The sequence below is a fragment of the Cheilinus undulatus genome, linkage group 5, assembly GCF_018320785.1.
Source record: "Cheilinus undulatus linkage group 5, ASM1832078v1, whole genome shotgun sequence".
Lineage (NCBI taxonomy): Eukaryota > Metazoa > Chordata > Actinopteri > Labriformes > Labridae > Cheilinus > Cheilinus undulatus.
In genome coordinates this window covers 48546108-48602559 of record NC_054869.1, presented here as the reverse complement: position 1 = coordinate 48602559, position 56452 = coordinate 48546108, and the positions used below count along the sequence as shown (strand labels likewise).

General features: G+C 40.1%; 1 protein-coding gene across 5 annotated transcripts; it reads right to left on the bottom strand.

Annotated features, from left to right (window-relative positions):
• Positions 1-7171: 7171 nt before the first annotated feature.
• Positions 7172-53346, bottom strand: LOC121509573 (NLR family CARD domain-containing protein 3-like). Of its 5 annotated transcripts, XM_041787028.1 has the most exons (10): positions 53247-53346; positions 45183-45351; positions 35829-35907; positions 33607-33832; positions 21547-23365; positions 21253-21426; positions 20992-21165; positions 13278-13445; positions 11125-11171; positions 7172-8023 (listed from the first exon to the last, which is right to left on the bottom strand). In XM_041787028.1, the coding sequence occupies exons 2-10, from the start codon at positions 45254-45256 to the stop codon at positions 7464-7466; spliced, it is 3321 nt and encodes a 1106-aa protein (XP_041642962.1). In that variant the 5' UTR covers positions 45257-45351; positions 53247-53346; the 3' UTR covers positions 7172-7463. The 5 variants fall into 5 exon arrangements, with proteins under 5 accessions (XP_041642962.1, XP_041642963.1, XP_041642964.1 ...); XM_041787029.1 differs by lacking the exon at positions 13278-13445; XM_041787030.1 differs by lacking the exon at positions 35829-35907.
• Between the last annotated feature and the right edge of the window lie 3106 nt (positions 53347-56452).

Sequence of the window (56452 nt, the reverse complement as noted above, 5' to 3'; positions counted from 1 at the left end):
GAGGGCTTTTGACATGCAAATCCAATGCTGGAGTGTTTATTCAGCAACAAACTTCCCAGGCATGTTTTGGGGACCTCTGAGACCAATGTAAACTTGTCTTAAAAAGGTAAAATATGTCCCCTTTAAGAGAAGAGGGAGCTTCAGCCACCCATGTAGGAACTATAATGAAAAATTCAGGAGTAGTGACATCCTGTTGCCAGAGGGTGGCGCTGTGCAATTTTTCAAAATTTAAAGTACGACTATGTTCTGGGTGGGACTGTTATAGAGCATATGGGATTTGTCTCAGATACAAGGATGTATACAACAGTTCAGACTGTTCAAAAATTTATGGTGTGACAAAGTGGCAACTTTTGACTTTGTTACCCTCTAGAGGCCACGCCCGGTGACAAAAAGTCACAGACATTTGCACAGACATAAATCCACTTCTTTAAACAGTTCTAACACAAATTTGATTATACACAACTTCCTATTTATCAAGAAATATGCAAATTTTATGGCTTGCCATGACTAATGAAAAGTCCTGAAGAACTTTTCATCATCCATGTCTCATCTAGCTCTGTGCCAAAGTACAAGTCAATTGGATCAAATCTGTCAGAGGAGTTAATCCAGATATGACCCATGGAAGAGGGCCAGAATACCCCAATTTTTGCTAATTTATTAAAAATGGAAGAATTCCTATTGGAAATAAGACATTTTGGCCCAAGAGGCTTTTTTGTACATACCACTAAGCAGCATTTGCCCACAAAATTTCACTAATCTACGACAAAGCCAAAGGAGGGGGCTTTAACTTTAAAAAAAACTATTAAGGGGGGCTATTGAGGCAATTTAGAAATGGCATGTTGGAGACCAGAAAAATATCAAATTTTTCACGAGACCAGATGCACCTGCGAAGTTTCTTACATTTTTGAATGTGTTAAAAGGAACCCTGCATGATCAGACAAGTTCATCTTGTTGGATAGATATTTGTTTGTCTCAAATTTATATTAAACTAAAAAACTCACTAAATATCCCACATATCTGTATTTTGAGCCATGTTTTGATCTGGGCTGATAGTGTGACGTCACGTTCCACAGCGCTCCTGTCCGTTGCTAAGCAGTAACCATTTTTCTGAAATTTTTTCTGCTTGCAGCTGTTGCTGCCATAAGTTTGATGCATCTTGGTTTTGTCTCCCTGCTGTCAAAGCTCTATCATTCCTCCTAAGTTTTACCTCAATAAAACTCCCTACAAGTGACTGAATTCAGTGTATAGTGGAAGCGTGCCGGGAGCTTTTCAAAATAAAAGTATTATGTACATACAGACCGACTTTCTCCAAAGAAATGCCAAAGTGGACTTTAACTTTGAAAGGCACAATCTGGAAGTCCTTTTGTTTTAGTTTAGTTTAGTTTATTCAGTCATAACACAACACCAAACATTTGCACTTTACAGTCATGGACGAAAGTACTGGCACCCAAGTACAAAACACTATTTCTCCCAGAAATTGTTGCAATTACAGATTTTTTTGGTATACACATGTTTATTTCCTTTATATGCATTGGAACAACACAAACAAGCAGAAGAAAAAGCCAAAATTGACACAATTTTACACAAAACTCAAAAGATGGGCCGGACAAGATTATTGGCAGCCTTTTAAAACTGTGGTTCAGTCATTTTATTTTAAGCATGTGGTGCTCATTTAAACTCACCTGTGGCAGTAACAGGTGCTGGAAATTTAGAAATCACACCTGAAGCCAGTTAGAATGTATAAAAGTTGACTCAACCTTTGTGTTGTGTGCCTGTGTGTGTCACACCAAGCATGGAGAAGAGAAAAAAAGAGCCCAGACTTGTCTGAGGAATTAAGAAGTATAATTGTGGAAAAATATGAACAATCTCAAGGTAACAAGACCATCTCCAGAGATCCTGAAATTCCTTTGTCCACTGTGCGCAATATAATCAAGAAGTTCATAACCCATGGAACTGTGGCTAATCTTCCTGGACGTGGACGGAGAAAAATTGACAAAAGAATGCAACGCAGGATAGTTGGAATGGTGGGTAGACATCCTCAGTCAACTTCCACACAAATTCAGGTTGTCCCGTAGACTCAGGGTGCAAAAGTGTCAGCTAGGACCATACGTTGTCATCTGAATGAGATGAAGTACTATGGCAGGAGACCGAGGAGAACCCCACTGCTGACAAAGAGACGTAAAAAAGCCAGACTGGAGTTTGCAAAAATGTACCTGTGTAAGCCTCAATCCTTCTGGAAGAACATTTTGTGGACAAGTGAGACTATGATAGAGCTTTTTGGAAAAGCAGGTCATTCTACTGTTTACAGAAAATGGAATGGGACCTACAAAGAAAAGAACACAGTACCTACAGTCAAACATGGTGGAGGTTCAAGGATGTTTTGGGGTTGTTTTGCTGCCTCTGGCACTGAGTGCCTTGACTGTGTGCAAGGAATCATGAAATCTGGAGACTATCAAGAGTTTTTTGGCTGCAATGTAGGGCCTAGTGTCAGAAAGCTGGGTCTGCATCAGAGGTCATGGGAGTTCCAGCAGAACAATGACCCAAAACGTACCTCAAAAAGCACCAAGAATTGATTGGAGACAAAGCGCTGAAGAGTTCTGAAGTGGCCAGCAATGAGTCTGGATCTAAATCCCATTGAACACCTATGAAAAGATCTCAAAATTGCTTTTGCAAGAAGGCACCCTTCAAATCTGAGAACCCTGGAGCAGTTTGCAAAAGAAGAGTGGTCCAAAATTCCATTTGAGAGGTGCAAAAGCTGGTGTTGATGGTTATAGGAAGCCATTGGTTTCAGTTATTATTTCCCATGGGTGTGCAACCAAATATTAAGTTGAGGGTGCCAACAATTTTGTACGGCCCATTATTTGAGTTTTGTGTAAAATTATGTCAATTTTGTCTTTTTTCTTCTGTTTTTTTGTGTTGTTCCAATGCACATAAAGGAAATAAACATGTGTATATCAGAACCATTTGTAATTGCAACAATTTCTGGGAGAAATGGTGTATTTTCTGGAAAAATTCCAGGGGTGCCAGTACTTTCATCCATGACTGTATAGACATTTCAAACAAAATCAATGGTCATGTGTTGAATAATGACTGAAAAGGTATAGGCAGAAGCAAACTGCTTATAAAAGCCTATCCTACATTTTCAACTATTCAAGCCACCAACTTCCAGAAATGCAAAGAAACAACAACAGATAATCAAACACACTTATACGCTTCAAGGATAGCTTTACAAACTGTTTTCTTGAAAACCAAAAGAGAATTACATGTTTTTAAATTTATATTGGCATCATTCCAGAATTTAACTCCAACAACAGACACACATCTCCTTTTCATACCTTTTTTAGCTTTTTGTACAATAAATTTACAAACACCTCTGAGATTATACGGACTCTCCTGAATAGAAAAGAACCTCTGAACTGAGTCAGGGAGCATTTTTGACTTTGCTCTGAACTTCATTTGCATTATTTTATAATAAAACAAATCATAAAATTTCATAACAAGAGAGTTTAGAAAAAGTGGATCCGTGTGAGCATAGTCATCTGCCTTATTGATAATACGTACGGCTTGTTTTTGTAGTTTTATTATTGAATTTATGGTCATTTTAAAGGTGGATCCCCACAATTCCACACAATAAGATATATAGGGAACAATTAATGAGTAATAGATTAAATGCAAGGCCTTAGAATTTAATACATTTCTGGATTCATACAGAATTGCAACAAACTTTGAAATTTTCACTTACAGGTATTCATTATGTTGTTTCCATGTTAACTTTTGGTTGACCACAACCCCAAGGAATTTGGTCTCAAAAACTCTTTTAATGTCAACATTACAGATTTTTAATTTAATATTACCGTCACTTTCCTTTAGATTCCCAAAAAACATAAATTTTGTTTTCTTAATATTAAAAGATAACTTATTGACATCAAACCAAGTTTTGAGATTTTCCAGCTCCCTTTCTACACCACACAAAAGTTTTTTTAAATTCTTACCAGAGCAAAATAAATTTGTATCATCTGTAAATATTACGTATCTAAAAAAATCAGTCACATTGCAGATGTCATTGATATAAAGACTGACCAGTATTGGACCAATCACCAATCCTTGTGGTACACCACAGGTAATCTTTCTAAATGCTGACACAGTATCATTAATTTGTACACATTGATGTCTATTACCTAAATAACTTTCCAGCCAAGTATGAACAACCCCTCCTATCCCATACATCTTTAATTTCTTTAATAACTGTCTGTGATCGATGGTATCAACAGCCTTCTGCAGATCAAACAGACCAATAGAACACTCATCATTTTCATTGGCATTTACTATTTCTTCGACCATTTGCATTACTGCAAAAGCAGTAGTTATGCTTTCTCTGAATCCGTACTGATTTTCACTCAATAATTTATTTTTATGATTAAACAGATTTAATTGTTTCACAAACAACTTCTCTAAAATTAAAAAAAAAAAAAAAAGGTGGTAGAAGTGATATCGGTCTGTAATTTTCCATACAGTGTTTATCTCCATTTTTACAAATTGGGATCACCTTTGCAAACTTCATGTTGTTGGGAAAGATTCCTTTTTGGAAAGACAGATTACATACACAGGTCAAAGGTCTAACAATATAATAAATAACATCTTTAATAATGACTGTATCAATAGAATGTAGTATTGTAGTGTCGTATTGTGCATATCTTTACCTGAACCATGTGGAAACAGAAAGCCTCATAAAGAAAAGTTTGGGGAACAACTTTATTAAACATGCATTTTAGCTCATGGCCTTCATCTGGTTCATCAAGAAACAAATTTAAAACATTTTCTACCCATTTTGACGTATTTGCTACAACACAGTAAATGTGGCTCTGTATTTATCATTTTCCTGTCTAGATCGACAGATAACTGCTCATGGTGCAAATATAAAATAGAAGAGACCTCAAATTTTAGAATTCTCCGTGTGCGAGACATCCTGCGTTTCTGAGATGCAGCCCTAACACTGGCTGCCAGTCTGAAACAGGTCACTGCATAGAAATGGTGAGGATCACCGCAGAACTGTGACATCACAGCACCAGCGCGGACAAAACATGGTGGTCTTCTGGTTAATCTATAAACTCAAATGACTCAAAATGCAAATATCTTGTGAGTTGTTTAGTTCAATATGTATATGAGAGATACAAATATCTGTCCAACAAGATGAACTTGTCTGATCATGCAGGGTTCCTTTTAAGGACCTAAAAAGTCCATGCGATGATGGTGGATAATGATACACGCTTCTAACAGAAACAATTAGGTCCTCGCACCACTAGGTGCTTGGACTAATAATGACAAACCTGACCAACTTTAAAAAGGCCAACATTGCTGTCCTTACTGAGCAAAATAAGGACAGCAATGTACTCTATTTGAGTTATTTTATCAAGCAATATCTCATTAAATCATAAAAAATAAAAATTAAAAAGTTTGAAAAATTTGAATCCTTTATTGACCATGTTCTCTCACAGTTATTCGTTACTAGTTTTCCCTGTGAACTAACATGGCTCATTTATATTTTGGGCTATGGAATTATTATAAATTAAGTCATTTCCATTTGTTTTCATTTTTATTTGTTTTCATTTATTTTTGTAAACCAATCTTCCTCAATTCATACACATCAAATATTAATAAATTTTAAATAAATGTTACCCTTGAAATGCCAGTTTCCTTCATGGCACCCCCTGTATTTAGATGAAAAAAGATTTTAAAAAATTAGTTATGATTGATTTTCAGGCTGCATTTCCTGCACTAAACAACACAGAGAATGCTCAGAGGGATAGGTGCACATTTGTAGTCCATCAACATAAACTATAGTTCTACACAGTTGAACCACATCTGTAACATCTGCAAAGGGTAAGTACAATTGGATTCAGTTATCACTACGGTTCTCCTTTTCCATACTCTTACTTCCACCTTTTCTTTAACCTGTGACAATTTTCATTGGGTTTAAGGAAAAGCTGATAGGAAAGGGCTTATAGAGTTATTTTTGGGACAGATCCCGGGTCTAAAGCTGCAGTGAATGCCAGGACAGTTCCTTTATGTTTTCTTAGTGAAATTTCCTTGAATAAAGAAAATATCTAACTGCCCAGGGAGTGATTAAAAGACTACCTGGATGTTATTGAGGAAAGAAGTCATTTTAAATACCATTAAAGCTTTTATTGATATAATCTTAGCATTTATCAAAATACAAACACAAAGGTGTTACATACCACAGAGTATTCTTACTTTAAGAGATGAACTATTTAAAATCAATTTGAAAGTAACTGTGGCTCAGGAAATAGAGTTGGCAGTCTCATAATCGGAAGGCTGTGTGTTCTATCCCTAGCTCCTGCAATCACATGTCGTTGTCCTTAGGCAAGACACTTAACCCCACTTTGCCCCCACTGCTTCATCAGTGGTGTGAAAATGAGTGTGGATGCATTCCAATAGGATTAGCTAATACTGATGGCCAATTCTCCATAGCAACTTTCACCATCAGTGCGTGAATGAAGAGTAAATGGTGTGAAAGGGTATGAATAGGTAGATGTGACCAGTGCACCTTCAGTAGTCAGATGACAAGAAAAGTGCTATACAAGCTCGAGACCATTGCCGTTTGAAAGTTGGAGAGAAATAGGAATAACAGCTGTATGTACACTTGTAGGGAGATAAAATATGAATGAAAATCTTACTGATGCATACAAAAACAATCTTTCAAATACGATCTCAGTACTGAAGAAAACTTTACAAAATCAAAATGGTTGTAATCTGTTGTGTGTAAAGATGAAGCAGGAACTAGAAGTGATACTAGCTTGTTGTAGAGTGATAAAAAATGCTCAACTACGAGGAGTGGACAATATTATGCCTGTGTCCAAAGTTGTTGCTTTTAGCGTTGGCTGCATTCTTTTTTAGAACATTATGCATGCTGGGAGGAGGGGTGTCTGGGTTGACAAGCTTTACCACTGTGACTTACTTGAGATTGGCAAAGAATTTGGATAGATGGATGGCATATTTCCCACTGACTTTATTCAAAATGACATCAAAATACCTCAAAAATCTAGATTCTTAATTGTAAAAAGCAATAACAAAGAACTGTTTGAAAAGTGACCCTGAAGCCCAGCAAAACTGCTGGAATATGTGGCCGCAGAAAAACATAATCCATTATTTAAGGATGATTTGAGGTCCCTGATCAATGTTGGGAGAAATGGACAGAATAAAAAACAAAGGATGCGTTGTTCTGTCTTCTAGCACCTGATAAGGGCCCCCTGTTACATTTATGTTTCTGTGTCTTTGTGCTTCATGTTTTGTTTGCATTTGAAAAAGTAACAAGTCAAAAGATAAGTGAAAAGAAAATAAAAGAATCACATTGATGGAATCAAACTAACCAAATAGTTTGAGACTAATTTTTTTCATGGAGTGGAAAGACCCAGCTGATCGTTATTCAGCAATGTTTCTCTGCCCTACAGAGAACAGAGAGTCACTGAGGAACCAACCAACCCAGTCCCAAACCCAGGATAGAGAGGTTCAGTGAATGTGGCGTTAAAGGTGTGGAGGTGGATCAGTGTGTCAGAGGAGACTCTGTAGAAGGACAGAATGCCAGCAGGATGGTCCAGGTAGACTGCGACTCTGTTAGAAGCAGGGGAGGATGATGATGATGATGATGATGAGGAGGAGGAGATGTCTGTTTCTCTGTTACTGTGGTTGACAGAGTAGCCTTTTTCATCAGAGCAGCCCAGTCTCCAGGACTGATCATTCTTCCCAAACACACATTCATCCCCTTTTCCTTTCTTTTTGATTCCTCTGTAACTCACTGCCACAAAAGCATATCCTTTCCACTCAACCTCCCAGTAACAGCGACCAGTCAGACCAGTCCTACACAGCAGCTGATGCCAGTAGTCAAATCTGTCTGGGTGATCAGGATACGACAGGCACTCCCCCACACTTGTCACCGTCCTGCAGTTGTCAGACAGTTTGTAATAACTGCTTATTGTGTTTGTGTCCACGTCTAGCTGGCAGGTGTCTGATGGACAAAACAAAAACAACACTCATAACTAAAGATAATCACTGGAATAAAATCTATAATAAAAGTAAGGCAGAAAGAATACTATCTGCTGTTTTAAAGGCGCTTGTTACTGAAGATTCACAATAATCTGGACTCTTGTGTCAGAAGCCCAAAACACAGTGGCACCGGATGGCACTTCATTGTCATTTGGCGCAGTCAAACTCCCCGACAGCTACTGCTCGGTTGGGTGCTTGACACCAGAGCCAAAAGCCCGCTCTGGGATCACCTCCCACCTAACTGGGTAAGTGAAAAAACATTAGGGGCAGTGGTATTTCCCCAGTAGCATAGGCCTCCTGTTTATTCTAGACTTAGATCAAAAGATGATACTGAATTTCTTTTTCTGTGCTCTGCGAAATAGCTGCTTTAACGACAGTCAAGATCTAACAACACTCCGCCAGCCGCAGCCGGTGGCATCGGGTGCAGTGTCCTAAAGTGCCGTGGTGAGGTGTGTCTACGGGTGTCTGGTGGCTGACAGTGTGGGTTTGTTCACAGAAAATAATGCAGGCGATTGATCTGACGCATACCGAACAGTGTATTTTAAGCTAAAGATGTTCCAAAATGTAATGGAGAGTGCTGTTTGTAAATTTAAATTTACTGAACACTAAAACAATTGAATCTACACAAACAAATAGGGCCAGATCTACTAAAGGTTTGTGTGTATAAAAATGTGTGCAAACTCATTGCACACGCAAAAAAATGTACAAACTGATTTACTAACAGCGCGCAATAAGGGTTGCATCTTTCAAAGGTGCAAAATAGCGTGTCTCCATCCACTTAGTACGTTTGGTGCAATGAATATGCAATATGGGGCGTTGACATGCAATTGTGCACGTGCTGGGAGGAGAAAATGTAAATATATTATTTTAGCACACGCAAAGCAATTTATCAAACCTGAAAGCAATTTTGCTCAAAGAAACTGCGTCTATATTTAATACGTCTCAAAGGGAGGTGCAAACGGTTTGTATGCATAACTGCGCACACATGGCTGCGGTTATTGTAGCAAGAAGGAAACAAGAAACGATAAAAGAAGATGCAAAGAACACATTTTTCACCCTCGTGTGAACATTTTTTGAATGAATGAGGAAACAGTCATTAAAACATATTGCCTACACAGCCTTGCCATTTTGGAGCTGTTAGAGGAACTCAGGGCGGATTTGGAGCCAGCCACAAGAAGGAGTCACACAATACCTTGTGACAGTGTCACCAAAAAAAGTAAATTAAAATGAGTCTATTTGAACTTATGGTAATGAATGAAATGATGGAAAATGGCAGGTTTTCTTTGTACAGTTAAAAAGAAAATAGTCCCTGTATATTTAATGGTATCATATGTGGGTACCGGCTGTCATTCTGGTATGTTGATGTCATTTTTGTGTATTGATATAAAATAATGTATAAAATAAGACGAGATAATATAAAGAGGATGTGTCGTGGAGGAAGAGGCGGAGAAGGAGAGAACCGGGAAAAGGAGCAGGCGGACCTAGGAAATTAGGGCCTGAAAATAAAATAAAATAAAAACTAACCCTAACATTGAACACGTTGAAAGCAAATATAGTGTACCGGTTGGATTCTCTGTGCGGAGCCTGGAGCGTGCATCAGGGAGCAGGAAAAGGATTACTTCCCTGGTGGATTATGTTGTGGAACTTGAGATCGTCTCTTTTTTGTTACTTTTTACCTGGTATACCAGTAATTTGCAATCAATTGCATATTTTTGTTTTTTTGGGGTTTTTGCTGTGTAGATTTATCATGTTTTTCCTTCGTTTCCTTGTGGATTATAGACTATATTGAATTTGCGTGCATCACTGACTTTGAAAGACTTAAAAGATGCTTAAAAGTGTTTTGAAAGGTACAAGGTTGCTTTTTTCGTTAGATTGGGACTTTAAGTGTGGTGGTTTTTGTCTTCCCTGGTTTTATTTTGATGATTTCCTGTTCTGATTGCTGTTGTTCACCTTCACTAACTTCACTGTGCTCTTTCTGAGGCTCACCTCCCCCTCCCAGCACTGAGGCTTATTGAACACACCTGACGCTGCTCATCAGTCAAGCTCCCCTTTAAGACACCTGCTCACTTCTGCCTCAGCACCTGAGTATTGTCTGCACTCGCCGCTGGTACAAGGCTCCTCTCTGCTCTACACACTCTCGAGTAATTTGAACATTTACCAGTGATTTTTGTGATTCGTGTGACTCATCCTGCTTTTTCCAGTGCCTCACTCCCCGCATCACATCAGCCCTAAAACCCAGCGCACTCTCTCTCTCGGAGTCCTCACAAGCACGGACCAAAGCCCCCCCCCCCCGCACAATCGCTATGTAATAATAAATCTGTTAAAACTTCGTCAGTCTGGGTTGTATTCTGGGTTCAACATCTACTACATGTCACAGAAAGTTTATTTTGAACTTATAAAGACTGTAATGAAATCATTATTTTTGTTGTGACCTACTTTTGATTTAACTTTACGTGTGATGTGCGCATTTGTTCTGGTGGTGGTGGTGGTGTATTTAAATATGAAACGCTTTGACTTTATTATGGTTTCTGGAGCGCTTTGTTGATTGTGTTCATTCAGAATTATTGTTCATTGCATTTTGATATATTTTTTACTTTTAAAGGTTTTCTATTTTCCTTAAAAGTGTTACAACCTGAAATGACAAAACTCGCACTGACTGGCCGGGTTTATTAGGTTTCCACACACTCGGGACTCCTTGAATGAGACCAAACAGGGCCTCTTTGCTGTAGCTCATTTAAATGTTTGTTGGTTTCATCCACCAACATCTCTAATTCTGTTGGGTCGAATTTCATTTTGCACGTTCGGCTCTCCAAGCTTTCCATGCTGCAAACCATGAAACACGCAAAACCCTCATTTATCAGGCGTGTCTTTAACACGTTTCACATTTACACAATCACTCTTTGTAAATCACCCGCAAACCACGGTTCAACCACAAACACAAAAATTCTACATTGTGTACGCAAATTAATACATGCAAATTGGGATCTTAGTAGATCTGGCCCATAGTCTGTAACTCACATATGTATAAAGAGAGCAGTGGTTTAATGAAGCACACACACTTACACTTCTTCAGGCCAGGTTTAATTCTGTGCAGTCCACCATGATCCAACCTGGAGAAAGGAACAAAACCTGTTATCACAGATCTTCCTGTTGATAATATAAGGCTACAGCATGTAACCATGGTTCTTTTAGTGAAGGGACTATCCATCCACTCTGTTACATATGTAGTGCTTAACCCTTCCTGATTTTCTTTTTGTATATTTTTCTTAAATGTTTCAGCAGATCAAACAGTTTTTAAGATAAGGCAAAGATAGCCTCGGCACATACAATAGTCTGTTTTTAAATGCCAATTTCATTTTTTGAGTTCTCCAAACCTACCAGGCCCTAGTTGTTAAATCACAAATTAACTGTGATTCACCATATTTTTGGAACATTGAGTTCAATTTCCCTATACACATCCAGGCCTGATGACAGCAGGTCTTGTTGAATCCAGACATCCCTTAAATAGAACCTGTATGACAAAGTGAAGTAGCCTAAATGATCTCAAAAAGCAACACACCATGGGGCCATCTACAGAAATTAAGAACAGACTACGGCTGCAAGAAGCACTGAAGGGCCCTCACACCTGGTGTATGTCGGATGTGTTGCAACTGCAGGTGTGAAGCCACTGCCAGGTGTTGGTAAATGGTGCAGTGTACTACAGCACAGCAGAAGGGCTACGTACATCCTCACCAGAGTGTCATCAGATCTGTAATACTGAATTGTTGAACTACGAGTTAGTACTACTCAACAGTATGTGGCAGGATGACAAGGAGACATGCTATTATGTACAAGAGATCAGGCCATGACTGACATTTACCATGTAGGGATTGTACTGACTGGGAAGTCTTCAAGGATTTTTGTGGTGACTTGGATGAATTAACTTCCACTGTGTCAAGCTATGTCAGCCTTCTGTGAAAACATGATTATTCCCAGGATGACTATCCTACTGTATCCGAATAACAAACCATGGGTTAGTAAGTCACTGAAGCCTGCTTTAAATTAGAAAAAAATTAGCTTTTCACCGGGGTGATATAAATCAATATAAAGTGGCTCAAAAATTTGTGAAAAGGGGATAAAGCAGGCCAAAATGAGAATGAGATAAGGTAGAGGCTGAACATATGAGTGGCAATTCTCACAGTGCATGGATAGGAATTAAGTCCATGTGGACATTCAGGACAAAAAATGAGGTGGTTTCAATCTTGATAAGTCTGACTCTGTCCTTGCAGATGAGTTAAATTAGTTTTACCTGGGATTTGATTCATGTTTACTGATAAACTGGCTGAATTCAGGGTTACATCAAGTGGCAGTCAGATCTGCCTGGATGAAATGGATGTTTGTAGGACACTGGAACAGACAAATGCCAGAAAAAGTCATGGCCCTGACAGTATCAGTGGCTGATTAGTCAAAACTGTGCCACATTTCTGAGTGGTATTTTCACATTCATCTTTCAGCTTTTCTTATCACAAAAGTCCCTACTTTATGGAAAGAACCCACTGTGATACCTATTGCCAAAATTGAAACCCCCAGTGTGTTGAATGATTATTGCCCTGTGGCACTTACATCTTTGGTGATAAAGCATTTGAAAATATTGTAAAAAGGAGCATATTAATCATGTCCAAAAACTTTATTGATCCTCTCCAGTTTGCTTATCAGGCAAGGAAATGTGTAGATGATGTCACTGCAACACTGCTGAATCTGGTTGTTGGGCATCTAGAGGGGTTTAAAACTCATGCACTTCTGTGTTTTGTTGATTTTTCATCTGCCTTTAATTGCCCACAGGCCCATACTTTTGTAAACAGGCTTAAGGAAATACCTGGTTTTGACTTTGGCACAATTTGTTGGTTGGTGGACTTTTTAACATTTGGTGTCACAAAGAACCCGCATTACATTTTCAAAGAGTCTGGTGTGCTCTACAAGCCAGGGTCACCTAAGGGCTGTGTTTTGTCACCACTGCTGTTTGTATTCTACACTAATAACTGTGCCAGTAGCTTTGAGTCAAGGTTTATTTTCACATCAGCTGTTGGGTATTTGCTGTTTTTAAATAAGGTGCAGGCGCTGCTGCCACTACACGTTCACATGGAATTATGTAACTTTAACTGTTGGACTGTTTGTATTGTGTCGATCTCACTGCCTATCTGTCATGATGATTTGTTTCTTTGTCTACATGTCTGTACCTCAGTGTCTCTAGTCTGCAGTGTGGATCGTCACGTAGAGCCGACAGCAGCGCCTTTCCTTTTTCTCCGGGATGATTGTAGCTCAAATCCAGCTTTTTTAGATGACAGGAGCTCAGAGCTGAGGCCAGAGATGCACAGCCTTCCTCTGTGATCAGACAGCCTGACAAACTACACACAGACACACAAAACTAATTACCAATCAAAAACTACTAACTTATGACAGGCAACATTATGTAATCTGAAGCTTTTGCTGCATGAAGGTAGCCTTTATTGAAGAATCCATATTTACCTGTATCTAGTATGGACCAGTTCTTTGAGTTAAAGAATGGGGAAAAGAAAGGTAGAGTGCAAGGTGCATCTATGCTGTTTGCTGGCTGGAATGTTACATTATGCCCACAACTTCTGTGTGAAGCAGTGCTCAGTGGGGCAGTTTGCAAGGTGTGAAGCAGTGGGGAGGAATGTGTGCACAGAGGAAATTGCTCAACTGGAAATGATGTGCTGATTCTGTCAGGCTGGTGAGAGTCACAGCCTCAAGTTGCACTTTAAGTATTTTGTGGTCAACATACATCAAGCATGTAATCTAAATCAAAAGTCTCTTTATTAGCAGGTACGTGTGTTGATACCCAGGCTCTTCTAAAGTCTACTGCCATCTGCAGTCATGGACGAAAGTGTTGTCACCCCTGGAATTTTTCCAGAAAATACGCCATTTCTCCCAAAAACTGTTGCAATTACAAATGTTTTTTGGTATACATGTTTATTTCATTTATGTGAATTGGAACAACACACAAAAAAAACAGCTGAAAAAAGCCAAAATTAACAAAATATAAAAAACTCAAAAATGGGCCAGACAAGATTATTGGCATCCTTTTAAAACTGTGGGTAAATCATTTTATTTCAAGCATGTGATGCTCATTTAAACTCGCTTGTGGCAGTAACAGTTACTGACAATCTAGAAATCACACCTGAAACCAGTTAGAAAGTCTAAAAGCTGACTCAGCATTTATGTTGTGTGCCTGTGTGTGTCGCACCAATCATGGAGAAGAGAAAGAAGAGCCCAGAATTATCTTAAGAAGCACTAATGTGGAAAAATATGAACAATCGCAAAAAGCCAAAATTGACAAAATTTTACACAAAACTCAAAAAACTTTTCGGCATCCTCAATTTAATATTTGGTTGCACACCCATGGGAAAAAATAACTGAAACCAATCGCTTCCTATAACCATCAGCAAGCTTCTTACACCTCTCAACTTAATGGAATTTTGGACCACTCTTCTTTTGCAAACTGCTCCAGGTCTCTCAGATTTGAAAGGTGCCTTTTTGCAACAACAATTTTTAGATCTCTCCATAGGTGAGGTGGGGGCGGCAGTAGCTCAGTCTGGAAGGACTTGGGCTGGGAATCAGAGGTTCATGTCCCAGTCAGACCATATCCAGACTTTGGACTGGTAGCTAGAGAGGTGCAAGGTGACTTCTTGAGCACTGCCAAAGTGCCCTTGAGCAGGGGCGGACTGGGGCAATAATTGAGGCTGGGAATTTGATACCATCCCAGGCCACCACCACCCGATTAACACAAAACACCAAGAGTGAGTTGGGTTGGGGGCCTACTGATGTAAGAGCTTTTTCTGTATCTTTTCCCTACAAAATAAATGTTTCTGTTGTGTTGCAATAACCTGTACTCAAGTCACATAAACTGAAATTATTCTGTTTCATCTACTCCTACACTTTTAATGTGGAGGTTGCACATTTAACAGTGTAGTAGTAGATGAAATAAAATAGGTTACAGTACACCATCATCCACCTAAACTTGAGACCAATCCTATTTTTAATGTAGCAGGTACCAGCCTAGTTATAAATTGGACCACTGTGTCAACCAATATGTTCTTAATCTCAATTAGATTTTACCTGGTTAAATAAAGATTAAATGAAATAAAATAATACAAGGATTTCAATATTCATATAATTCATTATGTTGTGTCTATGTAAGTTAACTATATTGAAAAATTTGTATAATCCTTTGTTAAAACTTAAACCATTTGTTTTATTAAGTCAGTTTTATCCCCATCAGCTTCCACAAAGTAGAACTAACCTCCTCATTAAGCTAGTCATGCTGGATGGGCTAAGGTTGTGTGTCTCTTGTCACCACTAGTGTTTAATTTATTACCTGCTCCCTTACTGACGAACATCTCAGTAATTTTACAGCACTTCACTGCATCTGTACCCGGTGCTTTTAATTTTTGAGCCTGTCCCTTTCTGCTCCACCCTTCTTCTTGGGTTGGCGATCTTGCTCCATTTTTCAATGTTGTGTAATGGACTGTTCATGGCAGGTTCACTGTTCACTGTTAATGTTAAAAAATGTAGCCAGTTCAATATGTGACTGTTGGCAGAGTTCTAAGATTTTCAGAGTGTCAGGGAACATATCAGTTAGAGAGACGTGAGAGTTTGCCGCATTATAAGAGACGATCGAGATTCTAGGAAGTCACGGCAAGTAATGTTTGTTGTTTTGGTGGTGGCTATGGCCACAGTAGCCTATGTACTTCTGCAAAATAAAGTTGCAGCAAAACTGACTAACATCTTACCGTCTGCTTATTGAGGGACGTTACAGTAGAACTACGGGGGGGGGGGGTGCGGGGTTGCAACTTGGTGTGTGTCTGTCTGCACTCTGTAGCAGAGAGCTTCAGAGAAAGAGATGAGGGGGTGTGTTTGTGTCCTAAGTTGCTGCTCAATCTGTGTGAGCTTCATTGAGGCAGATACCCTGAGCCACACGACAGATTGTTTATTAAAAAATCATGCGCGATCTGATCCGAGCCTTTGGTCCTGACTCTCAGCAATTGATGAGCAGGCCAGTTTGGCACCCAGGCCGCCAGGAAATGTCCCGGTGCTCCGATGGCCAGTTCGCCACTGCCCTTGAGCAAGACACCCCAACAGCTCATGACAGCGCTCCAATCTGGCTAATCTTTAGGGCTTTAGGTGTGATTTCTAGATTGCCAGCGCCTGTTACTGCCACAGGTGAGTTTAAATGAGCATCACATGCTTAAAATAAAATGATTTACCCACAGTTTTAAAAGGGTGCCAATAATTTTGTCCAGCCCATGGTTTGAGTTTTGTGTATTTTGTCAATTTTGGCTTTTTTCAGCTGTTTTTTTTATGTTGTTCCAATGCACATCAATGAAATAAACGTATATACCTAAAACATTTGTAATTGCAACAATTTTTGGGAGAAATAGTGCATTTTCTGGCAAAATTCCAGGGTTGCCAACACTTTCGTCCATGAACACAGTCTTAAGAGGGTGCTCTAGGTGGCTCTGACTGCACCAGGGGGGCAGCTCTTCCACATTCATAAGCAGACTCCTCTGGCTGAGGTCTGGGGGGGATTATTGTTTACTTATGATGTCTATGGCAGTTGGAATGAAGGAATTTTTGTAATTGTTTTTCTTGGCTAGGGAGACTTTATAGAAACAACATGATGGTAAAAACTTAAAAGATTCATGTAGTGGGTATGTGGGATCTGCTGTGATGTGGTTGGCTTTCCTTCTAACTGCTTGGGTGTGGAGTTCTGACAACTAAGTTTGATTTTCTCCAGTTATTTTACCTGCTTGGTTAAGTTATCCAGGAAAGTTATTATTTGTTTTTAACTGAAATGAAACTGAACTGGGATATGATACTGAAGGTGATGAGTGATATGTAAACAGCTATTAAAATGTCCGTCTTAACATTGAACGCTCTGAGTTTCCTCAGCAGGTATAGATGTTGTGCCTTTTTGTACAATGAGTCCATGTGGTGTGAAAATGTCATTGGCTTGTCCATATCTATGCCCAGGTACTTGAAGATCACTATCTGCTCCACTGCCTGCCCATTCAGTGTCAGGGATTCAAAGAGGGGTTGGGGCAGATCAGATCAGTACCGTGCCATATTCTAACCGTGCTGAAGTCCATTTGACCCCCTCTCCTGTCCCCCTTTTGGCCCACACTCACACTGCTAAACGCATCCAGGCCTGGGCACGGATACTTCATGCGCCGACGTCATCACACAAAGCGTCCGCTTTTGATTAACTTGTATGTGTTGGGGACTCAGTATACATAAGTATTGTTTTTTGGCTGTAAAATAGAAACAGATTTATACGATATCTGATCTGAAACCGGAGTTATTTGAGCTGACCAGGTATCAGTAGCTACGTTAACTATACAGAGCCCAGAGAAGAGAGAAAGTGGTTCACAGTGGTGAATTATTGCTCACAGCATATAATCTGGAGCCTGATGACAAATCCAAGCACTTCTGCCAAACAAACCCCAACTTTTGAACTAGTATGGGCCCCTACAGTCTTTTGTGTACATAGACTATCTGAATCCCACATCACTCCTTTATGGGCCATGAACTGTGCCATTTCTATGTGTGATTCTGAATGCCTCCTGCACCAAACAAGCTCTCATGTCATATGACAGCCTGTGTCCAGGGCAGGATGAAATGTTCAGTTAAAAGTTTTTTTTTTTTTTTTACCGTGACGAGAGCAATTTTAACCATCTGACGAGAGCTGTAAGTGAAAATGCCACAGGATTAATAAACGATGTTCCGTTCAAACATCAGTGATCAAGATCACAATTTTACTTGTGGTGTCATGAAATACAATTAGAGGTATGTTGTTTCAGTGGATGATAGTTTAGCATTATAATTTTATAATAAGAGAGGTTAAATCAGCCATGAGATTAACCCCTGCACATACTTGTCCACATATTTGGCACTCTCCTTTACACACGGAAGATTGAAAGGTGTTTTTTACCCTGTGAGCTGCTGTTTGTGACTCAATCAAAGGAAGAAGCTTTGTTTCCGAAACCAAAAATCCTCTCACAGTCATTAAAGCCTGACTTTGCTCGAAACTGGTCAGAAATGTGGACTTGACTGGGATCCATTAGAACGGTTATAGAGAGGTCATAGTGGAGCTGTGCGAAGTTAAATTCTTCAGCTCTTATAAAGTCCTTGTAACTTGTTAAAATACGAGACTAAATATATAGTTCTCTCTAGAAAAACTCCTGCTGTCTCTAGCATGAAGCTGCTGCCTGGTGTGCTCTCTGTGCTCTGAGGCAGGTCCTCTTGTTGTTACTTCACGTTACGTCACATTCCCGTGCTTGTACTCCTTCATTTGCATCCGTGCCTAGGCCCACCTTATCCTTCCGTGCCAGGTCCGCGAGGTGTGCACTCACACTAGGCCAAACATACCGGACTTCGGGCTGAAACGGGCCCAGGCACGGTACGGATGGCCTAGTGTGAATGCACGCTTAGCTTCCCCACGCAGCACAGCTCTTTGATTTTTTGAGATGTTGAGCTCCAAAGAGCTCTCTTTTATCTGGACCAAGGAAGCACCAACCTGCTTATGGTATGCAGACAAGGAGTCCTATCCTTAATGTGGGGAACCAGGGATATAACATCTGCATACTTCAGCAGGGAAAAGTCATTATCATTGCAGGTTATGTTGTTTGTATAAATAGAAAAGTTGGCAATGTTTTACAGTGGATAAAACACATCCCTGGGGGGCTCCAGTGTTTAAAATCAAGTTTTTGGATTTAAAACCATTTACAATGACATGTTGGGGCCTGTTGTGAAGAAAGTCTTTAATCCACAGGACCAGTGATGGGTTGACATGTAATTCCAGAAGGCGGCTGCAGAGGGTGTAAGAGTCAACTGAGTTAAACGCTGAAATAAAATGCATAAATAAAATCCTTGTGTGGGACTGTTGGGCATCCAGGTGCTTACATACAGTGTCCAGGAAGGTGAGACAAGCATCCTCCAACACCCCCTTTATTTTATAAGCAAACTGAAGTGGGTCGAGCCCATCTGCCACCATGGTGATAAGATGGTCACTTATCACCCTTTCCATGCACTTGCACAGTATGGATGTAAGGGCTACTGGTCTGAAGTCTTTTACCTCTCTAGCATCAAACTTCTTTGGCACTGGAATGATGGTTGACTCCTTCCATACCTGTGGGCACCGCTGGAGTCCAGGAGCAGCTGGAATAGCTGAGTAATGACGCTGCCTCACTGAGCAGAACATTCCCTCAGCACCTTGCCCCTAGGTCAGTCAGGGCCTTAGGCCTTATGATGGTTGCCGTGGCTCAGTACAGATGTGAACTTCCTCCTGTCCACAGTGACTGATGGACGGGTGGGGCTGGTAAGGGTCCAGTCACTCTGGAGGGCTGGCTCATTGAACCTGCCATAGTAGGTGTTCAGTTGTTCGGGAAAGGTGGCAGGATCTGGACATTGGATCTGGCTTGGTTTCAGAGCTCTGCCCATCATGGTGTTTAGGCCTTGCAATGCCTTTCTAGCATTACCAGAGGTGAAATTCTTCTCCAGTTTGTTTTAATAGAGTAGTTTGGCCAACCTTACCTTCCTTCTCAACTCACTATTCAGCTATTAAACTCTCTGTGTGTCCCTTATTTCAACAGAGCTATCGGTCTTTGCTGACCCAAGGCTTGTTATTAGGGAACAGCTTGACCTGCTTTGCTGGTATGACAGCGTCCACACAGAAACTCAAATAGGAGGAGACAGATTCTGTCGAAAATATTTTTTCAGTCTGTGATCTCCATGCAGGCTCTTAAAGTCTCTACTGTGTAATTTTTTTCAGACTTGTATTTTTTGTTTGTGTCTTGTCTGTTTTTCTTTTTTTGTATTTTGGAAGCAGGAGAATAACATTATGAACAGAGCAGCCAAGATGTGGTTGGTATTGTATTGAAACATAAGCAGCCAGTAAATTACCAAAACACAGCTGTACTGTTCCAGGTTGGGTAGTAGTGTGGTGAAATCACATTTATTAAAATCTCCCAGCAAAAACACAGGCTGTTTGCTGTTCTGGTTTACAGCTTTATTGTAGCATTTGTAGTAGTTGCAATTTGCTGCAAAAGTACTGTCAGGCCCTGGGACATATCTTAAAATAACTGTTATTTGCATAAACTCCAGTGGAAGGTAAAATGGTCTAAACGATACTGTCATTGTCTCATGGTGCCTGCTGCATTCAGTCTCTCTCACTGTGAAGTTAGTGACCCATCTGTTATTCACAGCCATGCAAAGCCTGCTCCCAGTTGACTTCCTTGTTTGCATAGTGCCCCTGCCAAGTGAATAATGCGAAATCCCTCTACAGCGACATCTGTTGTTTCTTCTGACAACCATGTCTCTGTGAAAAAAAAAAGGTTTGTTTGACGGTAGTCAGAGTCCAGTTTGATGAGTCTGGAAAGTTCAGTTATTTTATTAAGTAATGATCTCACGCTAGAAAAAGATAAAGCAGGTAGTGGCAGCCTTACACCTTGTCCCCTTATTCTGTTGCTTCCTCTGGATCTCCTTTTCCTCTAAATTGACTTAAAGTGAAAATTCCTCAGTAGACATGCAGGTATACCCTGCAGGAGAGGTGATGTTACTTGAAGATTTACAGAGGGCAGCCACAGGTAGAGCAGAGTCTTCTGTGCATATGCAAGCCTTCCCTCCAAGTGAGCTAAGTGATCTGCTGGTGATCATCAATTGCCAGTGTCAGTTGTATGATGGCGAAAAGATCCACAGACTTGTCAGATATTTCAGAGTAGCGGTCATGTTTGCTGTAGTGGCTCAGTATGGTGAAATTTTTCATCAAAACTTATAAAAACACAACAAAACTTCTAGTCACATGAGAACCACACACCATGAGTTGCTCACAGAGTAGCACCCCACCCCTTGTACAGTAGTCAGATGTACACTTACCTGAGTGTTTCCAGTGTGAAGTACTTTATCTTCAGTCCATCAGAAAGTAGCCTAACTCCTGAATCCTGCAGGCTGTTGTCACTCAGGTCCAGTTCTCTTAGATGAGAGAACCGGAAGCTGATGGCAAAGGAAAGAGCTCCACAGCTTTTCTCTGAGAGGTTACAGCCACTAAGCCTGAAGGGCAAAGAGGAAAATAAAATTCACTGATTAAGAGAGCACTCTCAAAGCAAACGGCTGTGTTTTGCACAACATTGTACTAACCTTAAAACTAGTAGTCTGCAGTGTGGACTCCTCAGTCCATAGGACAGAAACTTTGCTCCTGTATTCTGCAGGTTGTTGTCGCTCAGGTCCAGTTCTCTCAGACTACAGGACTGAGAGCTGAGGACTGTGGACAGAGCTTCACAGCTTTTCTTTGAGAGACTACAGCCACTCAGCCTGGAAGACAAAAGGGAGGAGTACACAACAAATAAAGCAAACAAAAAAACAAACAAACACACAATAGTGTTCTTTTTATGAAAGAAAAAATCAAATGACTTTGGCACTGAGAAAACATACAGAGCTTTGTTGGAGGCTTTGATCACTGGCAGTAGCTTCAGAAGAGCCTCCTCTGAAGCAGAGTATTTCTTCAGGTCAAACACATCCAGGTCATTTTCTGATGACAGTAAGATGAAGACCAGAGCTGACCACTGAGCAGGAGACAGTTTATCAGGAGAGAGACCCCCATATCTCAATGACCACTGGATATCCTCCACTAGAAAACATTCATTCAGTTCATTCAGACAGTGGAACAGATTGATGCTTTTCTCTATAGACAGATTCTCACTGAGTTTTGTCTTGATGTACTGGACGGTTTCTGTTTTGGTCTGTGAGCTACTTCCTGATTCTGATGGCACTGAACTTCCTGTATCATAAAGCAGACCTCGTAGGAGATTCTGACTGGTCTCTAGTGAAAGACCAAGGAGGAAGCGGAGGAACAGGTCCAGGTGTCCATTTGGACTCTGTAAGGCCTTGTCCACAGCGTTTTGGTAGAGACTTGTCTCTGCAGGTCTAGAGTTTCTTGACATCAGTGAGGTTGTTTGTTCTTCTGCCATCAGATTGACTCCAGTACTGAGGAAGGTCAGGTGAACATGAAAAGCAGCCAGAAACTCCTGAACACTCAGATGGATGAAGCTGAACACCTTGTCTGGGTAGACTCCTCTGTCTTCTATAAAGATCTGTGTGAACACTCCTGAGTACACTGAGGCTGCTCTGATATCGATGCCACAGTCCATAAGGTCTGGTTCATAGAAGATCAGGTTCCCTTTCTGCAGCTGCTCAAAAGCCAGCTTACCCAGAGACTCGATCGTCTTCCTGGTCTCTGGATTCCAGTGTGGATCAATCTCAGCTCCTCCATCATACTTGATGCTCTTCAGTTTGGACTGAACCACCAGGAAGTGGATGTACATCTCAGTCAGGGTCCTGGGCAGCTCTCCTCCCTCTCTGGTCTTCAACTCATCCTCCAGAACTGTAGCAGTGATCCAGCAGAAGACCGGGATGTGGCACATGATGTGGAGGCTTCTAGATGTTTTGATGTGAGAGATGATTCTGTCGGCCTGATCCTCATCAGTGAATTTCTTCCTGAAGTACTCCACCTTGTGTGGGTCAGTGAACCCTCTGACCTCTGTCACCATGTCAACACACTCAGGAGGGATCTGACTGGCTGCTGCAGGTCTTGTGGTTATCCAGAGACGAGCAGATGGAAGCAGTTTTCCCCTGATGAGGTTTGTCAGCAGCACATCCACTGGTACCGACCGGGTAACATCAGTCAGGATCTCATTGTTGTGGAAGTCCAGAGGGAGTCGACACTCATCCAGACCATCAAAGATGAACAAAACCTGGAATTCTTCAAACCTGCAGATTCCTGATTCTTTGGTTTCAATAAAGAAACAATGAAGAAGTTCAACCAAGCTGAACTTTTTCTCTTTCAGCACATTCAGCTCTCTGAAAGTGAATGGAAATGTGAACTGGATGTCCTGGTTGGCTTTGCCTTCAGCCCAGTCCAGAGTAAACTTCTGTGTTAAGACTGTTTTCCCAATGCCAGCCACGCCCTTTGTCATCACTGTTCTGGCTGGTTCATCTCCTCCAGGTAAGACTTTAAAGATTTCTTCACAACTGATTGCCTTATCTGGTCGGTGCAGTTTCCTGGATGTTGTTTCGATTTGTCTGACCTCGTGTTCATCGTTTACTTCTCCAGTCCCCTCAGTAATGTAGAGCTCTGTGTAGATCTGATTTAAAAGGGTTTGATTTCCTGCTTTAGCAAGACCTTCTAACACACACTGGAACTTCTCCCTCAGGCTAGACTTTAGTTGATGTTGGCACACTGCATCATAAGTTCCTGAAAATATAAGACACATATGACAACCATGATCAGATCTTCTTTTGTTTGACTTTCTTTATCAGTTAGACATAAAAGGCAATGTATAGGGCTCCACAACTGGCTTTGTTTTAGTAATAGTGAGGAGGAAGACATTTTCCAATGAAAATCCCTTCAAGTTGGACCATTGCACCCATGTTCCCAACGGCCAGGTGAGGCATGATTTTCAATGGGCCACCAGTGGGGCTTTTCTGTTACATGGCCCGGCTCAGACCAACTTTGTTTGACTCGGCATGGCCGCCCAGCATGACAGAGGATTTACTTTCCCACCACAACAAGGTACCCGTGTGAGGGCACATCTAAAGCTGATGACACAGTGTTTTGAGCCCTCCTTAATACACTGTCTGATCTGAGTGCTTTTATTTTGTTTTAAAGCAACAATTAAGGCTGACAGCGCTGCACAACGCTCTTTTCACATTCTCTCTCTCTCTCTTTCTCTCTCTCACTATGTCTCTCTCTCTCTCCCCACCTCTCTCTCTATCTACTATCAATTAACAAACAATTATTCATGCTTATGATCAAAAGGAGTACATTTTTCTGAAACAAAGTTCAAGAACAATCTTCTGATTGTTGATTTATGGGTCACTAGGTAGCAAAAATGATAATCATATTTTTGGATTGGGCAATGAGAACTGCTTTTCTAGTGCCAGTTAACGAATTAAAGACTGTCTCTATCATGGACTATGTTTCGAACGTCTCCAGGATTTTGCTTTTTAAAAAGTCGAGAATTTATTTGTCTATAAGAAGGAACTTGGTCAAACTTTTGATAATAGTCGACGCAGAAAAAGTTGTAATCTTGGATCTGCGCTTGGTCCTTCCTGAATTCACTCGTCAGTGTGAGAACTCCAGCCACGTGCACCGTAGTATGGGCATATAAATCTCGAGTTTTGCTCTTGTGTCATAAATGTTTAATGTGCTGACATTAGACCACCATTATAACAGAGTTATAGACAGCTGGAGCAGGGGCAGTGATAAAATGTATTCTCCCATCTCCCTGTGGGCTGAAAATTTATCACGGTGGGGTATCAGTAGCAGAAGTGGTTAATCGCCCCGACAAATCACACTCTGTGAACCACTTTGATGACAATGCGGCACACTTGAGATGGAGTTGGCTTGCTATTTGAGCACGGCTCGGCCAAACTGGTGCTGGAAAAGCAAATCAACACAGCTTGGTTTAGCTTGGCTCGGCCTAAAATTGAGTGCAAAAGCCCTACAGGAGCCTCTGGCCAATGTTTGAAAGGGCATCCTATCATGGATGTGCAGAGCCTGCAAGTCTAGCTTTTTTGTAATGTCTGTGCAGTCCTGACTAGACTTCTGGTCTTGAGATGCACAGTTTTTCCAAATTTTCCTCAAAAACAATGTATAAATCAGTCACGACATTCCTATGATGGGCCACAACATCCTTAGTGTAGGGACAGAGTGAGGAGATGCCTCTGGACACACATTTTCTTGTGCCAACACTCCTTCACATCAAAGTAGAAATGTGTAGAAGAAGTTGAACTACCTTAAGGGGGCACAGTGACTGAAAACCTGTTTTTCTAAGGCTACTACACTCTAAATTGCAACATCCATTTTACTCAGAAACACTGAGCTGAATTAACTCAGTTTTTTGTAACCTGTTCTAAATACTTGTTATAAACAAGTAACTTGTACTTCTTGGTTGTAAAAGCTTAAGGGCTCAATTTACTTTAGTTTACTTAAAAATCCAAAAAAGTAATTTCAACTCTATTTTATGAGCTGATAGAACTCATTTTAGTTTTAAGTGAACAGTACTCAAACAATTTAATTAGGGCCCGAGCACCGAGTGGTGTGAGGACCTAATTGTAATTGCCCGGATTATTAGGGCCCGAGCACAGAGTGGTGTGAGGACCTAGTTGTATCCACTAGGATTATTCAACATATCATTTGCCGTAATTGCATGGCATTTTGAGGCCCTTAACATTTATGAATTCGCAGGAAACTTTACACGTACATCTGGTCTTGTGAAAATTTTGATATTTTTTGGGTCTCCAACATGAAAATTCATAATTGCAAAAATAGCGCCCCCTAAACAGTTTTCAAAGTTAAAGCCCCCTCCTTTGACTTTGTCATAGATTCATCAAATTTTGTGTGCAGGTGCGGCTTGAGGAGATCTACAAAAAAGCCTCTTGGGTCCACACTCTATCTCCAACAGGAATTCCGCCACTTTGAATAAATACGCAAAAAAGGGGCTGTTTTTGTCCTTTTTTCCAGGGGTCATAACTGAACAAACTCGTTCAAGGGATTTCATCCAGTCAACTTGTACTTTGGCACAGTGCTAGAGGAGACATGGCTGATGAAAAGTAATTTGGGGTTTTCTCATTAGTCGAAAGGTGTGGCCATGGTGAGCCCTCAAATTTGCATAAGATTCTGGTAAACAGGAAGTAGTTTATAACTCAGCCGTGCATTGCCCAATTGGACTCATATTGCTCAGGTATATTGATGGTCATGGCCTGCACCCATTCATATGGTCAGATTTTATACAGATCAAAGCGCCACCTAGTGGTGACAGGAAATGTCAAGGTTTATGGTGCAAGCTACAGTTAAAAAACTATCCAAGATATCCACTTCAAATTTGTGTCAGGAAGGACTAAAGAAGTGCATTTAGCTTTGTGAAAAATAAAATTGACTTTTCGTCAGAGGGCGTGGCCTCTATGGGGGGACAAAGTCAAGAGTCGCCATTTTATCTCATCAAAAATATTTAAACACTCATAACTCTAGTATGCATGATCATATTTGAGACAGATTTCATGTGCTTGGTAACAGTCTAGGCCAGAACACATCCATACTAGAAATTTTGAAAAATTGTACAACGCCACCCTCTAGCAGCAGTAAGTCACTACTTCTGAATTTCACGTTGCAGAACCCACATGGTTGGGCAGATCATTCTGAAAATTCACTCAGGCTGTTCCCAAGGAGTTGGCCTTACACGTATACAATGGTCAAGATCTAAGTTAAAGGGCGGGGCCATGGCGATTTTTTTGTTCGCCATAAAAGAGGAAGTAGATTTTTCAAATGTTATAAGACACCTAGAGCAATGAAACTTGACAAAAAAAAATCTTGTTGGCATTTCGAGATCATTGATGCTCATTTTGTAGGTGGGCGTGGCCTATTGGCTCAATGGCGCCCCCTACAAATTTTCAAAAATTCAGCCCCCCCAGCAGGTTTAACCTAGGCTTATGAATTTCGGTGTTCATATCAGGTCATCATCAGACCTACAAAAAAGCTATTTGGACCCATGTCGAAATCTCAACAGGAAGTCTACTAGCTTCATTGGATGAAAGAGGAGGTAGAATTTTCAGGGGCTTGTGATATGTGTAGAGCAATAAAACTTGGCAAAAACATTCTCATGAGCATGCTGAGTTAATTGATGTGATGTTTTTAGGTGGGCGTAGACTATTGGCTCAATGGTGCCCCCTACAACATTTCAAAAGTTCAGCCCCCTCAGTGGGTTTGACCTCGGATTTTCGAACAAGTGTGGGCAGTTGCGTAATGTCAGGACACACAAAAAAATCCTCTTGGACCCATTTCGTAAGTAAAACAGGAATTCGGCCATTTTGAATTTTTTGGTAAAATGAGACATATTCTAGGGGTTGTATTTGAATGAACTCGTCGTAGGGTGTTCATCCAAACTACTTCATCTTTGGTGGAGAGAAGAAGAGATGTCTTAGGTCAAAAGTTATTCGGGGTTTTCTCATTAGTCGAAAGGCATGGCTGTGGCGGCCCCTTGAATTGAAATACTCCATCATGTCATAAAAGTGGCTGATGCTCACTAAAAAATTTCCATTTATTACAAGATTGGCCAAATCCTGCTGAAATTAGCCCAGGCACATCCCTCAAGGTTGGTATTACTCAGATTTGAAGGTCAAGAGTCCTTACCTAAAATAGTGTGGCCATGAGAATTTTTCATTCACCATGTAACAGGAAGTAGAATTATCTAGTGCTTACAAAACTAGTAAAGCCATAAATCTTTGCAGAAAAATACTCAGTAGCAAAACAAGAGGATTAATAGGATAATTGTTGATGGGCATGGCTTTTTGGCTTAGTGGTGCCCCCTACAATTTTTTGAAAATTCAGCTCCTGCAACAGGTTTAACCTAGGATTTTGAAAATTCTTGAGCTTATACATCATTTTACATAGAAGCCTCTTGGACCCATGCTGTAAGACAAACAGGAAGTCCGCCATTTTGATTTTTGTGGTCAAAAAGCAGTATTTGGCAGACATCACAATTTTGAAAATTCCTCTTGAGGAATTCATCCAAACACTTTTATGTTAAGGATATTGTAAGAAGACATGTCATAGTTGAAATTTTCATTGGAAATTTTTCATTAATGTAAGGGGCGTGGCCATCGTGAATTTTTCTTCCCCATGAACAGGAAGTAGAATTATCCTGGGCTTAGAAAATGTGTAAAGCCATGAAAATAGGCAGAAAATTACCAAACTATAAAATGAGATGATTGATAGGATGATTGTTGATGGGCGTTGCTTATTGTCTCAGTGGCACCCCCTACAATATTTGAAAAATTTAGCCCCTACAGCAGGTTTAACCAAATATTTTGAAAACTCTTGAACTTATAAAACATTGTAAGATCTACAAAAAAGCCTCTTGTACCTATGCCGTAAAACAAACAGGAAGTCCGCCAATTTTGATTTTTTTGGGGGGGGGGGCAAAAATCTGCATATTGCATGCTTCACAATTTTCAGAATTCCTCTTGGGGAACTCATCCAGACAACTTCATGTTAAGGATATTATTAGAAGGCATGTCATAGTTCAAACGTTCATTGGAATTTTTTCATTACTGAAAGGGGCATAGCCATGATGAATTTTTCTTTTCCATGAAACAGAAGTAGAATTATCCTGGGCTTAGAAAACTTGTGGAGTCGTGAAACCTGGTACCATTATTCACAGTGGGCAGGTCAGATGACTGGCTTTTGTGTTTTGGGTGGGCATGGACTATTTGCTCATTGGTGCCCCCTACAATTTTTCAAAACATCAGCCCCCGCAGTGCATATTACCTAGGCGTTTGAAAATGCTTCAACATATCTGTCATCTCAGGACCTTTAAGAAGCCTCTTGGACCCAAATTGGAAAACAAAAACAAGTCTATTCTTGTCATTTTTCATGTTGAAATGTTCAAATCTTGGTCCTCTCCTAATTGAAACAAAATTAAGGCTATGCTGCCATTTTTTCATGATGCACAGTATTGCAACACAATTAAGAACAGGGTCCAAACAGCAAAAAACACATTACAAAGTTTACTTCTATCTATCCATGAATTTAAGGTAAATTGCCAAATTGAGATGAGATGTAAAAGCACTGAATAATAAAATAATGAAACAAAGTTGTACACATCTGTACCTCTGTATTTTATGCATCTATATCTGTTTATTTTACACATCTGTTGCCATGGCAAAACATTATCAGTCATGCAAAAAAAAAGGTTGGGGAAACTAAAAGAATGGAAAAATTATCTTTAAAAATAAATGATTTAGAGCAACTTTCTTGTTAAGACAATGGTCAAAACCTTCAGTGACCCACTACATGGCAGCAAAGACCACTTTTTTGTAGCTGTGCCCGGTGCTGTGTCAATATGATGGGAAGACATTGTAGTATCATGTACAAGTGGTTTTACTTAACTGGGACAACCTTTAATAACAACAACAAAAAAACTTTATATTTAGGATGAAATTTATTTTCCTAATTGGGGAATAGGATTTTTGCCTGGTCTGTTTGTCTTCTGTATACTCCTTGAGTTTTGATCCCAGAGTGTCAAAAAGGACACTGCTGGAATCTGAGGAGTCTTGGCTTGTGTCGAGGACACGATATATATAATACTGAGGGCGCTTGGTTTGCAGTAAAGTACAGTTTGTATCTGTCTGTTTATCCATAAATACATGGTAAAATAACAAACAGAGAGGAGATATCAAAGCATTGAAGATAATAATGAAACAAACTTGTAAACATCTATATCTCTGTTTGGAGTTGCATTCAAAATTTTCAGGGCTCATGCCTCATGCTCATGTGGTTTTACGACCAAAGTAACGGCAAGCTCTGGAAATTAATGAGGGGGATCCCCCTCTGTTTCTGTGAAACTGTGAGCGTTGCAAAACCCACAAACCCCATGGGAGCAGCGCGCCTTGTTGTTGGCGCTCGACGGTTGCCACACACCCGCGGTCGCTGCACATCCCGACGTGCAACGGGGCACGTCATCGCTGCTTGCAGCTTTAATTATTTTTTGTTACTACTCAAATTTTTGGAGTTATGACAAATCTGCAGTTTTCCCAGAATGCCTTTGGGCTCTAAACCCTTATGAACTCTGTTTGCTGCCTCTGTCTTGGCCAGGACACTTTTGAAAAAGAGATTTTTAATCTCTAAAAGTTTTTTCTCCTGGTTAAATAAAGATTTAACAAAATAAATAAATAAAATGCACCACGAGTGAAGGGCTGATCTGTGGTGCCAATTCAGGCAACCAGCTCGAAGCCTTTGTATACAAGGTTTTTTTCTCACAGAATTGTCACTGTGTTTACAGTAGGGGAGAGTGGGGTGTGTTGTGCCAGTCTTTACTCAAAGTGACTTTAAAGTGAGGCCATTACAGTAATACCTCCAACTCAAGAATGTACATATATTTCAGGATGTGGTGCATCCCTGGGAACAATAATTTTGGATCTGAAATAAATTGTTTAAGAAATATAGCTTTCAGAAAAAAAGTGGTCTCGTGGCACAACTTGCCCCCCGGTGCGGGGTAAGTTGTGCCTTTGGTTAGAATACGTTGGGGTAAATTGTGCCAGTGATTATTGAAGATAATTAAAGTAAAACAGAACATTTTAATGTCATAAACTATAATGATATATAAAAGCAAGACAAATTCAATACAAAATTACTAATTTAGGGTTTATTTAGATATAATCACCCTATTAAACTAATGGTAATAAGTCATATTTTCTAGTTTTTTCTGGAAAACACAAAAAACTTAAATACACAATATTGATATTTGTGAATCATTTCAGGCAAAAAGGCTTTGGCAATAGATTCCTGTTAACATATACAGTCTGTCAGTTATGCAACATATATGAATAAAGTGATTTAGGCCAATTTCTGAACATCTCATTGTGACTAAGGCTACTTAAAAACTGGATAAACTGCTCTTTAATAACACAGTGCAAACTCAAAACTGAAATCAGTGTTAGCTACATTAAATAAATGGCAGGTAAATCAAACACTGATGAGGCATGCTCATCTCCTCACTTCTCCAGCTGTTTTTGGTCCTTCTTTGTTGGGTACTAGGTGTGTAGGTCTAGGTGTGTGGTTGTGTAGATTTGTTAGGGTAGGTGTGTCGATGTGTGGGACTGGGTGTGAGGGTCTGGGTGAGAGGGTGTGTGGGTTAGGGTCTAGGTCTGGGATTTATGTGTCTGGGTGTGTGGGTCTGGATTTGTGGGTATTTGAGTCTGGTTGTGCGGGTGTCAGGGTTTGGGTGTGTCTGTGGGTCTGGGTTTGTGGGTGTGCCACTGGCACAACTTAACCCAGGCCGTTTGGCACAAATCACCCCAGCCCCACTATTTTGAAAAACTAGCATGATCCAGCAGGTTAGCGCTAACTGTATAGACTCTTTATGTAGCCTACTAAAGCACTAAAACATGTTTGAAATGTTTTCAAACGTGTCTATAATTGTTCAGACATAACAATCAAAAAACCTTGATCATAGAAATTTTACTTTGAAAGGCAAAAAACAGTTTTTTGAGCTAAAATGTGCATACTTCTCATGCCATGTGTCTGTCTTTTATACAGGATGAGTAAAATGGATGGCTCTTCAAAAATATGTGGTCACATGACCAATTTCTTCTATGTTTTCTTGAAACAAGGGGTGGCACTACTTCCCTGCTGGCACAAATCCCCCCACTCTCCCCTATGTGGTTAAAAACACTTGTGCAATACAGTTTTGTACTGGAATATTTCCTCTGATACACTTTCTTCAGCTCCGGTCTGAACCGTTTGGGCCCAGTTAGAAAGTGACAGGACCAATCAGGGTTGAGGGGCAGTACTCTGTGGAATCATGACGTAAGCAAGCAGCAACAAGAGACTGGTGGAAGACATTAGAGTGGATGCTGCTAAAGCGCCAGTTTTATCAGAACTTGATGACATTTCTTGTTAAAAGAAGAACAAAGAACAGCAGTGAGATGTTTTCTTTTCAAAAACGACAAAAGTTGTGTACTGATATGTCTACAGTTGCCATGGTTTACGTTATGCAGATGCGACAGACAGAACGTTCACCCAATCCCCCTCTGAGTTTTTTTAAATGCTCTGCCCTTTCCCAATCACTGTCTATGAGTAGTTTTCCAGATCAACCTGACATGCCAGGTTATCAGTAACAGCCATTGTTGCAAATGGTGGCACAAGTTAGTCCACCTTAGGTGAAATGATGACTTGAAATAAACTTTTACAGCGAGTACTATTTGACGTTTTAAGGTAATCAGTTAACTATATTTTAAGTGCTATGAAGTTATTTGTGTTTACAGTGTACAAAGTATTGCACATTAAAAGTAGATGATTTAACCTAAAGTCCACAAACTTAAATTAACATTTGAATCTCAGGTTTCAGCACTTAAAATGATTGATTTTAAAACTAGTAGTGAATACTTAAATAGTTCATGTAAAACAAGTACTGCACACTAAAAATAAACAAGTTTTTTTTAACTCAAAAGTCAAATGTAGTTTACTTGTCAATTTTGAGGCAACAACTTTCCATTTTTTTAAGTCCATTTTTTTAAGTAAGCTCATTTTGTTTTACAGTGTGCCCTTTCTCCAGAGGAAGAAAACAAACTGTCTTGCTATTGGTCTTTAATATGTAGCTTGGCATACACTGTGAGTCTTCAAACCTATTCTAACCTGATGATTTTTGAGTTTGAGGTGTGAAATTTGTGAGGACACAACAGCCGATCTCGACTTAATTAGCTACTCATGACGTGGATGAATTTCTGACTTAAACTTTCACAGAGCCACGAGCAGATTCCGAAACGTCAGGGCATTTATTCATGTTCAAGCTTCTCTGAGCTGATCGTCAGATGATCCCTGAGGGACACAGAGAGAGCTACATGAGAAACTCAAGTCTCAACAGATAAAAAACTTCTCAAAATTTAATCAACTCCTTTCCCTCATCCATTTCATCCCCAGTCACTGATACGGCACCTTCTTAGTCATGTGATTTCTCTACTGGATTAACGTTTCTTTATGACATGACAAAAAACAACAAAACAAAGAAGGAAAGACAAATATTAAAGCTGAAATGTTTTTGACTGATCTGATTGTCTTTACTTTGTTTTACAGCAAAAATCAAACTGATCTAAGCTCAGACTGACGGCGCACAATGCTGCTCTTTTCCCACTGACTCTCTCTCTTTCTGTCTATCTCTCTCTCTCTGATCAATAAACAAATAATAATTCATGCTTATCGTCAAAAAGAGAGAATTTTCCTACATTGAATTCAAAGATCAGTCTTATGATGACTGATTTATGGGTCTTTCGGATAGCAGAAAATTAATGCAATCATATTTTTGGATTGGGCGATAAGAGCTGCATGCTTTACTTGCACCAATTAATGATACGACTCGTTATTTGTTACATAAAGAAAAGGGTGTCTCTATCATAAGCTAAATGTTTCAAACATCTCTAGCATTTTATTTAAGATAACTAGCACCGACCCTGGTATGTCCTGATTTCAATCATCACTGTGAGAACTCAGGCTGTGCGTGACCATCAGACCCCAGTATGAGCACATAAATATCAAAGTTTGGTTGTGTGTCAGTGTTTCAAACACACAGTGAATGCTAAGACCAGACCACAGATTGGGATGAATTCAGTCCGAGCAGAGTCAGGGGCAAAATGTACCCCTTCAAGAACCGAGATTCTTTTGATCCAAGACTTGGCAAAGTCAGCCTCTTTCTGCTTTACAGTGAAGTAAGTTGAATACTATCCATTAGGTCAAGCTACAGCGAAAACTGGTTCAATGGCACCTTTGACCAGCTTCTGGTTGAGAGCAAGGGCTTTTGCTTGGTCATGTATGATGATGGGTTAACCTTAGTCTTCCAGCCTTTCGAGGCTATAGGGATTTGGTGAAGTTAAGGTAATGGTATCCAAGCATGAAGCCGGCACACCTGCGTGATCTTGTCAGATGTGTTAAAATCATCTTACTGCCTCGCAGACGGTCAGCCAGCTCCTTCTGTTTCATTCTCCCAAGAAAGTCCAGTGTGATCTTCATAAAAGCATCTCTGCTGGGTTTCTGCTCTTCATCTTCCTCCTCCAAAACCTCCTCAACCTCACTCTGACTCTCCAAGCCTGCTGGGTAACTTGGGCTCAGAATCTTCTGGACTCTGTTCAGCTCATTATTCACAAAGATGAGAATGTTCTTCTCCAGTGGCTGGAACAGAAAGAGAGACAGAAAATTTAATCTAAACTAGTAAAACACATCATGTGAACAATCAGACAGTCTGAAGGTCAGCTGGTCAAAACAGAACAATGATTGAATAGTAAATCATTGGATTTTTTTTATGAAACTCTGTGATCCATCCATCCATCCATTCTTCTGCTTATTTGGGGCCGGGTTGCAGTGGTAGCAGGTTGAGCAAGTCGACCAAGACATCCCTCACTCCAGAAACACTTTCCAACTCTTTCTGGGGGATCCTGAGGTGGTCCCAGACCAGAAATGATATATAATCCCTCCAGCCATTCCTGGGTCTTCCTTGAGGTCTCCTCCCAGTTATATGTGCCTGGACAACCTCCAAAGGGAGGTAGCCAAGAGGAATCCTGATCAGATGCCTAAACCACCTCAACTAGCTCCTTTCGGTTTAAAGGAGCTGTGGCTCTACTCTTAGCTCCCTCTGGATGTCTGAACTCCTAACACTATTTCTAAGGCTGAGCCCAGCCACCATCTGAAGACAACTCATTTTGGCTGCTTGTGTCTGTGATCTCATTCTTTCAGTCATTACCCAGAGTTTATGGCCATAGGTGAGGATTGGAACACAGATAAACCAGTATATCAAAAGCTTTGCCTTTTGGCTCAGCTCTCTCTTCACAACAACAGTCTGGCCCAACACCAACAGTACTGCTGACACTGCAACAATCTGGCTCCCTTTTGCCATCTCTCATGAACAAGACCCATGACACTTAAACTCCTTCATTTAGGGCCAAGACTCACTCCCTATTCGGAGGGCGCAACCACCACCATTTACCAGCTTGGAACCATGGCCTCGGACTTGGAAGTGCTGACTCTCATCCCGACCACTTTGCACTCAGCCTCAAACCATCCCAGTGACTGCTGGAGGTCCCCTGCCAACGGAAACACATCATATGCAAAAAGCGGAAATCTGAGGTCCCCAAAACAGAAACCCTCCTGACCCTGACTGCACCTTGAGGTAGAATAGAAATGTTCTAGCCTGACTTTTAAAAGCACTTTAACACTGCAGTTCACACCTGCCCATTCATTCCCCTTTCACACCATTCATTCCACATTCACACACTGACAGAGTTTGCCATGGAGAACTGGCCATCAGTATCAGCTAATCTCAATCACATCCATACACATTTACATGCCACTGATGAAGCAGTGGGGTTCAGTGTCTTGCCAAAGGACACATTAACATGTGACTGCAGGAGCTTGGGATCAAATCCACAATTGGAAGACAACCAGTTGTATCTACTGAGCCACAATCACCCCCACCTTCCTAAGACCCTGTCCATGAAAATCAGATCAGAGATAAGGGGCAGCACTGGCAGAGGTCAGCACACACTAGGAACATGTCCGACTTTGTGTTGAGGATGTGGACACAACTCTTACTATGGTTATGCAGGGATCTAATGGCTTACTGCAGTGGCCCTGGGACCCGATATTTCATCAGCACCCACCTCATGATCCCCCAAGGGACACGATTGTAAGCCTTCTCCAAGTCAACGAAACAAAAGTAAACTACATGAGCAAACTCCCATGCTCCCTCAAGAAGTCCTGAAAAGGTAAAGAGCTGGTCCACTGCCCCACAGCCAGGACAGAATCCTCATTGTTCATCCTGTATGCAAGGCTCGACAATCAGCCGGAGCCTCCTTTCCAGCACCCTAAAGTAACCTTTAGGTGGGCTAAGAATTGTGATACCTCGATAATTGAAGCACACCCTCCAGCCACCCTTTCTAAATTGGGAACTATCACCCCAGTCTGCCACACAGTGAATCTCATCTACACCTGGTGCCTTGCCTCTGGGGAGCTTCTGGGCTACCTCATGACCTCCACCAAGGAAATAGATGGGTCAGCCCCTGGATCATTAGGCTCTGCCTCCTCCTCAGAGGATGTCTTTGATGGATTAAGGAGTTCCTCAAAGTGTTCCTACCACTGTCCAACAGCATCCCCAAAACTCTGTGATGCATACCTTAAATGTTGAGTCCAGGTCAGCTTGATGCTGCTGGACTGACTGATCACTGTGAGCCTCTGTGCCCTCCTGCTGATCTCTGTTGAGAAAACATCAAGCATAAGCACAATTAATAACACCGCTTGATGATAGTTTTCACACATGGCAATTAAATAACAGGGTGTGAGGGTAGATCATTTTAAAAAATCATGCCACCTCCAAGAATAAAGCTGAAATCCATGCTTATGTCATATTTGAGCTCAGTGAAGTTCAACATGGTAAGACAAGTGGACAAGACAAGTCTCTTGAGAGTGGATCCTCTGGGATGCTAGGCAGCATCAGTCCTGAACATTTTGAATGAAGCACCAGTAAAGTATGGTTTTTAACTCCCCCCCCCACCGCCCCCCCTGCAACATAATGAGCAGAGCACATTGCTCCAAAACAGTGAGTAACTGGCAGAAAGTTCATTATTGTCCTTGTTTGTTGGCGGTAATGGGTCAGTTAAAAAGTGAAGCGTAACTTCTGTGCTCAAATGACGCTTTCATACAAGCATACCTCTGTCATCAGATATGAGGCAAAAGGCGCAGACATCAAACTGTGGCCCTTCTGAAACTTGTGTCAGAAAATAGTTCCTAACAGGTAGGCCTCAAAACACAATGATGATTAAAGAAGAAAACAACTTTTTCTTTAACTCTAGTAATTAGCTTATGTTTGATAGCAGATGTACATTAGCATTGCTCAAATGTAGGATAGTGTATTTGGATGTAAATAAAAGACCTACAGAGGATGAAAAAGCTTCAAAATAGAGCATGGTTATCCTAAATTTCCTAGCCTAAAAATGCCCTTCATATCTCTTCAGCAGGTTGTAGTGAGCTAGATTAACAAAATAGTGTTTTTTAAGTGATGCCCGACAATTTCCTACTCCTGATGACCAATAACCAATAAGAACAATGTTTTTTCAATTCATTGTTAAAAGGAAGCTTTTTTATGCATTTATGCCCATTTGGGGGAAAGAGAGGTTAATATGTAGTTAGCAAAGATATTTATAACTTATTCTAACTAATATCCCTCATGTTTACATAAAAAAAATAGGGAACAGTTTTGAATTTACCATTATTTTTTTTTTACATTAACTAGTACATTAGTGTACCAAACAAAGAACAACAGACAACTGACATAACTTTAGTTTTAAAGAGTTTGTTTTTTCCCTTTTCCCATGAAAGGAATTTAAATCTCTTCACAAGCTTTCAAATCTGACATTTCAATTAACCAAACAAGAATTCAGCTGACATATGTCCAATGAGACATGTTTCCCTATGAATAAAAACAGGTAGTTTTCAAATAAGTAGAATGTACAGTGTCATGAAAAAGTATTCTCCCCTTTTGGATTCCTGGTGTTTTTGCACATTTATCACACTGAAATGTTTTGGATAATCAAACCAATTTTACTATCTCACAAAGACAACCCAAGTAAATACAAAATGCAGTTTCTAAATGATTTTATTTATTTATAGAGGAAAACAATCCAAACCTATCTGGCCTTATATGAAAAAGTAATTGCCCCCCTTGTTAAATCATGAGTTAACTATGATTAACCACAGTTTTTGGAAAGCTGAGTTCAATTTCACTGGCCACACCCAGACTTGATTACCGCCAGATTTGTTGAATCAAGAAATCCCTTAAATAGAAGCTGTCAGACAAATTGAAGTAGGCTACAAGATCTCAGAAAGAAACGCATCATGCCACGATCCAAAGAAAATCAAGAACAAATGATTGAAATCTATCAGTCTGGAAAAGTTTACAAAGCCATTTCCAAGGCTTTGGGACTCCAGTAAATCACAATCAGAGCCATTATCCACAAATGGACAAACCTGGAAATAGTGGTGAACCTTCCCAGGAGTGGTTGGCCAACCAAAATGACTCCAAGAGTGCAACGACGGCTCATCCAGGATCACAAAAGAAGCCAGAACTACATCTGAAGACCTACAGGCCTCACTGCCCACATGACACAGCGTTTGATAAAAAGAACATCATACCAACGGTCAAACATGGTGGTGGCAATGTGATGGTCTGAGGCTGCTTTGCTGCTTCAGGACCTGGACCACTTGCTGTGATTGATGGAACAATGAATCCAGCTGTCTACCAGAAAATCCTGAAGGCCAACGTCTGGCCATCAGTATGTGCCCTCAAGCTCAAGCGCTCGGGTTATGCAGCAGGACAATGACCCGAAATATACCAGCAAGTCCACCTCTGAATGGCTCAAAAAAAAAGAAGAAGAAAAAAAAAAAGCAAAATTAGGGTTCTGGAGTGGCCAAGTCATAGTCCGGACTTGGATCCAATTGAGATGCTATGGTCTGACCTTAAACATGCAGTTTATGCTGGAAAACCCTCCAATATGGCTGAGTTATTGTGAAGAAGAGTGGTGCCAACATTCCTCCACAGTTGTTTGAAAGACTCATCAGCAGTTATCACAAATGCTTGACTTCAGTTATTGCTGCCAAGGGTGGCACCACTAGTTATTAGGTTCAGTGGACAATTACTTTTTCACATAGGGTCAGATAGGTTTGGATTTTTTTCCTCTAATAAATAAAATCATTTAGAAAGTACATTTTGTATTTACTTGGGTTGTTTTTGTGAGATATTAAAATTGGTTTGATGATTTGAATTGGAATAGTGAGTAAAACCAGATACATACTAAAGCAAGAAATGTTACATACTTTATACTGTGCTTTGATTGTACCATATCAGTCTTACTGTGTTGAAGTATGGGGAAACACATATAAAAGCAACCTACAAAAGTTATGCGCATTGCAAAAGAGAGCGATATGGATAACAAATCATGCAGAATATCTTGATCATACCAATCCGCATTTTTTAAAGTCTGAAGAACTAAAACTTCAGATTGTATACACAGCAAAAACAAAGCTCTACCAGGGAACATATTGAGATTTTTCTCAAGCAGACAAATTTGTTAAGCGCTGTATATACAAGCATGTGTTATCCTCTTCTAAAACAAAAATATAACCAAGAACAACTATGCTGTTCCAGCCGCTGAGTTGTAGAAAGGATGACTGACAGAAATCACTGGGGAATTAGCAGCACAAAGCTTTATTTCAGCTGAAAGAGCTGGTTTTTAAATCACTACATCTTAACTATGTTAACTGCGGTCAGTACAGCTCCTCACCTGATGGAATATGTGTACCAGCGTTTCCGCTAGACTTTTTTGACAAAAGCTCCACAGCAGATAGTCTGGTTCAGTCCTTCTCTCATTAAGCTTAACCAAGACTACTTCTGCTAATTAACCAGAACGCCTCGAGCATTAACAACCAGCTACGTACGAGGAGGAGTGACTGACCCTTAGTTATCAACTCCAGTGGTCTCTGTCGTTCTGCATGATGTGATTATGTGTTGACTACAATACAACTTTATCTGAGGATTGATCATAGATAGATTAACCGAAGTCTACTACAACTCTGCTCGGCGTAGGCCTCTCTCTCTCTCTGCTGCTGCATTGGTGTTTACAACACTCAGCTATACAATTCCCTTTGTTTCAGCCTCTTCATTACTTGCAGCGATGACTATCACAAAATACCTCCATACAGCTGATGATATTAAGCCTTTGGTTAACCAGGAAATCTTCAGAGATTAAAATTCTGCTTTCTGAGATTGTTCTAGTCAAATTTTTCCAGCATAGTCTCCAGCAGTACTGAGCATGCTCAGAGAGAAGGCTTGGGTTTTTACGTCATCTTTCATACATAATTAGCCATGTGCTTGCCGTCTGAGGAGATAAACAACCTCAGCACAGCAGGATAGTGGATACAGTAAGATAGGGCTACTTTTAGTTTATTAAAGCATTCTCAAAACATATCTTGTAGGTTACACAAAATCTAATATGCAAGTATTCAGTATTTAATTATCTGGTCATTGGCATGTTTTCTGCCGGACATTTTGACTGGTTATATTTTTATCTGCCGGACTTCCGCCCTTTTTACCGGCCAATGACCGGCAAATGCCGGCTAACGGAAACTAATATGTGTACAGAAACATTTTGAGTCATAAATTGGATGCAGCTGCTTGGCCATGGAAACCCATTCCATGAAGCTCTCTACGCACTGTTCTTGAGCTAATCTGAAGGCCACATGAAGTTTTTAGGTCAGTCGCGATTGACTCTGTAGAAAGTTGGTGACCTCTGCACACTATGCACCTCAGCATCCGCTGACCCCCCTCGGTCATTTTATGTGGGCTACCACTTTGTGGCTGAGTTGCTGTTGTTCCCAGTCACTTCCATTTTGTTATAATACCACTGACAGTTGACTGTGGAATATTTAGGAGTGAGGAAATTTCACCACTGGACTTGTTGCACAGGTGGCATCCTATCCCAGTACCATGCTGGAATTTACTGAGCTCCTGAGAGCGACCCATTCTTTCACAAATGTTTGTAGAAACAGTCTGCATGCCTAGGTGCTTGATTTTATACAGATGTGCATGGGCATAGCGGACGGGGGGTATGTAGGGGACACGTCCCCTCGCACTTCCTGTACCTGCCCCTTCTGTCCCCTGCACTTTTCTGGCCTGTAATTCCGAGTTGGAAAACGTTAAATTAATTTTAACAAGTTGGCACTCATATTTCCAAGTTGCCATGAATGCACCATGGCGTGTAGGCTACAACGCTGCATGTCTTTGAGTAAGCAGTGAGCACAGACTGTGAGACAAGTGCTCTGACTCTGGATGCCACAGGGAGAATGCGAGCTAGGTGAACTGTAAGCAGGATTTAATTTGGGCCGGATCCCACTGGGACAAGACCCGGCACCTCTCAGATCGTGACCAGCTCTTATTTGATTGGATCCAGCACCTCCAGGGGCGGCGGGTGCATAATACAAGTCTGCTGGCGAGTGTGTAAACATAACATTGCATGTTAGTTTTCTAGTGTGTAGAGGAGTATTGACTGTGTGTGACTGTATGTTGCAGCCTATGGGTAGGCAGGCTAAACAAAAAAAGTATCTTATCAGCCCATCACATCCTGACTTGTGCCCAAAAGCATCATATCAGTAAACACCCGACCAATTACAGACAATCACGCACTATTTTCAAAGTCAACATTAGCAGCAAGAGTTAATTTCACCAAACAGAATGGACAAATGGACATTTTTGAAGGTAAAAGATAAAAACAGGAGTGACCCAGAAGTCATCAGCAGCAGTCGCTGGAACAACAGCTGATGCACCTGCAGACACTGAGTTAGCAGTCAACTGTACAGGTAGCTGAGAGCTGAGATGAAGAATTAGCAACACCCCCTAGAAGGCTGCTATCTCTAGGTACCTGAATCACAGTAGGACTAACAGCACAGACCTGTGAGAAAAAGGCAGTGGTTCATCCATTTCACAGTGTCACATATTGCTATATTAAGGTAAGACCAAGTTTTAATTATAAATTTGGCCGTTGTGCCTTAACATGAGCTATTTATTTTCACTGACTATCATTATTTTTGGATTCATTTATAGTTTTATTATGAGATAAAAACAAGCTGTCAGCAGATCATTCAGTGACGCCTGAAATGTGTGAATTCTGACATGTGAGCAGTGCAGGGCTGTAGTTTCAGCCTTTCTGCTGTCTGTTTTGGCATATGATTAATATTAGTCCCACAGCTACTAATGTGGGCATGTGTGCTGTGAACTGTGGAAGCAGTCCACAGATCTTTGAATGAAAAGGCATTAAGATGAGAGACAGATGGGGGATCCATGATCAGCTGATAGAAAAGTTTAGTTTTAGCAGACAAGCTCTAATTGGATAACAGAGTAATATCTACTAAATACTAAATGACGTGACAGGTACAGTTTCATAAATAATTATTTCAACTAAATAAGCAGGGTTTTGTGTTTAGTAATGTTTATGCTGAGAGTGGCTAGATGAGCTGTTGATGATTTTGCGCTGTCCTTGGTTATGAAACATGACTGACTGACAGCTGCTGCTTAGAGAGAGAGATTAAGGGAGAGGGATGCTCTCTGTTGATAGGCGATTGTAGGTGCTTCTCCACAGCTGATTCTTTTTTCAATCATTTAGGTTAATAGGTTGTTTGCAGTCACATGATCTTCTTGGCCTGTTTTTACCCGTTTTTTGATGTATTCCGTGACTTTTTTGTTTCCCTCTTATTGCCAGAACAACACCCAGTCTGTGTTCCGAGACCTGAACATTTACAAATTAAGCACTGACTGTATGATTTGAACGAAAGCAACGTTGAAGGCCCGCTGGAGTCAAATTAGCTGTTTTTGGTGCTTTCTTCACAGGTTTCTTGCTTCATATCTCACCTACATGAAATTATCAGGCCCTTCAATAGCAAAAAAGCTGTTTTTTTCAATGACTTTATTAGTGTTTTGTAGTTTGTTAACTTTCTGGAAACAAGACTCATCCTGCACCTGGGGGAGAGTTAACAAGCATAATTACTTGTTTCTTTGGATGGCTGGCTTGCTAGCTAGCTTCATGTTAGGGATAGAAAAACTCTCCTCAAGTTGTGCTCTGAATTTCACTATTGCTTTACACATAGCCTATTTATTTATTTTTAATCTGTATTATTGCAATAGAAAGAGAAGGGAGATCGCAGTTCACAGTAAATTTTACATGAATTTCCAAAGCTATTTCATTCACTAATCTTCTTAATTTCTACTCTAAATTTAGATTTTCTTTGCATATATTTTGTCTGTATTGCTATAGAAAGAGCAGACAGAAGGCAGTTGTGAGGGATCAGGACAGGGGCCAAGCAGTAGCAAAGACTGTCATGGAGAGGCCTCACAGGTGAGGAGAGGTGTTTTTGATTGTTTGGTGCTATTGATTTGGAGAGGATCTTTTAATAAATCATTTAATAAAAATCATCTTGCTCCTGAACAATCTGTCCCCCTCACTTCTGAAATGAAGGCTACACCCCTGCACCTGTGGCCATGGAAGTGATTGGAACACCTGATTCTTATTATTTGGATGGGTGAGTGAATACTTTTGGCACTATAGTGTAATGTAAAAGTTGCAAGCTGTACTGTGAAAATTTTTCACATTTAAAATAAACTAAAGGTTTCTCTGGTGTTAAAATCAATCTAGATTCAGTCAGAAATCCTGGGTGCATTGATTAAAATAAGATGCAGCCTGAAGTTTTACAAACACAAACAACTTAGTTTCACATCCATCATGGATGGATCAGGCTGATGTGCGCCTATAGGCTCTGCTTCGTGTTATTAAAAATTGGTCTACATAAAGTCAGGAAACTTGATTTGTGGCCACATCAGTATCCACGCACTAGGAAACAGTGTGGATCTCTGTCGAGTCCAAATATTCCTAATTTAAGCAGATACTAGCAGTGGCAGCTGGTCAATAGGGGGCACTAGGGCGCCGCCCCCAATTACGCTCTCCACAAAGAGAGGACAGATCTTTACATCATTGAATATATTTTTTAAACATTTGCTTTAAATATCAGTAAATTTATATGAATGTAGACAAACTCTATCATGCACTGTATACATATGATTTATATGATTACCAAGAGATTAAAATGTGTAATGTGCAATAAATCAGTAGATCACAAACATTCTACACATTTGCTTTACTTCCTCTTCACTCATTTCCTCCCTGGGTTGCTGGGCTCCTGCGCCCACAGCCATCCATAGACCTTTGTTATAAGCTGCGTGTGTGCATTTACTCCTCTTTGATATAAGAGATAGGAGCTCTGTGGGCGCAACATGACTGCAACTCTGAAGGGATTACCACTAACCACTCACCAGGCGCCAACAGGTGGCAGCAGAGAGATACACTTTGTAATTTGAGACACACAGAGGAAGTCATGCACCGTGATGGTACATCTCTGGCTTTCTGCCAGAAACTGCGCCTGTGTTTGTTGTTTAGCTCAGCAAGAGATGCTAGGAACACAGTTAGCAAAACGAAATAAGAAAACTCAGTCAAGTGTTTAAGAATAAGGTGTTTTGAGAGGAGGACATTGGAGGAGAAACTTAGAATTAAAGAGCTTGGACCTGACCAGCCAGATATCAGGATGAAGCAACAAAGCTGTGACTAATATTAAGAAGTAAATCAATCAATAAATAATAGTTTTGTGTGTTTTAACATTTTTGCTGTATTCATGTCTGATATGTATATGTTTTTACTCAACCAGCTACTATTGAGGCAGTGACTACTTGCACCTTATGCCTTTTGTACATTTTTCTATTTAGAATAAACATTCAAACATAATTTTGTATGTACTGAGTTGATAATGTGTGATAAGTTAAAAATTTAACTTGACTATGATAAGAGAGCTACTTGTGGCTGCTGATGACCCTTATTATACCTGTCTTATTCTAATATTTTCTATACAAGCCAAAAAAATGCAGATGTAAAAAAGGCACATTAATATAACTTAACTCTTGGTGTAGTAACAGCTTTTGATATACCCCTTATACATAACATATCAAATAGGGGTTTTGTTGTAGCCCCCCTGAAGAAAAATACTCCAGCCACCACTGGATATTATCTGTTTTTTTCCCATTTTCACCCACTCCTTCTTACAGAGCAGACTTCCATATTTTGCTTTGCAGTCCGGCTGAGTCGTGTCACATGCTGATGTGGCGTCAGTGCAAACCCCCCCAAAAAATGTGTGCCATGCTGTACCGAGCTGAACTGGACTGCTTGGTGGAAACAGCCTATGTATGAACTCCAGGGAAGTTGAAGGGGTACCCAATCATGGGCACATTTGAAAAAAAGACAGGCCAGAAAAGGAGCAGAGAAGTGTATTGCCCTCATACTTGACCTAGATAAATACCTGGGAACATCCACCACCAAACAAAAAAGTCCTGCCTTGAGTTTCTGACTGAGTTGGCTCAGAGACAGTGAAATGTACAGAAAATAGTCAGACTAGACTACTAGAAAAGTGTTTTACAAGCCCAAGTCTACTTACCATCTCAGAGATTTCCTGTCAATAATGATCTCTTTTTGATATTAAAAAAGGAACCTACATACTACTGCAAGCCATCTTTCTCTTCTGCTCCCTTTAAATAGACTGAAAGCTCAGAGTTACAAACGTCTCCTGCCTTTGATAAAAATGGGGACACAGATCTAGAGAATGACCTTCAGGCATATGCAAAGAGAAGAGTTTTACCCTAGCCAGGAAGGCACTGGACACTGACCTCCGTAATAGAAAGCATAAACCACCTCTCCCAGTTGGAATGAAATTTCTTTCCTAATTGGCGAGATCAGGTCTGAATCGTCTGATTCACAGTGAAGGTTGTTATTCTGATCAGGCTTTAATTCTTATTTTTTGTGTCTTTATAAACATAGCTAATGAGTGTGAGTGCTGAGCTGTGACATGGAGAGGAGTTATGGAAAGTCGAAGATCCTCAACTCACCTCTGAGCTTCGTGTTCCCCATATCGAGAGATTTTAGGAGGGACTCCCTCCTCCATGTCCTCAGAACGTTTCATAGCAGTGCGCCCCCTGCAGGGAGATCTGCTCTCAACAGCAGTGACGTAGTTCAGCTGCTTATGTCACATCCAGTCTCAAAGACTTTGTTGTTCAGCTGAGAAGGAAACACACGAAGAGAGAGAGAGATAATGCTGCAAGTTTAAGATCATCATTACCTCATTGTCAATCTACAAACAATGCATATATTTATACATACGTGCAACACTCTATTAACTTTTCTTAAAGAGAACTTGATCAAAATGCTGTTGTACCAGCTGAACACTGTCACTTATGGGTGCTGTGTACTTTTGATTACCCTATTACATGCTAAGAAAAGTAATTTGTAACGTTATTGCATTACCCACTGATAAAACTAGATTTTATACAGAGTACTTTTGCGTTACTAGATATTCAAACCCTTTAACCATTTGTCCCGCTCATGGGTTGTAAAAATGACATAAATGCCATTAAATGTGACGTCTGCCATTGAATGTGTAGACACTACTGTCATTGCACAGTCGAATTTACGTCCCATAATTTATCTCTGCAGCCTGATAATACCACCAATAGAGATTAAAACCTATCCAGCTCATTAACATGCTCACAATCTGACAACAACCTGAGCGGAGGCATACAGAATCAATCAATCAGTTGATCAATTAATCAATCTTTGTTTGCACAGTGCCAATTTAAAATGGAAGTTATTTCAAAACACTTTACAAAGAGGGCAGATCTAGACTGTACTCTCTGTTGTGGCCTATTATAATAGACCAGCGATAAAGGTTCCATATTTTACCCTTTTAAGACAAGCTTATTTTAGTCTCCCAAAACAAGCCTGTGAAGTTTGTTTCTGAAAAAACATTCCAGTGTTGGATTTTTGCATGTCTAAAAACCCCTCTGTTTCAGCCCTGCTCAGAATAAACTGTTTCTGTGTCTGTGGCTTTAAATGTTAATGAGCTGTCTGACTCCGCCCTGACTACACCCCTCTCAGGAAACGGATGTGGCTTAATGGATGTGGCTGTCCTGATCCTCCTTTCAGCTGGCATCCATAGTTGGAGTCAGCTGGGTCCACAGAAGCAGGTCGTTTGTCCCAAAGATCCATATGAATCTACAGTCCCCTCCAAAAGTATGGGAACAGTGAGGGCAATTCCTTTATTTTTGCTGTAAACTGAAAACTTTTGGGTTTGACATCAAAAGATGAGTATGAGACAAGAGATCCCCAAGGCTAATTTCCATCTGCAGACCCCCTGGCAGGTTGATGTAAGATATAAAACATATAAACATACTATTTACACACAGGACACAACCGTGAATAAGGACAAAAACTGTGACTACAGGATCAAGTTAGTACAAACAAACAACAATAACACATTAGATGAGCCAGACATTATCTGTATTGCACATACCCTTGTATTGCACTGAGTCAAATTGGACCTACCCCTATATTGCACCAATTCATATTGCACAGATTCCTGTAATGCACTGATTAATATTGCACATATCCCTATATTGCACCGATTCATATTGCACTACGTCCAGTTGCACATTTCTCTATGTTATACTGCATTTTCAACAAGGTGCTTGGTTAGAAAAGATGAATATTGCACATGTCTGACTTTTAAATATGTTGTAGCTCACACATGATCACGTTTGCCTATCTCTTAGCCATAGTTTTAATTGTTTCTTAAAAGTGGGGAAGCATGTGCTTTCCCTCACTGAGAGTGAAATACTATTCCAAAAGGTTACACCCTGATATGACAGGACGTTTTGGGAGAAAGATGTTCGCCTGAATGGAAGTTCACAGTCACCTCTGACAGAGGCTTTAGTCACTCAGGATCCAGAGACACTGACAGACTTTTGTTTGATAAATTCATTCATTTATGGAGGTGCCAAACCATGCAGAACCTTGTAGTTAACCAGCTGATTTAAAGAGTTTAAAGTTTGCAAAATTTAAAAAATCATATTTATCAAGAATTTAGCAATGGTGGTAGGAAAGAGGTTTCTTATCCAGGATTTTTAACGCTCTTTTGTAGCAGGCTTCAGTTGGTCCAATAACAGAAAGATCTGTGTAAGACCAGCTTGTGATGCAATACTCAATATGGGACAGTATCATTGAGTGCAGGAATGTGACCGCTGCTTTATCTATTAAGGATGCCCAAATTTGTTTAAAATTACTTATATTAAAGTTAACAATTTTTACAATTTTTTTAACATGTTGCCTTAAGGATAACTTTGAATCTAATACCACTCCAAGGTATTTCCTCCCAGGTAGATTTTTGCTGGGGCCAAGGGAGTCGTCAGTTTGCTAAAGAATATAGATACCATTTTTTACATTTATTCAAAGACATGAATCACTCAACCGTTTTTGTAAATCACCTAAAGCTATTGAAAGTCGCAGGGCTGCCTCTTGGGCACTTTTGGCTTGTGTAAAAATTACTGTGTCATCAGCATACATAATTGTATCCACATTTTTGCAAACATTTGGCAAGTCATTGACATAAAGTGAGAATAGAAGAGGGCCTAAAATTGAGCCCTGGGGGACCCCTACCGTATACAAAAGTTAGGGCAACTTGCCGTCATTTACTTGCACGCATTGCTGTCGGTCTGACAGATAGGGCTGTACCCATTTAACAGTGTGATCACTAAAACTGAATTCGGAAAGTCTGGAGAGGAGCTTAACATGATTCACAGTGTCATATGCACATTTAAAATCAATAAAGACAGCTGCAACATAACTATTTTTGTCCAGATATGATTTTACTTTATCAATAAAGACACAGCCGTTTCAGCTGAATGGTGAGACCAAAATCCGAATTGCATTGGGTGGAGACCTGGGCCATCATTATCAAGATGTTCTGTGATGGATTTAGCCACCCACTCTTCTGCTATTTTTGAGAAGAGAGGAAGTATGCTAATAGATCGATAGTTAGCAGGGTCTGATTTATCGCCAGATATATAGATGTATATACATATAGGTGTTATTTTAGCCACCTTCCATTTCATTGGAACAACTGCCTGAGTAATTGATAGATTAATAAGATGAGTCACAGTGTACAGAAAACAAGATTTATGGCTCTTCAATAGATTGGTATCAAATCCAAATTCATCCCTTGCTTTAGATTTTCTTAGTGTGGAGATTATTTTTGATACTTCATTTTCAGTAATTAATTCAATGCTGAACTTTGAACATTGTATAGATTGACTCGGTTTGCAGGCTCCTGAGTCATTAATTTGAGGACATGAAATTTGATTAGAGTCACACAATTTAGGGAAGAGTTGTGCAATCTCATTCATAGTGTTTTGGAAGTATTCATTCAGTTTAGTTGCAAGGACCACAGGCTCTGATACCAATTCATTGTCGAATTTAAGTTCAAGTTCTTTTTCAGTGTTTTCCCTTGTTTTACTGATCAATTTATTAATATTCTCCCAGATAAGTTTACAATTCCCTCTAGCACTATCAATCACTGTCATGAAAAAATTAGCTTTTTCCATTTGCAAAGTCTGTATAACTTTATTCCTGGCTGAAACAAAATGTAGCCCATTGGTAGTCAGGCCAGATTGTAATTATTTTTTAAGTAATTTGTCTCTGTGTATCATAAGCTTTTTACACTCACTATTGATCCAAGGCAAAGAGTAAGCTTGTTTCTTGTGGCTACCTTTTTTTCTGAAACTGTGTCAAAATATCTTTAATTGAGGAATACAAAAGATCACAACATTTATTAGTTTCATTACAAGAAATAATTTCTGACCAATCTAGATTATTCAAGGCAGCGGTTACATTTTGTTTTTGATTCTTTGGTATAAAAGTTGGTTTTGAGATATAATTTTTGTGATTAAGTCGCGTCTTGGTCAGTTTTCTTGAAATGAAAATTGCATTGTCATCTGAAAAGCCAGTTAAGAAATTGTATGTTTTTACTATTCTTTTTGGTTTGCTGGAAAATACCAGATCTATTTGAGTTTTAGAGCAATTAGTTATCCTAGTAGGGTCACTAATGATTTGAGTAAGCCCAAACTTGTCTGTGATCTCTTTAAGGTTTTTCCTGTCACTTTTATTATCCCAGTTTACATTTAAGTCTCCTAGAAGAATTACGTCTTTATTAAAGTCACAGTGGTTTAGAAGGATCTTGAGTTGTTCATAAAAATCCACTTTGGCTGAAGGTGGGCGATATATGCATATTACTGTAAATGACATTTCTGCAGAGAGTAACACATTAATTCCAACACATTCAACTGTAATTTCATCAGGCCATATAATTTGTGTACATTTAATAGAGTCCTTAACATACAATAACACACCACCCCCTTTTCCCTGAAACCTATCTTTCCTGTAAACATTGTAGCCTTGTAATGTTACAACTGCTTGAGGAGAGGAGGGAGTGAGCCATGTGTCTGTAAGCCCCAAGAAGTCAATATTAGAGTTAATAAGAAGGTGTCCGATTGTTCTCTCGTTGGTGTCATGCTGCGTATATTCAAGTGGCCACCTAACAGGTGGCCACTTGGAGGTGACATCAGCAACAACCTCCAGAGGACAGGAGTAAAGGTATCATCATATACTGTTAGTGGCATCAGCAACGACCTTCAGAGGACAGGAGTAAAGGTATCATCATATACTGTTAGTGGCATCAGCAACGACCTTCAGAGGACAGGAGTAAAGGTATCATCATATACTGTTAGTGGCATCAGCAACGACCTTCAGAGGACAGGAGTAAAGGTATCATCATATACTGTTAACAGAAGACTTATGAACAAAAGTACAGAGGCTACACCAGAAGATGCAAACAACTCATTAGCAAGAAGAACAGGAAGGACAGGCTGGAATTTTCCAAAAGTACAGATAATTAGCCTGAAAAAAATGAGCCTCAAAGATCTTGGGACAAAGTTTTACAGACTGATGAGACAGAGAAGAACCTTTACCAAAGTGATGGAAAAGCTGATGTTGGAGAAAGAAAGGATCTGCTCATGATCTCAGACATACAAGCTCATCTGTGAAACACAGTGGAGGTAATGTCATGGCTTGGGCTTGCATGGCTTCTTCTGGGACAGGCTCTTTAATCTTATTGATGATGTAATAAATGATGGCAGCAGAAATGAACTTGGATGTTTACAGAAACATTTTGTCTACCAATTTAAGGAAAGACGCAACCAAACTGATTGGGAGATCCTTCATCATACAGCAGGATAATGACCCAAAACACACTGGTAAAACAACAAAGGAGTTTATCAGGAGCAAGAAGTGGAAGGTTTTAGAATGGCCAAGTCAATCTCCAGATTTAAACCCTACATAGCAGAGGTAGGGAAAAAGTCATTGTTTTGCAAGTCTCAAGTAAGTCTCAATTCTTTAATCCCAAGTCTCAAGTCAAGTCTCAATTAAAGACATGCAAGTCCAAGTCAAGTCTCAAGTAAAGACAAGTCGAGTCAAGTCCAAAGTCATAGGCTTGAAATTTTCGAGTCCTTACAAGTCATAAGCACTGTTTACCAAATAAAATGCCATTTTAACAATGTAACAATCTATTAAATTTGGCAAATACAATGAATGCATTTTGAATTGTTTTATTTTTTCAATAAAATAAGGCCAGTGTGACAGAACTTAATCACACAAAAAAGAGTGCTGACATAGCATTCAGGATATAATTAGTGCTAAGCGGTGCAACAACAAATGAACTTCTGAAGACGTTGTACAGTCATTTTAACTCATCTAATGTGAGTGTGTGTGTGTGTCTGTGTGGTGAGTGTGTGTATATAGGTGTGTGAGTGGATATATAGGGTTTGTGTGTGTTTGTAAGTGAACATGTTTGACTGGTCAATATTAGGTTTAAGGTGTTAGAACCAGTTCTTAACTTCAAGTTATGTGTTATGTTTTAAGTTATAAGACCTCAAGTTATGTGAACACAATGACTGCCTCCTAGTGAATAAACAAAAAAAGAGCTGATGAATCATGGGTGTCTGTTTGGGTATAGATATTTAATATTTTGACATTTACCGTAGTTCTGTGACTTTGTTAACTTAAAGTTATGCTTTCTACTTTTTTCCCTCTCATTATTATTGCTTTTAGCTAAAGGGGGAAGGTCCCTGTATTGGTCTTTGCCCTGGGCCTCCAAATGGCTTAAACCGGCCCTGCCTCACACCTGCAGCTCCCCCTCAGAAATCGTTCTGTCCTGCCAGTTTGTTGCTTTAATTTTTCTGTTTCTGCCCTTTTGACAATATTTATCATTGGTACGTTTAAGATCAAATAAAACACCCACGTTTGGACAAGTTTGACTCAATTTTACATTATTTCAAAATGTGATCCATGTGTGTTTGGCTCGTTGATGATGATGCGCATCGTAAAAGTCATCATCAAATACAAGTATTGGAGAGCATCGGCAGGGAGTGACTGAAGAAATGTGTTAAAACGAGGGCATTAGAAGGTTCAATTTGAACACAAGACAGCACACCTCTATGAATTAACTTAATGAAGACGCGCCACCAGTGGACTTCCTCTGCGCTCTTTTACTCACGTTCCTCCGTCCAGTGCGCATCCAACAGTAATAATATACAAGTTTTCATTTGAGTTTGGAAGTTAAAGTCTGTCTTCTTTGTGTGGACTTATATTTATAGAGGATTTCGGGAGGATTTTTTTAAAGTAAGCCTTAAAAGAGCATCAACTGGTCACTAAAGAGCCACATGCGGCTCGAGAGCCGAGGGTTGAGTATCACTGCGTTAGTTGAATACTTTGAATGGAGGCACGTTTTACTCAACACACTGAAAATCTCAAGTATTTTCAAGTCATCGGACTAAAGTCCGAGTCAAGTCCCGAATCATTGATGTCAAAGTCCAAGTCGAGTTGCAAGTCTTTGCTGATATTGTCAAGTCGAGTCAAAAGTCATCAAAATTGTGACTCAAGTCTGACTCAGGTCCAAGTCGCGAGACTCGAGTCCACACCTCTGCTATATAGCATGCATTTTACCTGCTAAAGAGGACTGAAGGGAGTAACCTCCTAAAACAAACAACTGAAAGAGGTAGCAGTGAAAGCTTGGAAAAGCATCACAAAATAAGAACTCAAAGGTTTGGTGATGTCAGTGGATCAAGGTTGATGCAGTTATTGCAAGCAACTAAATATTAAGTATTATTTACTTTAATCTATTTTAAGTCTATCTGTTCCAATACTTTTGCTGACCTAAAAATTTGGTGTTGTGTTACAAATAATGCTATCTCCTAAGTTATGTGTCAGATCCAGATGTAAATACCTGGAAATAGAAGCTGACATGTTGATATCTTGTCTCATACTGTATTCATCTTTTGATGTAAAACTCAAATGTTTTTAGTCTACAACAAAAATAAAGGAATTGGCCCCACAGTTCCAATACTTTTGGAAATGGTGCATAAAACTGCCTGATTTATGAATAAAATCTAAATGAAAAGGCCCCTGGACCCAGGGGCATAGCTAGGGATTTTGGGCCATCAGAAAGAACATTACATTGCATTAGGGTAATCAGTACCCTTTTCCCCCCGTGCTACGCCCATGCCTGGACCCTCTGGAGTTTGGGCTAATACTCATAAAATATATAGGATATTCAACACTGGCCCCTGAGTTAATCATCTTCGACTGGATTTTGTGAAGAAGGTAATGGCACTGTTTGGGATAATTAAAATAAAAGTTTTCTGTTCATGTTAAGAGAACTCCATAACAGTTAGCTTGAAAGGATATGCTGATCTGCAAATATAGAGAGGTTAAGCTGATAAACAGGAAGTGTCTGAGTGACATGTTTGCTATCGTTTGATTTCTTTCATCATAAAGTAAATTTCACCGTTCAATTCAATGCTTTAATTTGCAGTTTGATGTCTGACGTGGAGTCTCTCCTCCTCTCCTTATGTGCCCTCTTAGCATTAGCACTTTTAGCATACAGACATCAGAAACGCTGCTGTCTTCCTTTTGAGCAAAGGAAGTGTCATAAACCTGTTGGCTCACAGCTGTTCTTACCCTTTAATGACCCCAAGTAAAGTTTTAAAACAATAAAGAGATTCACTTACCAAAACGTCTACACAAAGAAAAATAACATGACAGGAGAAAGTAGAAGTAAAAGCTCCCATTAACAGCAAATTCCAGTCTGCTTATCACCATGAAACAGGCTTACACTGGTCACACCCTCAGTTTCCTGCTGAAGGAAACTTGATGCTCACTTTTTGATCCGTCAGAAGAAATATTTCTCAGGACAAACTAAGACAATGCTCAGGACAAACTAAGAATTTCATTGAAAATAGAGACAAAACCAGAAAAAAAAACCACAATTTTTATTCCTCAACCCTTCACTTTTTCAGATTTAAAGTATACGGTGTCTTAGAGCAGTCAGAGGCCTAAAGAATAAGGTGGTAATTAAAGGAAAATGTATAGAATTGGGCTCTACTGAAAAAGTGCCATATGCCAGAGTAGGTTTCTTTTCTAATAATTTTAAGGATTCTTACAGTGCTTGTGTCTTTTTTTTTTTTTTTTTAATCTTCAAGCATGTGATAGGTCAGCAATAAGGGGCTGTATCTCAATGGAGGAGATGCTGACTGCCGCCATGATGCAGTGATGTGAAAATATAGAAACAGCATACCTCTCACAAAGAATCTTTTGAATGCAATGAAAACAGTGTATGTGTTGTAACCCTAAGTTAGTATTATCAGCAATTTAATGGGGACACAACCCTTTACTGGTGCCAGGAACCTACAGTTACAATGTGTTGAATTTTTTTGTATTGAAATGTGCAAATGATGTGCATGTAATCCAGAGAAAAATCTTGATTTTTAATATTACATGTCTTATTAAGGTCCTTGATAGCATAAAGTTTTGGGCCAACTGTGGCATTTACTGGCATCTTTGGCTGAGATGTGGCGTGGTAAAAGGTATGCAGGGCAACGGTAACCACATATGTTTTGCTTTACCTTTGAACTTGGAGGGAGTTTCTCCTCTGGGAAACTTAAGTGGTTAAAGAACCTGGCCCAAATATTGGTTTTGACATTTGGGACATGTGTGGTATATTAGTGGTATTTGTGACATTGCAGAACATATAAGGGCCAAGTCAGAACCACATGTGTTTTGCCACCTACCTTACGTTGGCACACAGCCAATGGAAGGTGGCGCTGGTCTAGTGGATGCTGGTATCGATTTTAAATGATCCTAACTGACTTTGCGATAGAACTCCACAATGTTTTAATCTGTCTTGACTAAACTGTCCACTGATCGGATTATCTGGTGTGTGTGAGTGTTTGGACTACCCTTACCTACTGCCTTGTCTACCTCACCTGGCTGGCTGTGCTTCTGTTACTCTGAGTCCTCCTGGATCTGTCTCCCATTGTAATGTGGACTAGTAAGCTGCTGGTATGGTCGGTGATTGCCTGAACTGCCCTGTCCATCATACTCCATCCATTCATCCAGTTCTCTAATACACAGCTCCTGCAACTCTGCTCCGAACCTCCGTCACCAGCCCTGCACCCGGGTACCCCTCTGTACCTCCATCGAAAATGCATCCACTGCGGATCCTGCCAGGGCTTTCGCTTCCAAATGCTCGTCTTCACCAGAGAAATTCCTGCTGCAAAGCCGAGCACAATGTTAGCCAGCCTAGCCAGGTCGGCTAATACCAGTGATTATCTTGCCCAAACTCCTGTGAATTTTGGATTATATAACATCTGTTCACTTATGAACAAGGGACTACTCCTCTGGGTACTCATAACTGATTGTAAGTTAGACTTTTATGTTTAACTGAAACGTGGCAACAGCCTAATGACTTTTCACAGCTGAATGAATCCATTCCACATAGGTTTTTTTACAACTGTCAGCCCCGTTCCTCCAGCAGGGAGGGAGGTCTCGCTATTATCCTGAGAAGGGGAAAATCTCGCCCATATCAGTACCTGCCTTCCTGTCATTTGAATCATTATTGTGTCACAGCTGTCTCGGCCTACTCCTGTCATAGTGGCCACCATTTATCATCAAGCCAAGCCAAATAATGACTTTTTAAATTAATTTGCTGCATTCTAAACACATCTTTGCTCACTATCCCAAAACATAATTTTACTGGGAATTTTTGATATTCATATGGACAATATCAGCAATGGTTATCTAATGCTGCCTTGAAAGCTTTGTATTACAGCAATACCGTACAGCAATCCCACTCACTCTAAAGGACATATTCTGGATTTAATCAGCTGTTCTGGTGTTACCCCTCTCGATTGCACAGCTGTTGATCTCCCTATCTCTGACCACATGTTAATTTCTTTTAAAGTAAACCTAACACTATCCATTACAAAAATACCACATATTATTTAATTTCAAAATATCAAGGACATTAAACACTCTGGCCTCTGGTATTGACAGGTTTCCCAACTTTGACAGTCTATCCACCCCTGATGAACTAGTTTCTTACTATAATACTGGTCTTCAAAGTCTCCTCAACACCCTAGCTCGACTAAAAACCAGGCCTGTCATTTTCTCCCATTCTGCCTCCAGGTTCACACCTGCACTAAGACGACTCAAGACACAAGGATGTCACTTGGATTGCCTCTACAAAAGAAACTGGACCTGTGCCCAAAGAAATTTAACCCTCAGGCATCACTTTAATTTACCACCCTTTAAAGCCATTAAGGAAAAAAATGTCCACTTCCAAAACACTGCTATAAAAACTTAACAGATTAATAATTTTTTCAGCTTTTTTTTTTTTTGCATAAATCTTGTAAACAACTTCAGTTGTGCTCAAAACTACCAAATTCAATCATTTTGAGGATTTTAACCCTTTGAATGCCAGTTTGATTACTTGAGGTCACTGTGGTTTTTTATGAAAAAAAGCAAAAATGTGGTATCTTCCTCAAACCAAATGTTACATGGCTGGGTCATTATTTCTAAATCAAGCATGGACATGTCAATGATTAGCCAAAATATTGACTTTGATGCATTTTTAGTTTTTGTGTAGCATCTGATTCGAAATTTATGACCTTTAAAGTGTAAGTGAATCCCCAGCTCAGAGCTAACTTCGCCCACCTCTGTAATTCAAAGAATGCACAGAAAGTAGGCTGTTTGGTTCTGAGAGGAGGAAGGGGAAAAGGACAGGGCTTTCCAGATGAGGCGGGAGTGACAGTGATGTGCCCTTGTCAAAGAGAGACACAGCCACAGTCCCACAGCACTGCTACCTCATAGCAATCTTTTAAAGTGGAGGAGTTTTCCCCTCTAGAGTCCCCCTGACGCAGGCTATAGTGTCGTGGTG

Bases quoted from the DNA above. Each gene is read 5' to 3' on its own strand.
- LOC121509573 (XM_041787028.1), bottom strand. From the start codon at position 45,256: ATGAAACGTTCTGAGGACATGGAGGAGGGAGTCCCTCCTAAAATCTCT. The intron at 33,833-35,828 runs GTATGCATCACA...TTTCTGTTCCAG, and splicing joins ACCTGGACTCAACATTTAAG to CCACTGGAGAAGAACATTCT. The intron at 21,166-21,252 runs GTTAGTACAATG...TTTGCCCTTCAG, and splicing joins TGCAGACTACTAGTTTTAAG to GCTTAGTGGCTGTAACCTCT.